Raw genomic sequence first — 71,910 nt, forward strand, 5'->3', positions numbered from 1 at the left:
TGTTTTGCATGTTTCATGATTATTGGAGAATTACTCACCGGAGTCAGAATTCTGCTGGAAAAAGCACCGTCAGGATACAATATTTCTGAAGATCAACAATTGACGAAAAATATACTGAAGCTCCTATTTTTCCAGATGACGGAGCCAGCCAAAAGGGGAGGCCGAGGAGGGCCGCCATGGGCCCTCCCCATAGGCCGGCGCGGCTACCAGGCCTGGCGCGCCGCCATGTGGGGAGGGGGCCCACGACCCCCCTCAGCCATCGCTCTTTCGCGTACTTCATCTCCCAGAAACCCTAAGGTGCGGGGGAACATCGAGGATAGTCGCAGCCGCCTCTGCGGGCTGGAAAAATACCAGAGAGAAAAGAGCTCTCCGGCAGGCTGAAATCTGCCGGGGAAATTCCCTCCCGGAGGGGGAAATCGTCGCCATCATCACCGTCATCGAGATGGACTTCATTGGGATCATCATCATCATCATATCCACCACCGACACCGTCATCTCCACCGCTGCACCTCGTCTCCGCTGTAACATCTAGGGTTGAATCTTGATTATTTCATAGGGAAAACTCTCCCGGTGTTGATTACTCCTTGTTATTGATGCTATTGAGTGAAACCATTGAATCAAGGTTTATGTTTAGATTGTTATTCATCATCGTATCACCTCTGATCATGTTCCATATGATGTCTTGTGAGTAGTTCGTTTAGTTCTTGAGGACATGGGTGAAGTCTAAATGTTAGTAGTGAACTATGTTGAGTAATATTTAATGGTTTGATATTTAAGTTGTGGTGTTATTCTTCTAGTGGTGTCATGTGAACGTCGACTACATGATACTTCACCTTTATGGGCCTAGGGGAATGCATCTTGTATTCGTTTGCTAATTGTGGGGTTGCCGGAGTGACAGCAACCTGAACCCCCGTTGGTATATCGATGCATGAGGGATAGCAGGATCTCAGAGTTTAAGGCTGTGGTTAGATTTATCTTAATTATTTTCTTGTATTTGCGGATGCTTGCAAGGGGTTTAATCACAATTATGTATTAGTCCTAGGAAGGGCGGTGCATTAGCATAGGTTCACCCACACAACAGTTATCAAAACAATGAAGATTAATCAACTATATGAAGCGAAAGCACTAGACTAAATTCCCGTGTGTTCTCAAGAACGTTTGGTCATCATAAGTAAACAAACCGGCTTGTCCTTTGTGCTAAAAAGGATTGGGCCACTTGCTGCAATTATTATTCCCGCATTTTACTCAATTGTATTTTATTTATCTGTTATATCAAAACCCCCTGAAAACTTGTCTGTGAGCATTTACAGTGAATCCTTCATCGAAACTGCTTGTCAACACCTTCTGCTCCTCGTTGGGTTCGACACTCTTATTTATCGAAAGTACTACGATACACCCCCTATACTTGTGGGTCATCACTCATCATATCATTCATCCAATTATATGATCCCATTGTCAATGACGTGCATGTGTGTCCATGACCAAGAAACCTCGATCAACGATTGACCACAATGATCTAGTTTGCATATGCATACTTACTAGGGACTCCAGTTGATTTACAATACCACACGTGTATCAATGTTTCCGATTATTACAACTATATCATGGCACAAAACTATTATGAACATTTAAGATATAAATAATAAATACTCCTTAATAGTATATGCACCTTAATAGTATATAATTTCCACAAGTACTATTAAGGTTCATATAATTTCCAACACTAGCAAAAATTATTGAAATAATAATTAGCTTCATATAGTACTATTAAGTTTCCATGTGTAAATGGTTAAAACCCTAAAAAACATCTCCCTTAATAAGAAAACATTAAAACCAAATGAAAAGCCTAATAAATTTTGAATCTTGATTATTTCATAGGGGAAACTCTCCCAGTGTTGATTACTCCTTGTTATTGATGCTATTGAGTGAAACCATTGAATCAAGGTTTATGTTCAGATTGTTATTCATCGTCATATCACCTCTGATCACGTTCCATATGATGTCTTGTGAGTAGTTCGTTTAGTTCTTGAGGACATGGGTGAAGTCTAAATGTTAGTAGTGAACTATGTTGAGTAATATTTAATGGTTTGATATTTAAGTTGTGGTGTTATTCTTCTAGTGGTGTCATGTGAACGTCGACTACATGATACTTCACCTTTATGGGCCTAGGGGAATGCATCTTGTATTCGTTTGCTAATTGTGGGGTTGCCAGAGTGACAGCAACCTGAACCCCCGTTGGTATATCGATGCATGAGGGATAGCAGGATCTCAGAGTTTAAGGTTGTGGTTAGATTTATCTTAATTACTTTCTTGTATTTGCGGATGCTTGCAAGGGGTTTAATTACAAGTATGTATTAGTCATAGGAAGGGCGGTGCATTAACATAGGTTCACCCACACAACACTTATCAAAACAATGAAGATTAATCAACTATATGAAGTGAAAGCACTAGACTAAATTCCCGTGTGTCCTCAAGAACGTTTGGTCATCATAAGTAAACAAACCGGCTTGTCCTTTGTGCTAAAAAGGATTGGGCCACTTGCTGCAATTATTATTTCCGCGTTTTACTCACTTGTATTTTATTTATCTGCTATATCAAACCCCCCTGAAAACTTGTCTGTGAGCATTTACAGTGAATCCTTCATCGAAACTGCTTGTCAACACCTTCTGCTCCTCGTTGGGTTCGACACTCTTATTTATCGAAAGTACTACGATACACCCCCTATACTTGTGGGTCATCAACTATCTTCATAGGGCGGTTAAGATCCGGCTCCTGTTACCTAGACTGGACTTCATCCATCTTGATCTACACCAACTGGGCCGCTCGATGGGCCATACGCCACCATCACCGTCTATGGGCCACCCGGGCTTGCCGGATTTAGGTCACGCTGTTGATACACCTATAGAGTATACCCACAACAGTAGCCCCCGAAGTTCTCCGAGATTCATCATTCCTCCGACTTCATTCAACTCGGATGCGAAGAGAATCTTGAAGAGCTTCCAAAACTTCCTTGTTTCCGACTTCATTCAACCGGAAACATTTGTTCTTATGTAACGGTATCTTAGCAGATTTTTCGCCCACGTCACGCTCAACTTCCCTTTTTCCCGCGCTAAATTTCCGGAGATGCGAATCTTCAGCCGGAAATTTCGGAGGTGCACAGTTAGGTTACCACTGCATCGATTTCACCGCTTGACCTAAGACACGTGGCGGCCATCCAACGGTGCGACCGTTCCATTTATACCGTTGGATCCGGCTCACGAATCTCCGCGTAGAGTCTATAAATACCCCCCCCGTGTTCGGTAAGTTTCATTCTTTCACCGCATTCACCACTTCATCTTCTACCTCGCGCCCGCGTCGCCCACCGGATCTCAACTCCGGCGAACTCCTCCGTAGAAAGCTTCGTCCGCCGCCGCTCCAAGGCCGTCCTCGACCTGAGATTAGCGCGGTTGATCGGGAAATTCCGTCCACCGCCGATTCATGGTCAAGCGGAGCCCTGCGCACCAAGTCCGGCGACCTCGACCTCGCGGGCGCCACGGGGAACCGCCACGCCATCGCCGGTAAGTCCACCGGACCCGTAGAAGACGACTTAGCTAATTTAGTTTTCGGCTACTCAAACCACTTTACCATATGCATGCAGCCGGAAATATGTCCACTAGTTCACCTAAGTATACCGATAGCTCTCTGAATAGCCCTGAACCAAACTCCGCAGAGCCAAAGTTCATTGAGCCTATAGCGTTCCTTCCGCCCAATATTTCCGACATCCGATTAGCTCAACCATTTTCTGCCTCTTCCAGCAATTACCTCAACCGGATCCCAACACTAGCGGAGCTCCAGGAAGAAATCGAAAGACAAGCTAGAATGGCCGCTAAAGTGCAGGAAGCGGAGCAAAAGAAAGCTTCGAAGGCCCAGAACCGCGAAGGCGAAAAGGGTCAGTGGTGGCTATGCGAAGTGAAGGACACGGAGCTCAGGGATTTTCAGACCGAGGGCATGAGTGCTCCGGACTGGAGCTTCATGAAGGATTCCGTCACCCCCAAGCCGGATCAGGACGAACGCGTCCTTAGGAAAGCTTGGGTGGAGCGTGGCCTGTCGCTCCCATTATCCGAGTTCTTTCTCTCCGTCCTCACCACATACGGCATCCAGTCACATAACATATTGAAAGTTCAGAGATGGTAAACCTAGAGGGGGTGAATAGATTTCTACATATTTTAATTATTTCTTTGCAATATTAGGCTATGCGGGATATAAAGATGAGCCTAATGCAAACTAGGTGAGACAACCTATATGAGGATACAAGTAACTCGAGCACGAAGGCTCTCACATGCAGTTATATCACAAGTAAGGAGTTCGGTTAGAGATAACCGATAGCACGCGGAGACGAGGGTGTATTCCCGTGTTTCCTTCCTTTGCAAGAAGGTACGTCACGTTTGGAGGGGTGGAGGTCCCACGAAGGATACCCAATGCCATGAAGGCTCACCATATTCTCCGGAGCCTATCCCATGAAGGAATAGCTCACTCACTTGTGGTAGACTTTGAGGTAGCCTCCAAACCTTCACAATCTTGTCAGGAGGAAATCCACAGCCCGGATGCTTCCGGACCTCTCTTGCCCACCTAGGGTTTCCAAGGAACCCTAGAGAGCAAATTTCTTGATGAATACAAGGAGGGATAAGATTTGGCTTGGTGGAACGGTAGATCGGGGCCTCCTCTATCTTTTCCCCGGAGGGATTTGAGTTTGGGTGGAGGAGGAGGTAGATCTGAGACTTTTGGTGTTTCTAACAATGGTATGAGAGAGAAAGAGAGCTCAAGAACAGTTTGTAGTATAGTGCCTAACTACTGTTCAGAGGTAGGAGAAGGGGTTTTTATAGTGCCACTTGAAATCTGGCCGTTGGAACTTGCCACCTCAGCTTTTTCTTCGAGGAGCCCGGTCAACCGGACTGAGACCGGACTGTCCGGCGCAGGGGCCGGTCAGACCGGGCATGTGACCGGACCTGCCGGTCCAAACCGGAGCTGAGACCAGAGCAGGGAATTCGATTGGCGTCGGTGCTCCCGGTCCACCGGCCGATCCGACCGGGCGTATGACCGGACCCGGCCGGTCCAGACCGGGCCTGGGACCGGGCTCCGATCGAGAGGGCTCATGTCATGCCCCGAAACTAGGCCTAGTCGTGACAACGCCACATATTTATAATCTTGCGATTATAAACATGTAAGGCTCAAACTAAGACATATTTATAAGCTAAAACAACACTTTATTTGCTATCTTTTCTATTACACAAGTAATATTACAAGCAAACTTCTTTATTTATTTTCCCATCCCGTGTACTACTCCTACGCTTCTCCATCAAGCTCACCAAAACCTATTTCTCCAAAATAATGGAAATAACAAGGGTGAGTATGAGGGCATACTCAGCAAGTAGTACAACAGGGAAACAAAAGATGATCAAGGGGTTAGCGGGAATCAAAGGAACGTCAACGAGATATTTACCGGAAATGAATTCACAGAATTGAGTACAAGCACAACGAAAGATAAGACACGGAAACGATTAGCATCACACATGACAACAAGCTTCCCAACCTAGGAGTCACAAGGGTGAATATTCACATTTTTACGCTCTGCAGAGGGGTACTCCGACATCGACAGTCTTGACTAGCTCCACCGACGCTAGCCAAGCAATGCCCTTTTACCCGCTAAGACCCGGATCTCTGACCTACTGATGTCGGTCACTCCTACGGATCCATCACCGACACGTTCCCGAACAGAGGCCGTTTCTAGCGGAGAACACAGACAGTACCATACATGAACTGTGACCGGTACAATACGTTTGCCGTCGTGATATCAGTACGACAAGATTAGGATATTCACAGGTGAGTGATATAAATCACTATCGTGAGATAAATGACCTCAAGGCTCCACACGAGCTCCCGCAAATTACTTGAATCCAACGAGCCGGAGATGACTACCCGTCTCTCTCCAACACGATGATCAAACATGACTAAGGATCATGGTGCAGCAATATTAAGTAGGATCAACGAATCAATTCAACAACAATAAGATCAAGCATGAATAAAGAATATGGTGCAAGTAGAAGTACTAACACCTCAATGAACCAATGACACGCTTGTTGGCAGTATCAGAGGATCAAGGAAAGAAGAACTACTTGCAAGATCAACGGATTAGAAAAAGACACTACTTGCCTCGGTAGAAACCCCATATCAATATTACAGAACGATGGTCCTCTTCATGAGATGGAAGCGGATGGCAGTACCAACATCAATTTACTGCTCAGCTCTCCTCTATGATTTAGCAGTGTTTCCTTCTAAGTATTTCAACGGTTCCGGTATATACTCTCGCGTGCTCAGCACTCTCGCTCACTCCGTGGTCTCACTCTCTTTTCTCTCACGGTGGATCGATCTCTCCTTCGCTCGCTCTAAGGAAACAGCAAAGCTCCCTATTTATAGAACATGAGGACCGACTAAAGATCAGCTAAATATCTAAGGTGCACTGACCCTGGCCGTTCGCCGCCTTGCCGCTTGACGCTTCGATGGAAGATTGAGTGGCGCACGTATTTGCTAGCTCACCTGGCCACTATGCATAGAGCCTAGATTTTGTACACTTTCTATGTGCGAAATTGCTTCACACACGACGTTTTACGTCCGATAACTGTACGACGTTTCCTTGCAGCCCTTCCCTGCCTGCCTTCCCCGACCGCGCCACCTCCCTGCTGCTTCCGTGCGTTCCCGAGCATGGTTAAACGCCGGTGACCCGACCAATCTGGCCGCCGCATCTTCTCCTGGTCTGGTCGCCGCAGCCAGCAACCATGCCTCGTCTCACCGTCCGGCCATCGCATTGGTCTTCCTCACTTAGCAGTCGCTGCGAGAGCCGCTGTCGAGCCAGCCACCAGCGCACGATGTCCCCATCCGCCGTCGCTGTGACGCCCATCTTCTCCCTCATCCAGCTGTGCACATATTCTTCATCTCTTCCTTGTCCGTCCTCTAGCCCTTAGCACCCATGGCGAGTCGTGATTTGAGGAAGACGATAATGGTTGCAGTCGCTAGAAAATAGGAGATGAATCGGGATGTTGGGAAAGGATCGTGTAGATTGATTTTTTTCCTGACTTGTGGGCCTCCAGCTTGGTGCTAAACGGCGAGACCCGCCTCAACACCGCACACGTTCTAACCGACGTCGTACCAAAATCGTATGTAAATAATCGTACGCATAGCAGGCCACGTTTCCCCTTCATAATTAAATACTACTGCACTAGTTACTTAACTATACATGCATGAACCTGCCGACATGATCAGCCAAATAAAAATCTGCACTTCTATACTTTCTCTTACGTGTGAGGCAACACTAACACACACTAGTACTAGCTGGTTAGTGAACATGTATAAACAAAAATCTAGTTTAGCTTGCTACTTAATTATCTGCATCGATTCATGCACAAACAAAGACATTTTCTAAATTCACTGGAATAGGCTACTGTAATTTCAAAACGTATGCAAATATAAATATCTAATTAAACACTAGCTTTATCAAAAATCAAAATGATTAGAATAAAATTAGCATTTTACTCTAATTCATTAATAACTCAAAAAATCGGGTTATCACAGCTCAGCTGGTTTACTGGATATGCCCCGGATGGCACCAGACCAGGGGCCGGTCGGCGCCGGGCTGGCCGGTGCCAGGGCTGGTCAGGTGCCGAAGAAAACCTTGTTGATTTTCATCGAAGTGGGGGTCTCCCATTGCCTTATTGTTCCATTGATACCATTATACCTCTTTGACTAATACCTGAGAATAATCTCATAGATATGTATTAGACCAAATACTCTAGCACGGTTTCATTGTTACCAAAATAATGGATAAGGGTAAAATACCCTTACAATCTCCCCCTTTTTGGTATACGATGACAAACCGAGCTAGAGTCACACATAGATATTATGATAAACTTTATACCTTGATTCCATATAAGATATTAAGACAGCTCCCTCATAATGTGTGCACTTAGAGAATTTGTGTTTGAATGCAAAATGCACCATTTGTAGAATATGAGAAGCTCCCCCAATATCTTTAGGAAACAAGCATGATATGGACATGTGTATATCAAGGTATATAAGCATAACGCATAATCATCCTAACATAGAGATTAAGCATACAAATACTTGTCCATACATGAATTATGAAAAGTAGCAAATGGTTCTTGAAATGAAAAAGAAAGCAAATAAGCACAAGCCAAATAAGAGGCAAATAAAATATCAAGCATGGCTTGTGCAACCAAGGAACCCCGTGATCCTAGACTCTACATGGCTTGTGCAACCAAGGAACCCCGTGATCCTAGACTCTACTCTCTTCTCCCCCTTTGGCATCGAAACACCAAAAATGCAAAGAAAAGAGTAGGGATGATAGCACACCCATCAATAGAACTCGGTCCCTCGGGGTGGAGAGCCACCATCACCACCATCATCATCACCCTCGTCATCATCCTCATCCTCATCCTCATCATACTCATCATACTGTTTGTTGCCTTCATCATCATCTTCTCCATATCCATCGGTATCAGGGTCCTGAGCATATTGAGGAGAAAGACCACCGTGAGCGTACATGGAGAGATCAAAGTTCTGGAGCATCTCATCATCAATGGGAGGCATCTCCCAAGTAGGTGCATACACAGGCTCCATCTCAGGTCCAGGAGGAGGAGCAGGGGTGTTTCTAGCAGCCATGAAGTCATTTTGACGCCTCATAGTTTCCTGATTCAAGGCAAGGCTTTGATGAGCAACATCATTTGTATTTTTGCACATCTGCCACAAGCTGGTTAAGAAACGTGAGGCACCACGCTTGGGGCGCCTAGAGTAGCTGGAGCTAGCAGAATCATGCCTTTCCTTGGACCGGCGCTCAGAAGGCATCATGGCTGGGATTTCCGGTCTATCTCCTTGTTGAGGCATCTTGAAGGGTTCCATCTTAACCGCTTCAGGCGAAGATAGATCTGCCTTTGCTTTCTTCGCACTTAGCTCTTCCGATGGACCGAGTTCAGTCCGGTCGCTCTTATTGTTCTGAAAAAAAATGGTGGATTGCTCAATTTCATGGAACTGTACATATCTTTTACCGAACAAAAGTAATGTACAGTTTATCAGGAAACAACTACATATTATGATGGACAGGTACAGGGATTTGAAAGTATGCCAGACACTTTATCTCTACACATGGTGTAACAGATTAAGCATTCCAAACTAAATATGAATGGAACAAAAACCACCCAAATAACTGCAATTAATTAAAACCCAAACCTCTTCAGAATCAAAGCCCTCAAAGTTTTCTAGTACGGTAAATATTGTGCAAGAGAAAATACACTTGCCTTTTCTGCCACCTCCACTTCAGGATTTGCTTTGCTTGGACTTGGCACTTCCAGTGGACCGACTGCAGCCTGGTCTCTCTTATTATTCTGAAAATGAGTAGATTTTATGGACTTGCACATACTTGTACAGAATATTGCAAAATTTGGAATTCGGAAATCAAAAGCATTCAGCTTACGGTAGCACCGTAGCAGAAATACCACCTAGCAGAATAGGGATCTCAATAAGTGGGGAATGTGTTACCTTCTCTAGCTCCTGTAACTCCACGCGATCCTCATCCTGAAGGCCCACACAAAGTCTGGAGTTTAGCACCCAAAGGAAAACACGGAACAACAACACATACGAACGAAATGAAGCCTCACAGAGTCACAGAGCCCAAACCTTAATGGAGTCAAACCCCTTGAGCTTCTCAACAGGACCCAGCGGGTGCGACGAGGTGGGGAAGCAGGCGACGTGGTACCACTTGGTGCTGTCCCAGCCACGGGGGTCGTGGGCTGCGACGCCGAGACGAAGTGCGCCCTTGGCGATGCTCGCGTTGCAGCCCTTGCAGGTGGAGCGGGCAGACTTGGCGTACTCAACAGAGACGGTTCCCTTTTCTGCCACCACCGCCGCTTTGGGCGAAGATGGATCCGCCTTTGCTTTCTTCGCACTTGGCTCTTCCGATGGACCGAGTTCAGTCCCGTCGCTCTCGTTTTTCTGAAAACGGTGGGTTTCTCAATTTCATGGAGCTGTGCATATCTTTTACCGAGCAGAAGTAATGTACAATTTATCGGGGGAACAAGCTATATCCGGTATCCATTTGGTCATGATAAAATTTATTATTTCTACTGAAAGCCGTCCAGATGTGAAACGTTTGACCTTACAATTTAGCAATAACCATCATTCTACATTACTCAAAATTGTCAGATAGTAGTAGGCAGAAATATTCAGCACACGGCTAGCAGGAACGGCACCAGAAGATGCATTTCAACAGGTGAGGAATGGGCTACCTACCTCCGCAAGCGCTCGCAGCTCGTCACGCTCGCTCTCCTGCACACCGCCCAAAAACCCGGAGTTTATTAGCCACAAAGGACAAACCAACAGACTGAAACAACAGAACAGAACGAAAATAACGAATGGAACAAAACCAGCCAAACCTTAATCCAAAGGAAGCCCGGGACCTTGTCGAGGGGGCCGAGCGGGTGCGAGGAGGCGGGGAAGCAGGCGACGTGGAACCACTTGGTGGTGTCGTAGCCGGCGCGGGGGTCGCGGGCGTGGGCGCCGAGGCGGAGCGCGCCCTTGGCGATGGCGGCGCTGCATCCCTTGCAGGCGGAGCGCGCGGACTTGGCGTACTCGACGGTGACGGCCGCCCTGGGGGCGGAGTCCGCCGGCGGCGAGGCCGACATTGCGGCGCGGACGGCGGCGGGGAGGAAGCGGAGGCTGGGGTTTCGGGAGAAGAGGGGGGCCAGGAGCATGCGAGGGAAGGTGGGGAATGGGGATGAGGACGGGGCGGTGGGGTGGTGGCTAGGGTTTTGTGCGGGCGGTCGGTCGGCGCTGGAATCACGGCGTGGGGGGGAGACGAGGGCGGGAAGAAAGAGGAAGGTGGGGCAGCGAGCCGTGGCGTTGGCCGGTGACGACGTGGTCTCCGCTGACACCTGCTGCCGTCGTGTTTTTTTTTTAGGGAACTGTTGCCGTCGTGTTGCTCACAGCACGGGTGTTTGAGCCTTTGAGAGTAAGGATGCGGCGATTCATCCCTTGTTTGGGGCGACCCTTACTTCTTGGACCCGGGCCACCCGGCCCAGTCGGGACCCAGTGGCGCAAAACACGTCTTCAACCCAGTCGCCAATGGACAAAGCCTAAAATGCCGGGCAGCTTGGCACGCTCGAAGGAAGGGCGCCATTCATGAGAAAACTTTTCACAGCCTCTCTTGATAGTATACAAATTTATGGAAAATTTCATCGGGAATATTTCGGTAGTCGGTGGAAAAGCCTACGATCCGAGTTCGAAAATCATCACGTTGGTTGATCTTCAAACTCACATTGCAGGAAGATCAATGTTGGTGCGGCGGTGGAAAAACCTCTTAACTATGGGAACTTCGGTAGTCGTTGTCAAGGAGCTACGGACTTGGCAACACTAGAAGCCCATGGACTACGGAGAAGCAACTGCGCCAGCCAGAGATACGGGACTTTGGCATCTCATGATCACCAGCCGTAAGGAATTAGTCTCGGCGGCCAATGGTTACAATTTGGGTGTTTCTAGCAATGTAGTCGAAGAGATTTAGTATTTTTTTAACGCAATTCGTCTCTACTACTTTCCAAATGTAGGAGCTCCAATGTGAATGCTCACAACCTAGCTATCGTGGTTGCTATGGTCGACCTCCCGCTGGTTATTGTATTCCATATTCTGTTGCCTTAGTTGAATCATAAAGCAAGTTGTGCTAATAATACAACAAATCCTTTTTTGCATGATCGAATTTGCAAACCTGGGAAGACAAGACAAATTTAAAGTGTCTATGTTCCGCCATGCATCGCCATCTTCCTCTCTGATGCAGCGGCGATCATCGTTCCGCCATTTCTTGTCCTGGCACTCTAGATAAATTGTGCATTTTACATAACAATCGTGGCCAGGTTATGTCGCTCGATATCAAGGGCGATCAGATGACCACGGACGAACTAGAGTGAATGTCTTCTAAAATTGACCCACCAAGTTTTTGCCATGCACGACATAGCTTAGTGTATGTCAAGGGGGGCCACCGCCCCCCACTTCATCTCCCCATCAAGTTCCCCTAATGTTTCCGTCAAACGCTAATCTAACAAGAAATCTTATCTCTAAATAGGAGACCCCCACTACCATATTTCTCTCTACATTCAAGCCATCCACCTCATCCTGCCATGTCATCATTTTTATTATAGCAACAAATTATCACTCATCAGAAAATCTTAGTACAGTGTTCCTTTTCTGCATTCAATTATTTCCCCGCATGGCTCCTTAGATCCTCTCCCTCCACCATTATTAACCACCAAAAACCGAGTAAGTAAGAATGAGCCCACTTGCCTTCCCTCTCGCTAGCTCTAACACAATAATCCCTCAATTATAACAGTTGATTCTCGGACTCCTGTGACAAGTGATTACGTCTTTTGATTGCTAGTGAATCATGGCTATAAATCCTCGGCATCGCCCGGAAGTTCCCGGCTATGCATCCAGTGCGCTAGGAGTCTCTCTATCTCTGTATACTTCACATATCAGAATAAATCTCCTGCTAGGCCGCTACCATCGTAGCGAAATTTTTGGCGCATGCCCTAGTGCTTGTCGCTAATGGAGACCAAAGGGATCTAAAGAGTGTGCTTGGTTTATATTTTGGATAGGCCAATATCTTATAGGTACAGCGACAGCAGGTGCCTTTGCTGCCTATACTGAATACTTGATGTCTACGCATGCTTCTGTTCTTGTAGACAGTGTTGGGCCTCAAGTGTAGAGGTTTGTAGAACAGCAGCAAGTTTCCCGTAAATGAATCACCCAAGATTTATCGAACTCAGGGAGGTAGAGGTCAAAGATATCCCCCTCAAGCAACCCTGCAATTAAGATACAAGAAATCTCTTGTGTCCAAGATACCCAATACACTTGTCAGGTGTGTAGGTGCACTAGTTCGGCGAAGAGATAGTGAAATACAAGTAATATGGATGGTTATAAGTGGTAATTGCAATCTGAAATAAAAATGGCAGCAAGCAAGTATGTGCAGAATTGGTTGTAAAGGGTGTTTCAATGTTTAGAAACAAGGCCTAGGGATCTTACTTTCACTAGTGAACACTCTAAACAATGATATCATAATTAAATACATAAATATCATCTCTTCACTATGCTACTCTGAACCACTCTCCGGTTGGATAACGAATACCAATTCGCCGCTTAGGGCTACAAAATCACACCTTAAAGTTCACATTCCCAACCTAGGGATACCTCACGCTGTCACTTTGAGCATCCAAAGTAGTACTAACAAACACCACAATTTCATAGAGACATCCAACTCAAATTATAACTCATGACAAGTATTTATGTTATCTTTAGCCTAAGAGCCACACACGGTGCGCACACTGTCACCTTCACACAATGGGATAAGGTGTCTCCGGAGATCACAATAATAAAACCACTTTAGTAGCATAATAGATGAAGAGTAACATCTACTTATTCAACTAGATTACAAAGCTCATGTTCACATAAAGATCACACCATGGGAAAGAGAGATAAACCACATAGCTACCGGTAGAGGCCTCAGCCTTGGGGGAGAACTACTCCCTCCATCATGAGAGTCGGCAACGGCGATGAAGATGGCGGTGGAGTCGATGGAGATGGCTCCGGGGGCAACTTCCCGTCCCGGCAGGGTGCCGGAACAGAGACTTCTGTCCCCCGAAACTTGTCTTCGATGGCGGCGGAGCTACGACACTTTTCGTGGAATATGACTCTGGTATTTAGGCTTTTTCGCGTCGAAGGAAATATATAGGCGGAAGGGAGAGGTCGGTGGACGCCCGGGGGGCCCACACCACCCCGGCCGGGGGCCCGCGCCTAGGCACGGTATGGCCGCCTCCCGGCTCTTCTCCGTCTCTGCTTTGAACTCCGTCTTCATGTCGGGAAAATAGGAGGTTTGGCTTTTGTTTCGCCCAATTACAAGAATATTTTTTGTACAACTTTTCTGAAATACAAAAACAGCAGAAAACATGAACTAGCACTGTGGCATCTTGTTAATAGGTTAGTTCCAGAAAACCCATAAAAATGTCACGAAGTGTAAACAAAGCATATAACAATTTGTGTAAAACAAGCATGTAACATCAAAAATTATAGATACATTTGCAACGTACCAATACCATGGGGACATTTCTCATTTAGCCACGAATACGCGAGAGTAGGGTCGCCAATATCCCTTCGAAAGCAGGCAAGTAATCCTTCTCCACAAGTACTCGAACTTACACCTCTTGTGGCTGATTGCTGGACTGAATTGTTGTACATGTTCCTGCAAATTCTGGCTCATATATGCATGTTTTATTTTAGGGCTTGCAAGAAGAATGTGAGGGTATAAAATGAAGGTTGGGAGAAACCGAATGAAAGATACTGCAAATTGAATGTTGATGCCTCTTTTCTTGCTGAGACATGCACGAGAGCCTCATGTGCTGTTATTTTGTGATGATCACGGTATTTTTGTTGCTTGCAGTAATTGTGACATTCCCTCTATATCGGATGCGGCAAGCAAGAGATCTAAGAGATGGGCTACTTTTGGCAAATCAAATTGGGTATACAAAATTAATCGTAAACAGTAATTGCATGGATGTGATATCTACTATGCTTGATGGAGGTAACTCTATTGGAACGTTTGTTACTATTTATGAGGAGTGTTCTTTCCTCGTTAGGGGCTTGGCCCATGTTACATTTTCTCATAGTGATAGGGAAAGTAATAGGGTGGCTCACCCCATTCAGTTTGAATGGAGGATCCGCCAATTTTTATCATCAAGTTGCTTCCGAACAATGTAACTTTTCTGTTGATCAATAAAGTTGTCATGATAGCTTCCCTCAAGAAAAAAAATAGCCTACCTTTGGCCCAAAAAAGAGTCCACCTAGAAGTATTATTCTGGATTGTCCAAACAACTGTTCAGACCCTAAGGGTATATACAATAGAGTGACGTCAACCTTCTATTACGTTCGCCACCTAAGATTTTTTCTTTGCTTAGTTGGAGAGAGCATAATGTCTTATGAAATAAGATAAAACTATTTTCCTATTGTATAACTTGTCTTGCTTTAGTCACATATTTTTTACTAAAAGTAATTAGAGCATCTCCAGTCGCGTTCCCCAAACGACGTTTGGGGACACGGTGGATAAGAAATGGAGAAAAACGCGTTCCAGTCGCGTCCCCCAAAGCTAAATGGCGTCCCATTTTATATCCGGCGTCTCCGGTAGAGACTCTATGTATATAGTCTCTACCGGGGACGTCGGACACAAAAAATAGCATCCGAACCATGCAGCTCATACTCCCCACATGTCATTCTCTTTTCCCACACTTTTTCTCACATACTTTTCCCACATGGGGTGGTCCCCTCTGTTAAAATGCATGCATCCGAACGCTGTTTGAGGGACGCGGCTGGGAAGAGCCTCTTTTTTGTACATATTTTTGGTCTCTTTTTATCCGGCGCTGTCTCCAAACGTGTTCCAAATCGTCGTGCCGAACGTTTTTTGAGAGACACAACTGGAGATGGTCTTAATTTTTATTTATTGTAAGAAATAACAATAAAAGATAATGCATTTTATCCCTAATATTTATCGTCTTCTCTTAATGATGTGAACTACTAAGAGAAGACATAATATTTATCATCTTCTCTTGATGTGAACTACTAAGAGAAGACATGTCTTTCCTACCATTGTAGGTGCCCTACCACAAAACCATTGACAAGCAAATTCAACCAATTGACTGGCCAACTTGAGCATGCTTCGTGTTCTCATGACGCTATCATCTAGAAGAAACTCATTTAAGAAATGAACAAATAAACCCAAAGGATCGTTCGTAATAACCACAAAGAAAACAGAACGGGCCAACTCAACTAGCAAGTTCATATAAATAAAAGCAAAATAATATATTTACAGAGCACCCATCATAATAGAACGGGCCAACCATTCAAAAATCAGGCAGCATAATTATCTCCCGAAATATACTTTCCTTGCCTAATTATCTTTCATGCGACGACATTGGATAATCAAATGAGGGGAGCTGGAGACAAATTGCCGGCTCGCTCGACTCGCTGCCGTCGGCTTGGACGTTGTCGCGTCAGAGAGGCCATGGGTTCCGTCATTCCCACACCGGTGACATGTACGTGGAACTGTGGAAGGCCCTTGCGCGACCATGAGGAGAACAGCTGACAAGGTATCAACTCGTCAATGCCTATGGATTGTAGGCTAGGGTTTAGTTGGAAGTAGAGGGCAAGTAGATCTCGAAGGTTTCAGCCGAAAAGTACTCGACGATTATGAAAACTAGGGTTTGTAAACAATGATTCGATGATCTCTGCGTCCCTCGACTCCCCCTTATATAGGAGGCGGAGCCAAGGGATTCGTGTTGTACAAGTTACAAAGTCCGGAAGGTTTCTAACTCATCCCGTAAGATTACAAATAAGACTTTCTATTACAACTCTAGCTTTCCTTAATAATATCTTGGGCTTCCGAATCTTCTTACTCTTCGGGTAATGGGCCTTCAGTAAACCCCGGGTACTATCTTCGGCAGGCCCATTTGGGATGCCTATGTCAGTAGCCCCCGAGATTTTGCTTGAATCGTAGGGTTAAGGAAAATTTCTACTGTTTATTTTTATTCGACAGCTTCGACTTTTTCTATATTTCTTCTCATAAACATCTATATTGTATAGGGATGATGGTAGTTGGGGCTAGTTCATCTGACGGATCAGGTACTAGTTAACTGCTCTAGTGGCAATCCGCAAAAACCTACTTCAAGATCACGTCCCTGGACATGACCTCGGGATACTGGTGTAAACTTCGACAGGTGCCGCTTAAGGTCTTACCATTCTGTCGAGTCCCAGTAAAATTTATCGGGTACCTAACGCGTCCGTTAGGATTTTTCTTCGTATCTGTTGATACGGATAAAAGTAGCAGAGCGCAGTCTTTGGCGATGTCACGCCCAGCAGAACGGATTTGGGGTCTTACCTTCGCAAATTTGCGGCATTCAGAAATTGATCGCAACTTCGGCGTTCTGAGAATATATTGTCGAGTGCTTTTTCGGCTGTTGGAATGGCACATTTTATCGAGTCAAAAATGACTTATATTGCCCTCCCGATGGGAGTGTATGTAGAGTTAATTATAACTCAAAATATACTTTTTTTTTTGCTCTTCTATCTTTCTTTTTCTCTTACTTTCTTTCTTTTTTATAATTTCATCGGGCACACGAGCAGCGTTCCCGATGGGAGTAGCCCCCGAGGCTACAGCCAAGGACTTGTACTTGGGTGTAGGCTCCACGCCTTATGCCGCTATATCTTCTTTTATCTCCCGAAGTTTTATAATTTCTCGGGTGCGCGAACAGCGCTCCCGATGGGAGTAGCCCCCGAGGCTATGACCAAATATTTATATTTGGTCATAGGCTCACGCCATTTCTATCTTGTCATTCTGGATCTTTTCCTATTTTCCAAAGTAGCCCCCGAGCATTTGATCAAAAACTTGTATTTGATCAAAGGCTCAGCATTATTTTTCCGTGTCGCCTTTTATGAAGCTATGCAGTCGAATTTTTCCTCCTGCCAAGGTGACGTTATTGCTGACGATAGCCACGATTGCTAGTCAGAAATTTGCGACAAGTCTTTTCTTGCTGCCATGCGGGCCCAATTGATCCACTATCTTGACACGTCGTGCAAGTGGGGGACACACGTCCTCCGCTTTTTCTGGCGCACGCACCGTAACTTTCCCAACGTTGAATTACTTTTTTACCCTTGTTGCCACGTGGCTATCATCTGTCACACATTTTCCTCATCCAACGGTTCGTCGTTTCACCGCACCCCTATATAAGATCGTCTTCTTCCTCCTTGAGCACTTCCGCTCGCGCCGTCCTCCTTCTCTCATCTGCAAATTTCCTCCTGCGACCCACAACCTCCTGAGCTCCTCACCTCCAAACTGCAAACCCTGCGCCATTGTTGATGCCACCGCGTCGATTGACAAGGCACAGCACGCCGGAATCCTCCATGGCCGCCGTGGATCTTGGGGCGGCGGAGTGGGAAAGATCGAAAATTTCCACTCAAGACATCAACATGCTGAAGAAGCTGGGGATCAGCAAGAAACCCAAGGCATTGTGCTTCCCCAGTGAGGAGAGCTACCCAACCCCTCCAATGGGCTACCGGGTAAGTTTTGTCGATCACCTCATCCGCGGTCTGTCCGCCCCCATTCATCCTTTTCTCCGTGGACTGCTTTTTATCTACGGTCTGCAACTCCACCACCTCACGCCAAACTCCATTCTTCACATCTCCATTTTCATCACTCTTTGCGAGGCCTTCCTTGGCGTCCGGCCCTAGCGGGCGCTATGGAAGCGCATTTTCTTCTGCCGCCGTAATGGCTCGCCCAATGTCGCCTATAATATAGGCGGCGTTGTAATTTCTGTTCGGCCCACTGTTGACTACTTCGATGTCAAGCTTCCTGACTCAGTTCAAGGATGGCGCAAGAAGTGGTTGTACATTCAGGAGGAGAACCATGGATGTGCGGAGGACAACATCCCTCCTTTTGATGGCGCCGAGAAAATCTTTCGCCGCCGCTCCTGGGACGCGGAGGCCACCGAAGAAGAAAGGGCGTCGACAGAAAACTTGATGGCTCGAATCCACGAGTTGCAAAATACTCGCGGCAAAGAGTTATCGGGTGTCCAAATCACTGCATACTTTCTTAGGACTAGAGTGCAGCCGCTTCAGGCTCGCAAATATCCTCTCTGGAAATATGCCGGCGACAAGGACGTAGATCGGCTGTCGGTGAATTTGGAGGTCAAGGATTTAGAAAGACTTGTCCGAAAAATTTCATCTCTCAGCAAAAAAGATGCTGTCCCTTCTTCTTGCCGTGTGACACCATTCAGCGCCGCCAATCCACTTCCCAAGGTAATCTTTGTCTATTGTCTTGTTGTTGCTTTGCTATCTTTTTTGTAATTTCTTTTCTGACATCTCTCCCTGTTTTATTTTGCACAGAATCATCCAGACCTTGTCTCGCTTCCTCCTCTTCCTGAAGGTGGAGAAGTCGAAGAAAGGGCCATTGTCACTGATGACAATCAAGAAGCTCCATCTTTTGTGAATGAACCCTTGGATTCTCGAAAATCTGCAGGATCTTCCGAAGGCACTGCGTCGGCAATATCTCCTCCTCCCGCTGTTTCTCCAAAAGGCAAAAGGAAAAGGAATGACGTCGAAGATTCCGGCACTTCCAAAGCCGAAGAAGTTGATCCTTCACGTCAGAAGGCAACTTATGATCCATATCTCGCATCCCTCGTCAGCTCGTAAGTCACCTTGACTTCCCCTTATTTCTGTAGTTGAAGTTTTTTTGTCTCATCTTGCTTTTTATGCTGTCGATCTTTAATCGCAGTGATGATGAGGAAGAAGTACCAACTCGTGACGTGGCTCCTCGGACGAGCGCGTCACACACTTTACTTGCTTCGGAGACGCCAATTGAAGGAGAAGAATCCTCACCTCCTCAACAAAACGTCGTCACCACCACTCCTCCTTCAAGCCCCCTTGCTCCTTCACCAAAAAGGACAAGGGTTGAAACGATCATCGAGCCTGCCCCTCAATTGGGTAGCTCTTCTCATTCGCTCTTAGATGATGTAAGTTTTTGACTTTCCTGCTAGTATCTATATTTCCTTTGTTTACTTCTTTTTGTGCCTTCATATTTTTCTCGTACCGATATTTTCTTTCTCTGTTCTTCTTTGACAGCCCATGATCAAAGAGCTTGTTCGCATTGGATCCCAATTTATTGGGTACCGTGAATATGCCAGCAGGACTGAAGGTAACAACTTTTTGCTGTCATTGTTTCTAATCTTCTTGCTCCTATTTTTGTCGCAATTTTGACTGTTTTTTTCTATTTTGGCAGAGAAACTTGCAGAGGCCAACAGGCTTGCCGACACTCTTGCTCAGAAATTGGAGCAAAGTGAAACGGCTCGCAAGAAAGCCGAACTTGATGCTAACCAAGCAAAAGTAGAGGCTGATGAGGCCAAAGCAAAAGCTGCTAGTGTCGACGAACTGCAGAAGAAACTTGATGATGCTGAAGCTGCTTTAAACGAGCACAAAGCCGCACAGGACACCCGTGAAAAGGGAATCCTCAAGCGCTTGAACACACAAAATCGTCGCTTCCTCGGTAACTTTGTTGATCCCTTCTATTTTTCTTAAGACTTGCTTTCTTTTGTTTTTACTTGCTGTCGACTAACATATAATTTCTATGGCAGGTCAAACAAGCCAAGATTTTGACCTTGAGAATCCCACCAATGATCCTCTGCTTGACGCACTGTCTTATCTGGAGTTTCATGGCCAAGAGATTCGCGAAGGCGTGGTGAATGCTGACGCAGGATTGTCGAAGTTGTTCCCCTACTTCTTCCCGAAGAAAGAGGAACCTAAGACTTTCCTTGCCCTTGCCAAGGACTTCAATCCACCAGAGGATCTTGGACTGAAGATGCGCCAGGAGAACATGAAGGTTGCTGTTGAGAACACTATTGCCTTGGTCGCTGACAGTCAACAAACAGTTGACTGGATGAAGGTAGGCGACACCGAGCAGATAGAACAATCAAAATGGAGGTCGTTGATCAAGGCAGCCAAGCCCAACACGAAGAAAATCCTGGCCTATCTCAGGATCAAGCCATCTTCAACTCCTAGCTCATCAAGGCCGGAGGTCTAGTTGAATGCCTTTGCTTTTTCTTTCCTTTGCTTTCTCTATTTCTTTTGCTGTTGTCGCCATTTTAGCCTTGGCAACAATTACCCCGTTAGTCCCTTTGGAGAACTTCTTTTGTAATGTCCGTGTAAACTTTCTAGAAATCAATGAAATTCCTCTTGGTACTATCATTGATCCTGGGACTTTCTTTTCCAGTTAATATTTGATAATTATTCGACCAACCCTTGCTCTGCCGATGCTTCACCTGCGTCTTCCTTCTCGAAGAAAATACTAGTCGATGATAATCCCCTCGAAGGTTCTTCAAGCAAACATTTGTCGGAAGATTTGCAAGAACTTCGACAACAACTTCAATCCATGAAGAAACAAACTCTGGCAATGATGGAACAATCTCGGAAAGCGTCCGAACAAGAAAAACTTGCTCTCCAACAAACCAAAGAGGCTATGGCTGCCAAGGATACTGCTGTATTGGAAGCAAAGGGAGCCACTACCCGAGAAAATAGCATGCTCGAGCTAATGTTGGAAGCTAGCACAGATATGTTAGGTATGTTTTTCCAACCTCACAATGCCTCCTCTTTATTTTGCTGTGCCCCCCTTCAAATTTCTTGCCTTGTCGCTTAATAGGCTTGGTTCTTGATGCTGCCGCCGAAGATCGAAGAGTAAACGAGAGAACAAATCTTCTTGTCAATCTTTCCCTTAACCATGGCTGTTTATTACGGGCCACCCCACAGCAGACCCAGCAAATTGTCAGGTTCCAATATCATGCTTGCCAAGTGCGCGAATTTCTCAATTTTTGCACGACAACATTAACCCTTGTTTACAAGACTTTGTTTCCTCGAAATGAGGTTCCCAAAACTCTTCCTGAATTGCTGGAGATATTCAGAGATGCTCCCCGCATTCATAATTTTGTGCGAGCTCAATTGACTGCTGGAGCAAGGTTCACCATGATTATGATAAATATTTGTGATCCAAAATTAGACCTGACGAAGATTGTTGCTGATTGCCTGGCCAAGAAATCGCGGCGGAAAAATGATATTGACACAATCAACGAGATGTTAACTCCTGTGGCCGAGTCGATGATAGATGAGCTTCTTCGGATGAACTCAGAATTCTTCGTCAAGGGGTCCTATGCTGAACATAAAACAACCAGAGGCTTGTCCATAGATAGTATTTTAGGCTTTAACTGATTTGTACCATATTGCAAAACCTTGTGTCTCTATCTTTTTTGATTTCTTTTTTATTTCCGAAGAAATTTGTTGTATATTGCAAAGTGCTCTATATTGTTGGAGCCCCCGAGCCTTCTGGCTAGAGTTTGTACTGTTTTTTCCTTCTGTTGTAATAAGACATCTTTGTTTTTTCATTGATGGATTGCAAGCCCTCGAGTATCTTAGTGTCGAAGTTCTATATTTTTGTTGCGAGGTTCTTGGACCAAAGCAATAAGATTTTTGACGTGTACACTATATTTATAATTGTTAGCTTCCGATTTTTATATTTGGCGAGGTATTAGTGTACCAAGGTGAAATATTTCGGTAAGTCTAGTTTGTCTATATTGTACGTATTTTGAGACTTGAAGGCGTTGAGCCCCCGAGCGTGTCGAAGAATAAGAAGTATATCTCCACTATCTTTATTATATTGCAGCACCGCGAGCCCGCCTCATTAAAAACCTTTCCGGCCCCACTCGGTGCCCCGAAAAGGAAAAGAGTGCGTCTGAAAACTCGCGGGCGTTTCAGTACATTGTATTTTTACAGAGAAGGACTATATTTCAGCTCTAGGCGTAGAACCGCCTGAGCTGCGCCACGTTCCAGGGGTTTTTCTCGGGAGCCCCTGTCTTCTTGTCCTTGATCCTGTATGCGCCTCCGTCGATGACTTCCGTGACAACGTAAGGCCCCAACCATGGTGATTCGAGCTTCTCAGTACTTTTTTGATTTAACCGCAAGACCAAATCCCCAACTTGAAAAGATCTTGGCCTTAACCGTCGACTGTGGTAGTTTTTGAGGTCTTGCTGGTATTTGGTGACTCGTGAAAGTACTTCATCTCGAGCTTCGTCGAGTGCGTCCATGTCATCCTCCCGAGCTTTTTGTGATGTTTCTTCGTCATACTCTGTTACTCTTGGAGAATCATGCTCTATTTCAATTGGTAGTACTGCTTCGGCTCCGTGGACGAGAAAAAACGGAGTTTCTTGTGTCGCCGTATTTGGTGTTGTTCGGATGCTCCACAAAACACTTGGCAATTCCTCTGGCCAAGTATGTCGAGCTTTTTCAAGCGGTCCTAGCAGGCGCTTTTTGAGGCCGTTGCAGATGATTCCATTGGCTTTCTCGACTTGTCCGTTAGTTTGCGGGTGCCCAACTGACGCAAAGTGCAATTTAATGCCTACTTCTGCACAGTATTTCTTGAATTCCTTGGATGTGAAGTTTGAACCATTATCTGTGACAATGCTATGAGGCACTCCAAACCGAAAAACCAGGCCTTTCACAAACTTTATTGCCGATACTGCATCTGGTGAATTTATTGGCTTCGCTTCTACCCACTTGGTGAATTTGTCGACAGCGACCAGCAAGTACTCATACCCTCCTGGCGAAGCTTTGTGCAACTTGCCCACCATATCAAGTCCCCATTGGGCAAAGGGCCACGACAATGGTATTGGTGTTAATTCACTTGTTGGAGAGTGAGGTTTTGCGGCAAATCTTTGACACGCGTCGCAAGTTCTTACTATTTCCTTGGCATCCTCGATTGTTGTCAACCAATAGAATCCTGCCCGAAAAACTTTGGCTGCAATAGCTCGACTACTTGCGTGGTGGCCACATATTCCTTCGTGTACATCCTTCAGAATTATTCTTCCTTCCTCGGGTGTGACACACCTTTGCATAACGCCTGAAATATTTCGCTTGTATAACTCCCCCTTGATCACTGTGAAAGCTTTGGATCGTCGAATAATTCGTCTGGCCTCAACTGGATCGTCGGGTATTTCTTTCCTGAGGATATATGATATATACGCTTGCATCCAAGGAACTTCTACCATCATCACAAGTTCTTGGTCCTCTTCATCCTCCGTAGTTTCTTTGAGGGGCGCCGAAGCTTTTCCTTCCTTTGCTTTTTTCTGCACCTTTTTCGGCTTCGTGGATCTCTCCGCTATTTCTTCCCAAAATACTCTTGGCGGGATTGGGAGGCACTGCGATCCGATGTTTGCGAGAACGTCGGCTTCATCATTGCTCAATCTACTGATGTGATTTACCTCACACCCATCAAACAGCTTCTCAAGCTCATTGTACACCTCCTTGTATGCCATCATGCTATCATTGACTGCGTCACATTGGTTCATAACTTGCTGAGCCACCAATTGTGAGTCGCCAAAGATTTTTAGTCGAGTTGCACCGCAAGCTTTCGCCATCTTCATCCCGTGTATGAGGGCTTCATATTCTGCTTCATTGTTGGATGCGTTAGGGAACGTCATCCGAAGGACGTATTTCAATTTGTCGCCTTCAGGTGATATAAGCACTACTCCTGCGCCATCTCCTTCTGCTCTCTTGGACCCATCGAAGTTCATGGTCCAAGTTCTCGACAAATCTGGGGGTCCCGTGTTTTGTAGCTCCATCCACTCTGCAATGAAATCTGGCAGAACTTGCGACTTGATTGCCTTTCTTTTTTCATACGTGATGTCCCGAGGGGAAAGTTCTATTCCCCAAAGGGAGACACGCCACTAGCTTCTGGATTGTTCGGTATATTTGAAAGAGGTGCTTCGTTGACTACTATTATCGGATGTGCCGAAAAATAGTGGCGCAACTTCCTTGCCGTTGCAATTACTCCATATGCTAGTTTCGATGCTGCGGGTACCGCTGTTTGGAAGGCGATAAAACTTCACTGATGAAATATACTGGCCTTTGCACTCCATGGAGTTTTCCTTCTTCTTCTCTTTCAACGACTAGCACCGTGCTAACCACTTGGGGCGTGGCTGCAATATATAGTAGGAGAGGTTCTTTTTTCCTTCGGCGCCACCAAGATTGGTGGTGTCGAGATTGTGCGCTTCAAATCCTCGAAAGCTCTGTCGGCCTCTTCGTTCCACTGGAATTTCTCTCCTTGCTTTATCAGAGCGTAAAATGGTAACGCTTTTTCTCCCAGCCTGGCGACGAATCTGCTCAAAGCTGCGACTCGCCCAGTTAGCTGCTGTATTTCTTTCAACTTTGTTGGCTTCCTCATTGTTACAATAGCCTGTATTTTGTCGGGATTTGCTTCAATCCCCCTTGCTGAAACTAGAAACCCCAGAAGTTCTCCTGCTGGAACGCCAAAATAACACTTCGTCGGGTTCAGCTTGAGGCAAAATTTGTCGAGGTTGTCAAAGGTTTCCTTGAGATCCTCGATCAGCGTTGCCCCCTTTTTTGACGTTATGACGACATCGTCGATGTATACTTGCACGTTTTTCCCAATCTGTGTCGCCAAACACTTCTGCATCATCCTCTGATATGTTGCTCCCGCGTTTTTCAGACCAAAGGGCATTGTTCTGTAGCAAAACACGCCATAAGGTGTGATGAACGCTGTCTTTACTTCATCTTCTTCTTTCAATCTGATCTGGTTGTAACCAGAATATGCGTCCAGGAAGGAAAGACGTTCACATACAGCCGTGGAGTCGATAATTTGATCGATCCTCGGGAGGGGAAAGTGATCCTTTGGACAGTGTTTATTGAGACACGTAAAGTCGACGCACATGCGAAGGACCTTAGTGTTTTTCTTCGGCACCAACACAGGATTTGCTACCTATGTGGCTTCTGTGTGCAACTCCTTGATAAAACCATCTTCTCGTAGTCGATCGATTTCTGACAGCATGGCCTTGCGGTTTGGTTCCGAAAAACGCCGCAAGGGTTGTTTGATTGATCTCGCTAGTGGATCCAAGTTTAGGTGGTGCTCGGCAAGTTCCCTGGGTACTCCTGGCATGTCAGCTGGACACCATGCGAAGATTTTCCAGTTCTCACGGAGGAACTCGACGAGCGCGCTTTCCTATGCGAGGTCCATGTTGTTTGCGATGGACGTCGTCTTTTTCGGGTCTGTCGGGTGAATCTGCACCTCCTTAGAATTTTTCTCGGTACTGAAAGTTGATTCTTTATTTGGCCTTCCAATGTCTGACAGTACGTCGTAGTCAGTCATACTCCTTGACGCCAAATACTCAGCTTGCATCCCGAAAGTTTCTGATATCCGATGAAAATCCTTATCGCACTTATCGGCTAGGCGAAGCTTCCTTTGACTGTGATTGGTCCCTTCGGTCCAGGCATCCTCCACAACAGGTATGTATAGTGTGGTACCGCCATAAATCTAGCATATGCTGGTCGTCCCAACAGAGCGTGGTACTGCGACGGAAAATCCACAACTTCAAACTCCAGCTTCTCGATTCTATAATTTTCTCGGGTTCCAAACTGAACGTCGAGATTGATCTTCCCCAATGGATAACATGGTTTTTCCGGTGTGATACCATGGAACCTCGTGTCTGTTGGCTTCAAGTTTGCTAGGGATATGTTCATTTTCCTCAATGTATCTGCATACATAAGGTTTAAGCTGCTGCCGCCATCTATGAACACTCGAGAGACATCAAATCCCGCAATGACTGCTGGTAAGATAAGTGCTGACTGCCCTGGTCGAGGAACTTGCTGCGGATGATCTGCTATGATGAAGCCAATATCTTGCCCTGACCAATTAAGATACTCGACCGTTGGAGGGGGCATTTTTTCTGCCATGAACACCTGTCGTGAGATTACTTTCTGAGCTTTATTGGATGGCCTTCCCTTCTGAATCATCGACACTGCTCCATTAGAGTTAGGATCAACGTAAGGTGGTGGTGGTGGTGCTGCCGCTATTCTGAGCTGATGTCGATTATCTTCTGTAATCGCGGGAGGAGGTGGCAAGTGAATCTCGCTCCTGGGTTCTCGAGGATTTCTCTGTGCTGCCCGAGCGTTAGCGTGTTCTGCCCACCTTAACATTGCCTGGAAATTGCGACAATCTTTCTGCAGATGTCTGTTGTCTTTTTCCGTTCTTTGTCGAGGAAAAAGTGCATCTGACACGGCCCATTCATCATCTCTTCAGGAGACACGAAAGGCCTCGGGAACCTAGGCCCGCTATTTTGCCTGTTGTTTCGAGAATCGTCTCTATTATCGCCTCGCTGCTCATTGCTTCTTTGATAATCATCTCTGTTGTTTCCTCCTGTGTTTGCCCGAAAACCTGCCGAAATCTGTCCTGGAGCATCATAGTTCGGGTACTGCCGAGGAAATCGTCGCCTTGGTTGATAATTTCGACCACGGTCCTCCTCTGGTGACCTGTGCCGTTTGTTGTGGACAGCATCTTCTCCATCTGCCCATCTGTTTGCTATTTCCATTAACGCGGATACTGTCTTTGGGTTGGTCCTTCCCAAGTCCTCGACAAAATCTCCACGCCTGATTCCTGCAACAAACGCATCTATCGCTTTTTCGTCAGATATATTTTCTGCCGAGTTTTTGATGATGTTCCACCTTTGGATATATTTTCTCATTGGCTCGTCTGGCTTTTGTCGACATGCTCTCAACTCTTCTAACGACGCAGGTTTTTTACACGTGGACCTGAAGTTCTTGACGAACACGTCCTCGAAGCTTTCCCAACTGTCGATAGATCCTGGAGGGAGTTTCTTTATCCAAGACCGTGCGGCCCCACTTAAATGCACCTGGATGCTTTGCATAGCTGTTGCTCTGGTTCCTCCTGTGAGTTTCACCGTCTCGAGATAATCAACTAGCCAATCTTCTGGATCTTGAAGGCCGTCGAATTTTTTGAAATTATCAGGCAACTTGAATCCCGAAGGTACTCGAGTTTTTCGCACTCTCCTCGTGAAGCATGGCAAACCGCACATATCCTCGTCGTTTAACTCTGGGGACTATCGATGTTCTCTTCTGCTTTGTCGCGCTCTGTCGACCCTTGCTTGTGCTGCCGTATCTCTTGCTCCACTTGGTCCTTCAGGAGCTGCTGCTGCTGCCGCAGGTCGTGGACTATTTTGCCTTGCTGTTCCTTCGGGAGGTGTTGATACAAACGCCGTCCCCATGGCACCAACTCCTGCTATCGCCATGTTGTAAAGTGTTTCCCTTGGATCTCCTGGAGGTGGTTTAGATGCGAGGATAAAAGCATGTGTCGCCATATACCCAGCCTCTGGTGTCTTAGGGATGATGTTTCCTCTTGTATCTATCGATATAAAGGACATGTCGAGGTTTTGGACCAGGTGCTCTCTTTCTGCTTCGGGTATGTGTTGTAACCTTGATCTTACTCGTTAGAGCTTCCTGTGGCTATCACCCGAAGTTCTAGATTGTCGACTCAACTCTGCCCTTCTCTTGCTGGATGCAGAAGCTGCCTCCTTTCTTCTGTTTAACTCAGCTGCCTGTTTTTCCAATTCTCTTGCAGCTCGTGCGAGCCTATATTGATATGCTTGTAATTCCTCGGGCGTGGCTGTGGTGGCCATTGGTTCTGAGCCGTCCATAGCTCTCGCGGCTCTATCCCATGCTGCTTGCGGGAGTCGAACTCTGTGTCGCGGCTGTGGCCCGACGTATTTATTGCCCAAACCTCGTCGCAGATCGGAGGGATCGACGTATGGATTTCCTAGATCGTCGAAAGCCTCGGATGTTTCCTCTTGGTCATTGCTTGACTCTCCAATGACATAAATCTGATGATATTTTATATTCAGATCTATGTTGGGTTTGGTGACACCATCGTTGAGATTGGTGAAGACCTTGCCCACTATAGTAGATTTGTCGATGAAGTCGTAACTGTCGACACTGCTTGAGCCATCGCTTATATATGAGTCCGCAGATGACTCAGACGACATGTCGCTGAAGATCTTGGCGAGTTTCTCTCTTGCCCTGATGCTGATGTAGTGTGACGACGAAGTTTCTTCTTCTCCTGATTCGGTTGACGATGTACAGTTTGAAAAATCGGAATCGACCGCCGATGATCCCGACGAAATCGGAATTTCGACACGATACGATCCTTTTTTCTCGATGCGAAAGTGAAACCTTCCGAACGTCATCTCCATAGGCTCCGCCAGATACGCATATGCATCCAAACGGGAGGGTGGGTGAGGAACAAAATCGACAGAACCAGCAGCGATCTGTTTACCTCGATCCATTGCGTTGCTTGCGGTTGATGATGTCGAAGATCTTGAACGTGCCATCGAGATCAGATCCTTACGCCTCTAGTTCCCACAGACGGCGCCAATTGACAAGGTATCAACTCGTCAATGCCTATGGATTGTAGGCTAGGGTTTAGTTGGAAGTAGAGGGCAAGTAGATCTCGAAGGTTTCAGCCGAAAAGTACTCGACGATTATGAAAACTAGGGTTTGTAAACAATGATTCGATGATCTCTGCGTCCCTCGACTCCCCCTTATATAGGAGGCGGAGCCAAGGGATTCGTGCTGTACAAGTTACAAAGTCCGGGAAGGTTTCTAACTCATCCCGTAAGATTACAAATAAGACTTTCTATTACAACTCTAGCTTTCCTTAATAATATCTTGGGCTTCCGAATCTTCTTACTCTTCGGGTAATGGGCCTTCAGTAAACCCCGGGTACTATCTTCGGCAGGCCCATTTGGGATGCCTATGTCAACAGCCGCGTCCGCCATAACTACTCCCACGTCCGTCGCACGGCGTGCCGTCGAAGATTCGCATGGCGTGCACAACAAACAGTTTCAGGTACGAAGCTCTCTACCAGCAACCGCGCTACTTCTGCAAGACCTGCCGCCGGTACTAGACCGAGGGGCGAGGGCGGATCCTTGCGCAACGTCCCCGTCGGTGGCAGCTCCCTCAAGAACAAGCATGGAGCCCGCAACGCATGCGCGGCAAGGTATTTTTGTAGTGTACGAAGATGTCCAGGATGGCGCTTCAATGCCTTGACGACGTGCGCAGAGAGGTCTTCCGGTGGGTGTCTCAAGCGTGCTGGACGTCCTGGGCACAGAGGTCTTCCTTTTTCTGATTCCTTCAGCCTTTTCTGTTTCTTCTAGGGCGTCATGGGCGTGCACAACGGTGCCCTCTGATTCCTTATCCCAAGGAATTGACAGCCGTAACTAATGGTGAGTTTTTTTGGGTCAAATTTCTCATCATTTCTTGATGCTATGGTTTCAGAGAAAAACACACGAGATTGAACTTCTGCAGTTATTTTGCAATGTAAAGTTTGTTTGTATGAGTTTGAGTTCCCATGCTGATGTTTTACAAAGAAAAGAAAAACTATGCCCACATCACTCAAGCAAGATGTATTTGATGCGATTCGTAGAAATTGGAACTTTTTGAGATATGCACTTCACATAACGATCCTATGAAATCTGGTTGCCTACAGTTTGTGTGGTTGTCTCATATCTTCAATATTACAATTGTGCTACAGCGTGCTGCTGGTGTCCAGTGGGGCACACGACATTGTTCTTGAAAGTGAAGGCCAATGCGCATATATTGAGGTGTAGTAGCTTACATATTTGTCCAGCTGATCAAGGTATGTCCGCAACCACCTATACACATCTTTATACCATTCATTTGGAGAAGCAATGCCTCTGACTACAAAATTGCAACATGATTGGTTGTCGAAGTGAATAGGCCACATTCCATGTTAGAGCAACAAGGAGGTGTCACATTCTTATCAACCCTGCCTAGAAGAGATTTGGGCAAACATAAGTTATTTGTAATACTCTTTTTGACTGAGATGAGCAAAACTAACGAGGTAGATAACAATGTGAAGAGTATCTTTTGATTAGTTGATTTCTTTTTCTTTGTGTGTTAGATATGGCACTCTATCTTCGGACTTCTGGTTTCCATCAAGTTTGAGAGCTCAGTCGATCCTTCAGGTCAAGTAGACCGACTCATCTATTTTAGCTTAGTAATTATATTTGTTTTGGAAATTATATCTTAATTAAGCATTGAATTTTTTTTGTGGCAGAACATTTTAAACATAGATGGAGAAATGAGTAATATAATTTTGAGCTCTTTTATTTGGCTTCATTCGTATTTGCTGAGAACATCCTTGCATGTATAGTGGTGTTGGGACTTCCAGATGTAAACCACCTAGGCTTCATCTACAGAAGTGTCGTGGGAATCTTCATGAGTTAGGAACTCAAGTTTGGAGGTGACCTTACATTGTTGCTGGACAGAGGCGACAATCAATACCTCAAAAAATCCTTGTGAAGTGGTTATTAAGAAATTTTATTAATGACATTCAAGACGTGCATTGCACGTGCCCGCTTACCAGTCCCTTCAAAAGCTGGCAAGTAATCCTTCTCTACAAGTACTCGAACTGACACCTCTTGTGCCTGATTGCTGGACTGAATGGTTGTCCATGTTCCTGCAAATTCTGGCTCATATATGCATGTTTTATTTTAGGGTTTGCAAGAAGAATGTGAGGGTCTAAAATGAAGGTTGGGAGAAACCGAATGAAGGATACTACAAATTGAATGTTGATGCCTCTTTTCTTGCTGAGACATGCACGAAAGCCGCAGGTGCTGTTATTTGTGATGATCGCGGTATTTTTATTGCTTGCAGTAATTGTGACATTCCCTCTATATCGAATGCGGCAAGCAAGAGCTCTAGGAGATGGGCTATTTTTGGCAAATAAAATTAGGTGTACGAAATTAATCGTAAACAGTAATTGTATGGATGTGATATCTACTATGCTTGATAGAGGTAACTCTATTGGAGCGTCATGTTACCTTTTCTCATAGTGATAGGGAAAGTAATAAGGTAGCTCACCCCATTCAGTTTGAATGGAGGATCCGCCAAATTTTATCACCAAGTTGCTTACGGACAATGTAATCTTTTTTGTTGATCAATAAAGTTGTCATGATAGCTTCCCCTCAAGAAAAAAAATAGCCTACCTTTGGCCCAAAAAAGTAACAGGGTGTTTCTGCACCCGGGTGCATATGCACCCTTTATTTGAAATGCATATTAAACATATTTAAAAACGTCAAAAAATATACTAATAAAAATGCCTCGCGTATATCTTGACATGTTACATGCTCACAAAGTTGTTTCAGCAAAAACCGATTTGTTTATGTGCAAAAAAGATAAATTTCTGATGCTAAAATAGTCTATTTCTCGAAGCATTGTTAGTCTTTTTACACAGGATACAAAAATTGCCGGTTTTATGTGAAATTTGACGCGCGCACATAGAACATGTCTCTCTACATACTAAATTGTTTTTCTAATTTTTTTATATTTTATAAATATGTTTTATACATGTAGGGTGCATATGCACCCGGGATCGGTTTTCCGCCAAAAAAGAGTCCACCTAGACGTAATGCATTATTCTGGATTGTCCAAACAACTCTTCGGACCCTAAGGGTATATACAATAGAGTGGCATCAACCTTCTGTTACGTTTGCCACCTAAGATTTTTGCTTTGCTTAGTTGGAGAGTGTTTGCCACCTAAGATTTTTGCTTTGCTTAGTTGGAGAGAGCAGAAACTCTTATAAAATAAGATAAAACTATTTTCCTATTGTATGACTTATCTTGCTGTAGTCACATAATTTTTTACTAAAAGTAATTAATTCTTATTTATTGTAAAAAATAATTATAATAATAATGCATTATACCTCTAATATTTATCGTCTTCTCTAAATAATGTGAACTACGAAGAGAAGACATGTCTTTCTTACCACTGTAGGTGCCCTACAGTAAAACCATTGACCAGCAAATTCAACCAATTGACTGGCCAACTTGAGCATGCTTCGTGTTCTCATGAAGCTACCATCTAGAAGAAACTCATTTAAGAAATGAACAAATAAACCCAAAGGATCGTTCGTAATAACCACACAGAAAACAGAACGGGCCAACTCAGTTCAGATAAATAAAAGCAAAATAATATATTTACAGAGCACCCATCATAACAGAGGAACACTCTTTTGATACAGATGTATCAATCTTGTCATATTTGTTGTAACCGAATGAGATTTTATCAATGCTCATGAAAGATATATGGGGCAAAACTCTTCCAGCACAAACAATGGATAAAGGCACTAGGCAATAAGTACCATCACAAAGTTCACTAGGCACTAGAGCAATGATAAATTGATAATGCCACAATATTTGCGGCTCCCAGGAGTAGCCATGCTGAAAGTTGAAAAACAAATAGAAATAAAAATCAACAGTTTTCAGCTGGCATGGATCCACTTCACAAAAAGATCAGCACACCAAACCTATATGTACTAGCAAGTATTGACTAGAGACAGGCACAATAACACAGAACCATCCTTCAAAATGGGAGGTGACAAGTTGAGATTTAACACAGATGGCAAGTCGCTGCAGGGCATGATCTATGGCTTCTTGTTCTTCAGAGGACCCTTGGGGATCTTGGAGAGGTACTTCTCGTCGACGATGGCATAGTACTTCTTCAGTTCGATCATGGCCTTCTCACCAAAAGCATCAACCTTGTCGTCGTACTTCTCATACAGAACTGGCACCGTGTAGAGCACCACGAAGACTGCACTCGGGAAAAAGAACGGATGTCATCAGTTCACAACTCGTATGGACAACTAGGGTGGTTATGAACTCAAGTGTTGCAGCACAAGTTAAAATTACCTATATATGCCAATGTCAAGAAGTTGCAAGAGCTCCCAAGAACAGAAAGAACCCAGAGGCCGGCAACCACCTGAGCATACAAAGAACAGATCACATGTTGGTGAGCAGGATAAAGAAAGCACCCAACATTAAGCATGCCCAAATTGAAGAGTAACCAGAACATACAATGAGGAATTTCTTCAGATCACGGCCCTGACCGATCTCCTTCAAAGTAAAGAAGCCCCTGTTGATCTCATATCTCAGCGAGCGGGCAATGTTCACAATCGTGTCCTCTGGAATCGTCACCTCAGGAATGTTTGGGGGCGACCTAAATACCACCAAGTGCCAATCATTAGAAAAAATTCATAAGGCTAGTGACGGGCAAGCTAGCGCAGCACAATCAACAGCAGCAGTTCTTACATACAACAAGTTGTATCAATCAATTTGACTTTCGAAGCGAGGAGAAGCCTACTTGTTGATGAAGGTGCAGGCGTTGGACCAGAGGAAGAGGGCGGCCAGGGAGAGGATGAGGCAGTGGCCGAGCAGGGTGAGCAGGTGGTACTCCATGACCTCGAACAGGAGCCAGATGGCCGTGGAACCGGCCAGCACCCCTCCGGAGATCTTCTTGTTCCTCCATAGAACAAGATCAGCAGCTGCAAGCAAGGCAAGAAAAGAATCGTAAGAAATTCGCGTCAGTCCAAACACCCGAATAAACGTTTTGACACGGTTATGCACTCCAGATCTCTTCCACGATCCGTAGATCGTATGGAGCATATCGGGGTTTTCGAGCCGCGACAAAGTGCGCCGCCGTCTACTCTAGCCGTCGCCATTAATTGGTCGGATTAAACGACAAATCCTCGAGCTCGCTGCGCACGGACGAGCTCTATTATAAATCGTTCAAGCAAAGCTTGTATAGAGCACGCTAAGATCACGGGCCATATCGTCCCTAAGCTAGTTAAGACTAAGAGCTAGCATTAATGAAGCAGTAGCAGCAGTTGGCAGTAAAACAAGCAAGAGGAAACGAGATCGGATCGAATCGGATCTAGAGCAGAGCAGCATACGACTTGTGAATCTGGACTATGAAGTTGGGGTGCTTACGCTTTCCGCCGCCGAGGACGGCGTGCACGGGCTTCTCGCGGCCGAAGAGGCGGTAGATCTTGGCCTTGGCGGCCGCCGCCGCCGACGACGACCCCTTCTTCTTGTCGTCGTCCGAGTCGGAGGACGAGGACGAGGAGTCCCCGTCGCCGTGCAGCTTGTCGGAGATCTTGTCCATGACCGACTCCATCACCGACTCGTGCTCCTCCTTGTGCTCCGCCATGCCCCTTCTTCTCCGCCGACGCCAAGAACAAACCCCCAAGCTTTTCTCGTTGGTTTTTTTTTCTCTCTACCTTGCTGCTCACACAAAGATCTCTCCCGGGTGCGCGTAGCCAGGGCAGGGTTGCTTTATACGACGCGCGATGCGATGCGATCCCGGCCGTCCGTTTGAACGCGGGCTGGCTCTGTGGCCCCCGAAAATTGAATGGAGTTGGATTCCACCCGCTCGGTTGATGGCGAATTGAAACCGCGGGCACGGGGTGGGCCCCGGCGAGCAGTGAGAGGTGCGGGTGGGTTTGTGGGTACGTGGAGGAGGGGTCGTCCTTCGGGGTTAAGTTTAAGACGCGGACAGGGAGGCGTCGTCGTCGCGGGCACGTCCCTGGGGCCCACCAGGGTGGAGTTGGCGAGGGGGAATGGGGACGCGTGGTGGGCGACCGACGGATGGGGAGCGGTCGGCCGAGCCGAACTGAAGGTGGACTTGTCGTCTCGGCAAGTTCTGGAACGCGGATGCGGCCGAAGAAGGGTGTTGGATGGGACGACTTCCGTGAGCGCATAACTTGGTGCCGAAGGTTCTACGTCACATTCAGTCTCACAGATTAACACACTAGTTGCAAAAAGCCAAAAAGTGTGTTTGGCTCCCTCCAGTGATCTCTCTTAAATTTTGGGGGAAAATCAAAAGATATGTTTATAAATTTTAAAATAATTTTGAAAACGGAATGGCTAGAAATCAGGCGTCTGATTTTTAGTATGTATCAGTCGACGCTTTTAGCTTTTGGATTTTGCCTCGCGATTTGTGCAGTGTGAGAACATAGTGAGTTTCCACTAGGTTGAAACTAAGAATTTAATGAGTTTCAACTAGGTTGAAACTGATAATTAGTACTATTTTTATAAGTTACAACTATATTAAAACTGAGATTTGTCACATGCCATAGGCGACTATGTCTCAGTCGCCTGAGACCTAGACTCGCCCCTTTGAAAAACAAATCGGGCGATATAATCAATGATGCAAGGATAACGTTGAGCGTTCCCGGGATCAAATCCTCCGATCCTCGGGTCCATAACCGTATGGTGAGAATTAGAGCGGGAATTACAGGACGATGTATAATCCACTCATTGACTCATCCTTCCCCAAATCCACTCAACCACATGCGATACTCGCAGTGGCGGAGCCAGGAATTGAACTGAGGGGGGTCAAAACCAAGCTCTAATTTTTTTTTCACATAAAAGAGCAAATGTATTCAATAAAAGAGGTCCAAGCAGATTTAATTTGCATATTTCAGCAAGTACAACAACAAAATGACTATAAAAAACAAGAACACCAAAATAGAGCTACATTTTGATAAGATAGTATCATACCATTAAGTTGCCTCCTCGTTGCGTCCATCGAAGGCAGCCGGGGACGAGCCGAGCTGGGGTCAGACGGGCAGGGCCGACCGGCCGAGCAGAGGCCAGGCGATTGGAGTCGGAGATGGGGACGAGCTGAGGCATTGAGCAGGGGGAGGCGACTGGAGACGAAGGCGGCGGCGGCGGGCCAGCGAGGAAAGATGGTGGTGGGCCGGCGGGGAAAGGCGGTGGGCCGCCGAAACGGCAACGACAGCAACGACCTCCTCGACCTGGTCAGGGACGCCAAGGCCCTGGCTGAAGCGGAGAAGGAAGCAGAGGAGGAGCGGGCGGCCCATGCGGCGGTCGACGCCGAGATGGAACAGCTCAGGGTGGCGGCCGTTGCAGCCGCAGAGGACTCCGACTCCGATATATCATGGTCTTCCGATGACCCTGATGCGCCTACCCCGGAGGAGAAGGCGACAGAGCAGATGGCTATAGTCGAGTCCTTCGAGACACTCATGGACGACGTCGCCAACGCGAGGTTGCGGCAGTGCCTGCTAGAGGACGCGACAGCGCACCGAGCCCTAGCGGCTGCATGGGAGGCGGCGGAGAAGCAGACGAGGGAGCGACGCAACGATGGGGCCGGTCCGTCAGGCAGCAAGTAGTTTAGGCTTCTAGAACTACTTTGTATAGTTTGAATGTACTAGGTTTTTATGATTTCTATATATGTTGCAAATGTTAAAAAAATGGATCACCCCAATGAGGCACACTCAGACGCAAACAGACGCGCGAACAAAATATGTTCGCGGAGCGACGCAAACGGACGCTCGCGACCACTTTTAGACGTCCGAAATGCGTCGCCACATTGAAGATGCCTTAGGGTCGATTATTTTCCCCACTTTTTAAGCCGGGTCGACTGACCCTCCTCGACCCGGTGGTGACTCCGCCCATGGATACTCGCAACTCTAGCCGTGTGCGTACTCCGCCCCACCTCCATCTTCTAACGGCTGGCGGGGCCCATCCTGCCCCCATCTCCGACAGTCGATTACCGTCACGAGATTATTCCATACTAAATTTGGAAGAAAACAGACACGACGTAACACCTGCAGTTTGTGAATTCTTTCGAATAAACAAAAAATTGAACCTCTCAAGCGTCTTGTGGTTTTTATTTCTATACAAGTTTCTAGTGAATGACTTAAATCATCAACTTCTTTGATCCATATTAGTTGTCGCTAGTTTGGTGCATCTTTTTATTAAATCAACAATAATTAATATGGATTAATATGATGGAGTACTTTTGCTGCTATTGTGCCTATTAAGTTTTTTCTTTCCAAAAAGGGTCTTAGTTTTGTCCGAAACCACAATACGATGGCTCAATAAATGATTCCGCATGTCTCTTTGTTAATAGAAAAATAATATTGGATAATCCGGACAAACCAAATACAACTACCTAGCTAAGTTAAAACTACAACATGACTAAATAAAATCAAACAAACACTATAGTAAATGTAGCCCAAAATCCGGTGCCCAGGAAAATATGCCTGATATGTTGTACCCACCATCACCGACCATAGATCTATTTTATTTCAAAGTATTCATCTGTTGTATGTAACCATATATTTTTATGGAAAGGGATACTAACTAGTTAAATGAGACAATAAAGTATTGATGTATTCCAACACATCTTGTAACAAAATACCTGTATATCTTCCCTAAAAAAAGCCTATATATCGCATGTACAATCATATTCAAACCTGAAAATCAAATTTTCCATAACTAGAAGGAACTTTATGTAATGAACCATCTACTATTGCCTATTCTTCAAATGGTGCAACCAGCTTTATGATAAATAAGATCATAAAAAAGAAGCAAAACAACAAACGTGCCAACACCGCAGTCGAGGTCTCCAGCAAATCATCAAGCTTGAGGTCTTGACAGATAACTGATGAACTAGCTAATTTCGTACAGAACTACTAGTGCAACCTGGAAAAAGAATCAACATCTACTTTTTCCCCTGCTACGTAACCATGTCACTTGATACATTTCATACGGGCCTCGAAGTTCAAAGCGGACGTGGTGCACACTGCACCCGTATGCACATGTACTGAATCCACTCTAGTAATCAGGCCTTTGTGTCGTCAGACCCCGTTCATTGCGACTTTTACCACCAAAATAAAATTGTTTGCCAAAAAAATAAACCTAACGCATGTTCCTACACATTATTGACTGGAATATCTCTATAATCTTGGAGCAAGTCACCAATCTAGAAAAGGGGAACCAGGTTTGGTCAAGACATCTAGAGCTCGCACTTGAATTCTGCTTCCCCTAGTATCAGCAAAAAAGAGTCTCCAAAGAGAAACCGATTCGAACTAAGCAACATAGAACAGTGAAACTACAGAAACTTAAACCTAGGAAAAGGGGAGAGCTAAACTAAGAAAATTAACTTTACCAAGTAGTAGTCAGGGAGTTCATTACAAAAGGAAAGCACAGGAGAGACCAGATTACTCACAAGTAAAGGCAACAAGCTTCAGGCGGGAGGGCTACATCGAGGGCCTCTGAAGCATGCAGATCTTCAGTGGACAGTGGGGAAGAACCCAGTGGTTGGACAAATGGAGCAACTAAATATAATGAGACGGAAGATGATAACGATCTATCAGTAAAGCCAAGAGTGGAAGCTGGGAATATGCTGCTGGGATGTGCGGATGCTCAACAGATGACTGGAAGGGAAAGTTTGGTGCCCTGAATATGCTCTCATTACGTACTTGTTGATTACTAGGTATAATTACACTAGGCATCAAAGTCGTTGTAGTATAGTGGTAAGTATTCCCGCCTGTCACGCGGGTGACCCGGGTTCGATCCCCGGCAACGGCGTTTTTTTTAATTTTTTCATATTCCACTTCAGTTTCAGACCCTTCGGAACTTCAACATCAAAAGCATGGCATGAATCAGAGGACCGACGGACTGTAAACCTTCCAGGCGCAGAAGGAATCAACGGCCGTATGTGAATCTATATGCCCTTGTCTTCAAAGCTGTAGACCACATGCCAAGAAATGTCCAGTCGGGAACTTGTTCAAATTGTCAAAGGCTAACGAAATTCCATATTCACATACGTATACTGATCAAATGGTCACCCAACCTTTTGGGGGAAATGATCAAATCCATAAATAGCACAGCCTTGAGCCTTCTGCCCTTCTCAGTATTCCCTTCTCGAGACCCCAATTAGTTTCATAATAATCAGGAATTCCCTTGTTAAGCGCCATTTTTGTATTTATTTCTGTACTTGATAACACCATGCAGAGCATTCGTGTTCGCCTTCAAAACTATCATCTCCGCGGAAGGAAACAATTGAGCTTTCCGCTGCAGTTTGCCCCTAGCACACATGAAATTTTTAGTGTTCTTTCGGGAGTTTGGTTTTTTGTTAGAGGGCTTTATCAATTTGTGGTGTTAGTTTCTGGTCATACATATCTTTAGATTGATGCTTGGAGTTCTGCCTAGAGTCTGCTGGATCGGGTGGTATTTGATCGTGCACTTCCATCTTTTATTTTGACTGTTTGGTTCTGAAGGAAGCAACGTATAACTCTGTTCTTTGTTGCCATCAGGTGACATGTTTTTGTCTATGATGAAGTCACAGGCCGAGAATATCATGGAAGCCGAAAGCGAGGATTAGCAATAGAGGTTCGACTCTAATGAACTTGCTTGGTGTTTAGGGCTTCGTAGCAAGAGTATGCAAATGGGAGCGACAACACAAGTGAAGTTCAGAGTTTTTCCTTTCAAGGTGAAAATCCAAGATCAGGCCATATTTGGTTGTACCTCGCAATAGCCTTGTTGAAGGCATTGTTTTTAAGAACGAAGACTATCTTCAAGGTGAAAACCTAAAACTAGTGGAATAGTGTTTCATTGTTGTTATGTCAACGACTTGTGTATTACAACATGCAGTGGTATGTTGGATCACCGCATGTTAGGGATCCGGAAGGAGTGGCGGACACATGAGAACTGGAGGAGGGAGGGCAACGACGGCGGAGCGGGGCCATCAAGCGCCCCAAAGGACGGCAAGTCAGCTAGGATTTACATCAAACTCATAGTTTTTTCATTTAACTTGTAATATATAAAAGAAATTCAAATGGAACCCTTTATCTTTCATATTTCATTGTTCGGAACCCTTTAACAATTAGAACCATACATTATACTTTTATTCCCTTTCTCATCCACAAAAGTTAGGCTAACTCAACTCTCTAAACTAATTAACAGAAAAATATTTGAACGTCGATCAAATGGTTATATTATATATTATTTAAAAGCATACACGATCCCGTGGTTTCTGGCCGGTTTATGACCCTCACACTTTTCTCTCAGCCCCCATCCTTTAACAATTTTTTCGAAATGGGGAGCGGATCCTCTGCCTCTGTATCAAGCGATGCACAAACTTTATTTATTATTGGACACCAAAAGCCTAGCAAAAATCTATAATAAGGATCATACGAACCAAGAACAACCAAAACATTACCATTGAGCATGATCATTCGACCGCCAAGACCGAAGACGGCTCGGTTTTCACCGGCAACTATATCTCCCCAACTCTCAGCAAGGACCAGATGACGGATCTCGTGATCCTACAACCCAGCATCAGGCATACCACCTCAGACGGAAAATACGACCACCGTCGCCAAGCCTGCGATCGCCACCCTGGGCTCCCTCTTGATGCAGAGCATACACTAGAGCGCCCCCACAAGCCAAAACTGACCCGAAGATACCGAAGGGTTGAGCTACAACCGCATGGCCACCACCACATGCCGATGCGGGCCCATAGCCACACTTCAACCCTCGTTGCCCCGCCATCACTGCTGAGGGATCTAGATCTGCCCGCCGCCGTGATCTCCAACCCCTGCCGCGCGAGGGGAGAACCACCACTGCCCCCCTTCTTTAACAGTTACAATGTACTTACTTCTTTTTTCGAGGAACTACAGTAGGGGAGGCTATTATTGTTCTTAAATTAAAAGATTAATGTTAGAAATTTATTTGCAAATATACATTTTAGTTTTGATACGTCGCAAAGGTATCTATTCATTTTCAAGTTTAACATAGAATTTTCATTGGGATTTACGAATGTTTATTGAATATTCAGACCAAATTTCCATCTTCCCCAACCAATCAATTTCGGGAAGGCAGCCAATGTATTTATTATTTAAGAGACCTAGAATTCATAATATAGAAAAAAAATAGGACTTCTCGGAAAAGAAGACGTAGACACTTGAATTATGAGGCAACCTAGGGAGAAAGTGGTGGGCCTCACACTACCTATGCACAGCTCCAACACACGAAAGAGCCATGTTGAGTGTGGGCCTCACTAGAGGCAACATTTTTTTCCTTTTTATTTGCCATTGAGTCGTTCAATTCTAAAAATATAATTAATTATTTAAACTTTTGGAATTTTTTTTGTCACCCGCGAGGCGTGATACGAAGGCATAATAGAGACAAGAAAAACCAGGCCGCTGCCGGAGGAGAACGGATTAGAATTGCTACTGGAATTGGTGCGACAATCGACTTCATGTTGTTCTCCATGATGGTGTGGTGGTATTTTGATACAATTTGTACATACGTAGCTATGGTTATAGATTATATGAGTTCCCCTAGATTATTATGATCAACTATTTGCATCTTTGATGGTGGCAGCACAGAAAGGACATTGCCACCGTCTTCATCAACAACATACATACTTTTTGGACAACCGTCTCAGGAACATAGCGGTGGCGCTAGCTTTGTTCTCGAACTACCTTAGGATGTGGGGTGGAGTGGGGGTGGGGTGAGGTGAGGTGAGGTGGGGAAGCATAGGGCTGGACAAAAAGCTCGAAACTCGGCGAGTTAAATGAGTGCTCGTTTGCTCAACTCGTTTGAAGCCGAGCTGAGTAGCAGTTTTTGCTCGTTAAGGCTAACGAGCTAAACAATCGAGCCGACTATGTTCGTGAGCTACTCGTTAAGATCGGTAACAAGCTAGGGTTCACCAGTTTTGACTGCGAGTCACTTTAGTTATCTCAAATATTTGGCAGGAAGGGGCCAAGCAAAATAGTGTTCTTTAACCATGCTTAAAACTCCAATAGTAGGATCTAAAAACCTATGCTTCCGCTCTTCCGCAACAGGAAATGCACACATGTTTTCTTTGCATTGCATCCTTAACGATCTTTAACGAGCTGCTCACGAGCGCTCGTAAGAACATAATGAGTCGAGCCGAACAATGATTTCAGCTCGTTATTCTTAACGAGCCTAACGATTCGAGCCTTAACAATCACGAGCTTAACGAGCCGAGTTTTAACGATCTGAGCAGCTCGTTAGTCCACCCCTAGGGAAGCACATAGGTACTCATATTAACCAGACCATCCGTTCCATAAAGTTGCGGATTGTAGATAAACCCAAACTTACAACAAGAATTATGAAATTGGAGGGAGTACCTTGCTTTCTCTCTTTTAAGATTGGTCACTACTTCCGCTCGAGCCTTCTCTCACTCTGGAGAACTGAGAATCGAGCGATGAGATTTGCCGACCGAATATTTTCAGTACCGTTTGCTGGTGCCGGTGGAGCTTTTTTTTTTGTCTAAACCCAAATCGAAATTTTGTACATGCCGACGATGCCTCTCATGTTGGACTTCTCTAACCATGCAGAACACGGACCAATCTACATCGGTCCACCAACGACAGGATATCTACCAAGAAATTGACCCCCGATCTGACTATCGCTGCTCATCAACAGAGCGCTCCAAATGTCAAACCAGTGAGCACTACACTTCCCACGATTGCCTTGCCACTCCACTCCCCAAGTGGCCAAGCTCTCCCTCCCAAAGTCCCAACAGGCCAGCAGCACCATCACACCCCCGCAGACGAGCCGAGCAGACCAGAGCATCTCCTGCCGCCATTACTCCCCGGCCCGTGCCACTTCTCCGGCAATAAATGCGGCCGCTGGCGCCGCCCACCCACCACCAGCAGATCTAGCCCCGCTGCGCGGCGACGGGAAGAAAATTCACCACGCACGCCACCATCCCCATTTACTCCCCCACGAGCCTGCCTCCACTCTACTCGCTCGCTCGATCGACCCTCACACCCAACACGCGCACACCGCCGCCGATGCCATTCCAGCACAACTTCCCCACTGGAAACCCGCCGCCGCAGCCGCCATGTCTTCCTCGCCCTTCATCTCCTCGCTCGCCACGCTCGGCCTCGGCTACTCCATCGCCATCGCGCTCGGCTTCCTCGTCCTCCTCGCCTCCGTCCTGCTCGCGTCCTACTTCTGCTTCCGCCACGGCGACGCCGGCCACTTCAACGGCGCCATCACGCCGACGTCCAGCTCCAGCCACCTCTCCATCACCGTCCCGCGCGTGCTCTTCGTCGCCGAGGGGTCCGAGTCACCCGAGGCCTACTCCTCGGCGGCCGCGGCCGCCTCGTCTCCCGTCGGCCTCGACGCCGCCGCCATCGCGTCGTACCCCAAGGCCCCCTTCTCCAGGGCCGCGGCCGGCGGCGACGCCATGTGCTCCATCTGCCTCTGCGAGTACGTGAACGGCGAGATGCTGCGTTTGATGCCCGAGTGCAGGCACCGGTTCCACGTCATGTGCCTCGACGCCTGGCTGCGCAGGAGCGCCTCCTGTCCCGTGTGCAGATCGTCGCCCATCCCCACGCCCGTCGCCACGCCGCTCGCCACGCCGCTCTCCGAGCTCGTCCCGCTCTCGCAGTACGCCGCTGACCGGAGGCGTAGGTGACGGATACGTTGGTGCATGCTCTTCAATGTTACTCCTTTTAGGCTTAGCTTCTTTTTGCGTTCATGGTTGGTGTAAATTTGTGGATTGTTTGATTGGTGAAGGACACATGAGAGCTTTTAGGTGCAAAATTCGACTGGTGGTGTGCTTAGGATATGTAAAGAGCTTCCTTGTTTCCTATTGCTATTACTTCGATATATAATTTTTTGTTGGAGTAAGGCATTGGGCATACTTGTAAATACAATGTTGCTAGGGTTTCCGTCGCAGAGTGCTTTAGAGCTAATGGTATCTTTATCTCTAAATAGGAGACCCCCACTACATGATTTCTCTCAACATGCAAGTATGCCACATCATCAGTCATCCACCTTTCCATCCAACTTCTTATTTTTTATTTATGCCACGATTAACTTTGTTTAGCTTGACGTCCTCTCCTGTGCTGCGCAGACTGCAGTTACTCTCCACGAAATGCAGAAAGGTTGTACCGTTCTATCTCCTCTGTCATCTTATTCTCTCACAAATGCAGATGAAACTGAACAATTTAATTTCTCCCCCTTCATCTTCTCCAACGAAGCATTGCATGTTAACAGATAGATTTGTTCTTTACACTATTTAAGCAGCAGAGGTACACCCTTTCCGTCATCCCAATATTAGATGAGATCCGTGACCCCACCATCCCTATACCAGCTGCTCCCCGGGATTCCCTTCTAGCAGTCCAAGGCCACCGCCGCCTTTGGTTGCTTTTCATGACTCTTGAGCTTGGTTCCTTACAAATCTCATGCCGGAATGTCGGCCGGCACTACAGGAATGGTGGGATACGCCGACGGCCAAACCCTACGTCGAGGGCTTTTTATCGGGGCCGTCGGCGTACGGCCTCGCCGGGGCAGCGCCGGAAGACGCCCGTCGGCGTACACTTGTCGTCGGCGTAGAGGATGCTACGCCGAGGGCAGCCGTCGGCGTCAACCTGGCCCTCGGCGTAGGCACCAGCGTAGCTGCTGCTCCATCGGCGACGCGACGGCGCGCTCACGGCGTCAGGCTAGACGCCGAGGGCTACCCTCGGCATAGGGCATGGCCCCCCTATGCCGACGGCCACCCTCGGCATATAGGATTTTTTTATTTTTTTCTTTTTTTTCTCTCTCATATTACTTTATATTATGTTTCTATTATTTATTTACTAGTATGAATTATGTAAAAAAAGGTTCTATTTTTTAAGAATTCGACGATGCATTGCATATATGTTGGTCCCACGGGTGACGCTCTTCGCAGACGGGTCAACCGGAGCCACTAGGCCGAACTTCTGCTATCTATGTACATATGTCCTTAAACATTTAGGAAAAATTCCATTGCTAACCCTAACTCCAACCCTAACCCTAACCGAGGCCATTCCCGCCCTAGGGTTTCCCGCTTCTGCGGGCCAACTTTCTATTTTGCGAACATTTTGGTAACCCTAAACCTCACCCGGATCCTATCCCTAACCCTAACCCTAGGGGTAGATCTGCGGGGTCCCCGCCCTAGGGTTTGGCTAACCTTGCATGTACCCGGCGTTGACGATTTCCGCATACATGGGCTAGCACTTGGTAAAATACAGGATCTGTATGTGGAAACTCCCGCCACGGCTCAAACGGAGCCTATTTTATGGTAAAGTATGCCCAACTTATGGTTTCCATGTACATATGTCCTAAACAAACCAAAGCAAGTAAAAAAGTCCATTGGTAAACCCTAGCACGGAGAAAGCTATAGGGGTAGATCTGCGGGTCCTCGCCTAGGGTTTTCCAAGATACGAGACCATCGGAGCGTCGGAATCCCTGGAAAACTTGCATATGCCCATAACATATGTGTAAAATTGTGATGTAAGGTTTGGCTAACCTTGCATGTACCCGGCGTTGACGATTTCCGCATGCATGGGCTAGCACTTGGTAAAATCCAGGATCTGTATGTGGAAACTCCCGCCACGGCTCAAACGGAGCCTATTTTATGGTAAAGTATGCCCAACCTATGGTTTCCATGTACATATGTCCTAAGCAAAGCAAAACAAGTAAAAAAGTCCATTGGTAAACCCTCGCACGGAGAAAGCTATAGGGGTAGATCTGCGGGGTCCCCGCCCTAGGGTTTTCCAAGATACAGACCACCGGAGCGTCGGAATCGCTGGAAAACTTGCATATGCCCATAACATATGTGTACAATTGTGATGTAAGGTTTGGCTAACCTTGCATGTACCCGGCGTTGACGATTTCCGCATGCATGGGCTAGCACTTGGTAAAATCCAGGATCTGTATGTGGAAACTCCCGCCACGGCTCAAACGGAGCCTATTTTATGGTAAAGTATGCCCAACCTATGGTTTCCATGTACATATGTCCTAAACAAAGCAAAACAAGTAAAAAAGTCCATTGGTAAACCCTCGCACGGAGAAAGCTATAGGGGTAGATCTGCGGGGTGCCCGCCCTAGGGTTTTCCAAGATACAGACCACCGGAGCGTCGGAATCGCTGGAAAACTTGTGTGTGTCCACATGGCATGCACAAAAGTGATTTGAGAAGGTTTTATATCCAAGGCTACCCCCCAAGGTGTGTCCGGCTTCTCGGACAGGGGGTTCCTACACTTAGGCAGATTCTGGATGTATAGGGGGGAACTCCCTCGGAGGTGAACTGGAGAGAAAAGTGATACATTTAAGAACTTAAGACCCACACACGATACAAAACACTTAAATAACTAGACCCACACACATACCAAAGCGCTTAAAGTACTAGACCCACACACGAACCGAAACACTTAAAAAACTACACCCACACACAGGAACCAAAACACTTAAAGAAACTAAACCCACACAGGAACCAAAACACTTAAAGAACTAGACCCACACACAAACCAAAACATTTAAAGAAACTACACCCACACATGAACAAAGCACTTAACACTGGGTCGACGCATGACCCGCTAGACACACGGACTCGACACACACACATATTAATCAGAGAAGTCGAAATCTTCATCCTCGCTGGGGGTGTCCTCTGAAGCGGTGGTTGTGAGGTTCCACGACCACCGTTCATCATTCTCCCCCCATGTCGACGCCTCTCCTTTGGCGTACTCTGCTTCAACCTCGGCCTTCCTCTGCCGCTTTCCCGCCCTCCTCTCTCTCCTGTACGCCTGCTTGTCCTTCCAGAATGCGCGCATTGCCTCGACGTCTCCGGGATGGTCTCTGCGCCACTGTGCCATGAACTGCTCGTCCGCCTCGGTGGTATCAATCCGCCGCTGGCCAGCCCTGTACCGCCGCGCTTCACCCTGTGAGCGAAGTAGCGGCTCAGTAGAGAGACTCTGAGCTTCCGTCAGAGACCTGACCTCCGGGAAGTTCATTTCGTGGCGCGGCCGGCCAAACCTCCAAGCCGCAACGTCGTATGCGCGGGCAGCAGCCTCCTTCGTGTAGAAGGTGCCGAGCCACACACGCGTTCCACCGGCGGTGATTTCAGCCGCGAAATGCCCCGCAGGCCGCAGGCGAACGCCGATGAAGCCCGTGTTGCTACGGCGACGAGGAGCCATCTCAGCGGCAGCTCAGCTCAGAGGATTTTGTGGTGCTGTTGGATGAGAGAAGTGATGAGGGGAGAAATGTTGCTGGTGCTGTTAGTGGAGAAGATATGGCTATATATAGGCCGACGAGGGGCTGAAACGGCGGGAAAACTTGGCGGGAGAGAATGGGCGGGAAAGGGTGGGCGGGAAAACTTGGTGGGAGAGAATGAGCGGGAAAGGGTGGGCGGGAAAACTTGGCGGGAAATCATGGCGGGAAAAAAGGGCGAGAGAGAAGCAGCGGGAAAGGGTGGGCGGGAAAAAAGGGCGGGATTCCTACACTTAGGCAGATTATGCATGTATAGGGGGGAACTCCCTCGGAGTTGAACCGGAGAGAAACTTGAGATCATATGGGATGATCCTTGTTTCCACATGTACCTATGACCTAACCAAGCTCAAATGGAGGCATATGCCCACCGGGGGACCCCCGATGGGATGCAGTCAAAGGGGTAGACCGCGCGGTCAACAGAACTAGGGTTTCATCGGAAATCGACCATCGGATCTAGGGAATGGCCCCAAAACTTGTGTGTGTCCACATGGAATGCACAAAACTGATTTGAGATGGTTTTATATCCAAGGCTACCCCCCCCAGGTGTGTCCAGCTTCTCGGACAGGGGGTTCCTACACTTAGGCAGATTCTGCATGTATAGGGGGAACTCCCTCGGAGGTGAACCGAAGAGAAACTTGAGATCATATGGGATGATCCTTGTTTCCACATGTACCTATGACCTAACCAAGCTCAAATGGAGGCATATGCCCACCGGGGGACCCCCGATGGGATGCAGTCAAAGGGGTAGACCGCGCGGTCAACAAAACTAGGGTTTCGTCGGAAATCGAGCATCGGATCTAGGGAATTGCCCCAAAACTTGTGTGTGTCCACATGGAATGCACAAAAGTGATTTGAGATGGTTTTATATCCAAGGCTACCCCCCAGGTGTGTCCGGCTTCTCGGACAGGGGGTTACTACACTTAGGCAGATTATGCATGTATAGGGGGGGAACTCCCTCGTAGGTGAACCGGAGAGAAACTTGAGATCATATGGGATGATCCTTGTTTCCACATGTACCTATGACCTAACCAAGCTCAAATGGAGGCATATGCCCACCGGGGGACCCCCGATGGGATGCAGTCAAAGGGGTAGACCGCACGGTCAACAGAACTAGGGTTTCGTCGGAAAACGAGCATCGGATCTAGGGAATGGCCCCAAAACTTGTGTGTGTCCACATGGAATGCACAAAAGTGATTTGAGATGGTTTTATATCCAAGGCTACCCCCAGGTGTGTCCGGCTTCTCGGACAGGGGGTTCCTACACTTAGGCAGATTATGCATGTATAGGGGGGAACTCCCTCGGAGGTGAACCGGAGAGAAACTTGAGATCATATGGGATGATCCTTGTTTCCACATGTACCTATGACCTAACCAAGCTCAAATGGAGGCATATGCCCACCGGGGGACCCCCGATGGGATGCAGTCAAAGGGGTAGACCGGGCGGTCAACAGAACTAGGGTTTCGTCGGAAATCGAGCATCGGATCTAGGGAATGGCCCCAAAACTTGTGTGTGTCCACATGGAATGCACAAAAGTGATTTGAGATGGTTTTATATCCAAGGCTACCCCCCAGGTGTGTCCGGCTTCTCGGACAGGGGTTACTACACTTAGGCAGATTATGCATGTATAGGGGGGAACTCCCTCGGAGTTGAACCGGAGAGAAACTTGAGATCATATGGGATGATCCTTGTTTCCACATGTACCTATGACCTAACCAAGCTCAAATGGAGGCATATGCCCACCGGGGGACCCCCGATTGGATGCAGTCAAAGGGGTAGACCGCGCGGTCAACAGAACTAGGGTTTCGTCGGAAATCGAGCATCGGATCTAGGGAATGGCCCCAAAACTTGTGTGTGTCCACATGGAATGCACAAAAGTGATTTGAGATGGTTTTATATCCAAGGCTACCCCCCCAGGTGTGTCCGGCTTCTCGGACAGGGGGTTACTACACTTAGGCAGATTATGCATGTATAGGGGGGAACTCCCTCGGAGGTGAACCGGAGAGAAACTTGAGATCATATGGGATGATCCTTGTTTCCACATGTACCTATGACCTAACCAAGCTCAAATGGAGGCATATGCCCACCGGGGGACCCCCGATTGGATGCAGTCAAAGGGGTAGACCGCGCGGTCAACAGAACTAGGGTTGCGTCGGAAATCGAGCATCGGATCTAGGGAATGGCCCCAAAACTTGTGTGTGTCCACATGGAATGCACAAAAGTGATTTGAGATGGTTTTATATCCAGGGCTACCCCCCAGGTGTGTCCGGCTTCTCGGACAGGGGGTTACTACACTTAGGCAGATTATGCATGTATAGGGGGGAACTCCCTCGGAGTTGAACCGGAGAGAAACTTGAGATCATATGGGATGATCCTTGTTTCCACATGTACCTATGACCTAACCAAGCTCAAATGGAGGCATATGCCCACCGGGGGACCCCCGATGGCATGCAGTCAAAGGGGTAGACCACGCGGTCAACAAAACTAGGGTTTCGTCGGAAATCGAGCATCGGATCTAGGGAATGGCCCCAAAACTTGTGTGTGTCCACATGGAATGCACAAAAGTGATTTGAGATGGTTTTATATCCAAGGCTACCCCCCAGGTGTGTCCGGCTTCTCGGACAGGGGGTTACTACACTTAGGCAGATTATGCATGTATAGGGGGGAACTCCCTCGTAGGTGAACCGGAGAGAAACTTGAGATCATATGGGATGATCCTTGTTTCCACATGTACCTATGACCTAACCAAGCTCAAATGGAGGCATATGCCCACCGGGGGACCCCCGATGGGATGCAGTCAAAGGGGTAGACCGCGCGGTTAACAGAACTAGGGTTTCGTCGGAAATCGAGCATCGGATCTAGGGAATGGCCCCAAAACTTATGTGTGTCCACATGGAATGCACAAAAGTGATTTGAGATGGTTTTATATCCAAGGCTACCCCCCAGGTGTGTCCGGCTTCTCGGACAGGGGGTTCCTACACTTAGGCAGATTATGCATGTATAGGGGGGAACTCCCTCGGAGGTGAACCGGAGAGAAACTTGCGATCATATGGGATGATCCTTGTTTCCACATGTACCTATGACCTAACCAAGCTCAAATGGAGGCATATGCCCACCGGGGGACCCCCGATGGGATGCAGTCAAAGGGGTAGACCGCGCGGTCAACAGAACTAGGGTTTCGTCGGAAATCGAGCATCGGATCTAGGGAATGGCCCCAAAACTTGTGTGTGTCCACATGGAATGCACAAAAGTGATTTGAGATGGTTTTATATCCAAGGCTACCCCCCCAGGTGTGTTCGGCTTCTCGGACAGGGGGTTACTACACTTAGGCAGATTATGCATGTATAGGGGGTGATACGTCTCCGACGTATCGATAATTTCTTATGTTCCATGCCACATTATTGATGATATCTACATGTTTTATACACATTATATGTCGTATTTATGCATTTTCCGGCACTAACCTATTAACAAGATGCCGAAGAGCCGATTCTTTGTTTTATTGTTTTTGGTTTCGAGAAATCCTAGTAAGGAAATATTCTCGGAATTGGACGAAATCAACGCCTGTGGTCCTATTTTTGCACGAAGCTTCCCGAGAAGACCGAAGAGGAAACGAAGTGGGGCCACGAGGCGACGACACGCTAGGGCGGCGCGGCCCAGTGCCGGCCGCGCGGCCTGTTGTGTCGCCACCTCGTGACGCCCGACCTACCCTTCCGCCTACTTAAAGCCTCCGTCGCGAAACCCCGATGCAGAGAGCCACGATACGGAAAACCTATCGAGACGCCGCCGCCGCCAATCCCATCTCGGGGGATTCTGGAGATCGCCTCCGGCACCCTGCCGGAGAGGGGAATCATCTCCCGGAGGACTCTTCACCGCCATGGTCGCCTCCGGAGTGATGAGTGAGTAGTTCACCCCTGGACTATGGATCCATAGCAGTAGCTAGATGGTCGTCTTCTCTTTATGTGCTTCATTGTTGGATCTTGTGAGCTGCCTAACATGATCAAGATCATCTATCTGTAATGCTATATGTTGTGTTTGTCGGGATCCGATGGATAGAGAATACTATGTTATGGTGATTATCAATCTATTACCTATGTGTTGTTTATGATCTTGCATGCTCTCCGTTATTAGTAGAGGCTCTGGCCAAGTTTTTGCTCTTAACTCCAAGAGGGAGTATTTATGCTCGATAGTGGGTTCATGCCTCCATTAAATCTGGGACAGTGATAGAAAGTTCTAAGGTTGTGGATGTGCTGTTGCCACTAGGGATAAAACATTGATGCTATGTCCAAGGATGTAGTTATTGATTACATTACGCACCATACTTAATGCTATTGTCTGTTGTTTGCAACTTAATACTGGAAGGGGTTCGGATGATAACCTGAAGGTGGACTTTTTAGGCATAGATGCATGCTGGATAGCGGTCTATGTACTTTGTCGTAATGCCCAATTAAATCTCACTATATTTATCATATCATGTATGTGCATTGTCATGCCCTCTCTATTTGTCAATTGCCCGACTGTAATTTGTTCACCCAACATGCTATTTATCTTATGGGAGAGACACCTCTAGTGAACTGTGGACCCCGGTCCTATTCTTTTACATCGAATACAATCTACTGCAATACTTGTTCTTTACTGTTTTCTGCAAACAATCATCTTCCACACAATACGGTTAATCCTTTGTTACATCAAGCCGGTGAGATTGACAACCTCACTGTTTCGTTGGGGCAAAGTACTTTGGTTGTGTTGTGCAGGTTCCACGTTGGCGTCGGAATCCCTGGTGTTGCGCCGCACTACATTCCGCCACCATCAACCTTCAACGTGCTTCTTGGCTCCTCCTGGTTCGATAAACCTTGGTTTCTTTCTGAGGGAAAACTTGCTACTGTATGCATCACACCTTCCTCTTGGGGTTCCCAACGGACGTGTGTTAATTGCACGCATCAAGCTCTTTTTCTGGCGCCGTTGCCGGGGACCTGAAGAAAAGTTACACCACAAAGATTTCTATCTCCCACGTCAACTGCACGCCAGCAGCTCTTTTTCTGGCGCCGTTGCCGGGGAGATCAAGACACGCTGCAAGGGGAGTCTCCACAATCCAATCTCTTTACTTTGTTTTTGTCTTGCTTCATTTTATTTACTACTTTGTTTGCTGCATTATAACAAAACACAAAAAAATTAGTTGCTAGCTTTACTTTATTTACTTGCCTTGTTCTCTATATCAAAAACACAAAAAAATCAGTTACTTGCATTTACTTTATCTAGTTTGCTTTATTTACTACTGCTAAAATAAATACTCCTGAAAACACTAAGTTGTGTGACTTCACAACCACAAATAATAATGATTTCCTATGCACACCTATTGCTCCACCTGCTACTACAGCAGAATTCTTTGAAATTAAACCTGCTTTACTGAATCTTGTTATGAGAGAGCAATTTTAAATTGTTAGTTACGATGATGCTGCTCATCTTAATAATTTTGTCGAACTTTGTGAAATGCAAAAGTATAAGGATGTAGATGGTGATATTATAAAATTGAAATTGTTTCCTTTCTCATTAAGAGGAAGAGCTAAAGATTGGTTGCTATCTTTGCCTAAGAATAGTATTGATTCCTGGACTAAATGTAAGGATGCTTTTATTGGTAGATATTATCCTCCCGCTAAAATTATATCTTTGAGAAGTAGCATAATGAATTTTAAACAATTAGATAATGAACATGTTGCTTAAGCATGGGAGAGAATGAAATCTTTGGTGAAGAATTGCCCAACCCATGGACTGACTACTTGGATGATCATCCAAACCTTCTATGCAGGACTAAATTTTTCTTCGCGAAACCTATTGGATTCAGCTGCTGGAGGTACCTTTATGTCCATCACTTTGGGGGCGGCTACAAAGCTTCTTGATGATATGATGAGAAATTACTGGAATGGCACCTCGAAAGGGCTCCACAAGGTAAGAAGGTAAATTCTGTCGAAGAAACCTCCTCCTTGAGTGATAAGATTGATGTGATTATGTCTATGCTTGTGAATGGTAGATCTAATGTTGATCTTAATAATGTTCCTTTAGCTTCATTGGTTGCTCAAGAAGAAAATGTTGATGTGAATTTCATTAAAAATAATAATTTCAACAACAATGCTTATAGGAACAATTCTGGTAATAACTATAGGCCATATCCTTCTGCTAATGGTAATGGTTATGGTAATTCTTATGGGAATTCTTACAACAATAATAGGAGTGTACCCCCTGGTCTTGAAGCCATGCTTAAAGAATTTATTAGTACACAAACTGCTTTTAACAAATCTGTTGAGGAAAAGCTAGATAAAATTGATATTCTTGCTTCTAAGGTTGATAGACTTGCCTCTGATGTTGATCTTTTAAAATTGAAAGTTATGCCTAATAAGTACATTGATAATAAGATTACTACTACAGCAAATGCCATCCAAGTTAGAATTAATGAGAATATAAGATTAATGGCTGAATTGCGTGCTAGGTGGGATAGAGAAGAAAATGAAAAACTAGCTAAAGAGAATAATATAGCTAAAGTTTGGACTATTACCACCACTAGTAATGATAATGATTCACATGTTGCTACACCTCCTACTATGAATGGTAAAAGAATTGGTGTTGGCAATGTTTCCACTTCTAGAGCAAAGCCTGCAAAACTGCCGGAAACTGCTAAAACTGCTGAAACTGCCTGTGATAAAACTGCTGAAATTTTTTCCAACATTGGGGATGATGATCCCATTTCTGTAGATCATAATGGTTTAGACTTTGATGATTGCCACATCTCTGAAGTTATAAAGTTCTTACAAAAGCTTGCTAAAAGTCCCAATGCCAATGCTATAAATTTGGCCTTTACAAAACATATTACAAATGCTCTCATAAAAGCTAGAGAAGAGAAACAAAAACTTGAAACCTCTATTCCTAGAAAGTTAGAAGATGGTTGGGAGCCCATCATTAAGATGAAGGTCAATGATTTTGATTGTAATGCTTTATGTGATCTTGGTGCAAGTATTTCTGTTATGCCTAAGAAAATCTATGATATGCTTGACTTGCCACCATTGAAAAATTGTTATTTGGATGTTAATCTTGCTGATAATGCTAAAAAGAAACCTTTGGGGAGAGTTGATAATGTTCGTATTATGGTTAACAATAACCTTGTCCCCGTTGATTTTGTTGTCTTGGATGTTGAATGCAATGCATCTTGCCCATTATATTGGGAAGACCTTTTCTTCGAACTGTTGGAGCTATCATTGATATGAAGGAAGGTAATATTAAATATCAATTTCCTCTCAAGAAAGGTATGGAACACTTCCCTAGAAAGAGAATGAAGTTACCTTATGATTCTATTATTAGAACAAGTTATGCTGTTGATACTTCATCTCTTGATAACACTTGATACACACTTTCGGCGCCTAGCTGAAAGGCGTTAAAGAAAAGCGCTTATGGGAGACAACCCATGTTTTTACTACAGTACTTTGTTTTATATTTGAGTCTTGGAAGTTGTTTACTACTGTAGCAACCTCTCCTTATCATGTTTTTGTGCCAAGTAAAGTCTCTATGGTAAAGTTGATGCTAGATTTGGATTGCTGCACAGAAACAGCATTGCTGTCCGTCACGAATTCGCGCAGAAGTCTCTGTACAAAAATCAAACAAATCTGCAAATTTACGTGCGTGATCGTCAGATATGTACGCAACTTTCATTAGTTTTGAGTTTTTCCGTTTGAGCAAGTTAAGTGCCCCTTCCAGGTTCGTCTTTACGGACTGTTCTGTTTTTGACAGATTCTGCCTTTTATTTCGCATTGCCTCTTTTGCTATGTTGGATGAATTTCTTTGATCCATTAATGTCCAGTAGCTTTGTGCAATGTCCAGAAGTGTTAAGAATGATTGTGTCACCTCTGAACATGTGAATTTTTGATTGTGCACTAACCCTCTAATGAGTTTGCTTGAAGTTTGGTGTGAAGGAAGTTTTCAAGGGTCAAGAGAGGAGCATGATATACTATGATCAAGAGGAGTGAAAGCTCTAAGCTTGGGGATGCCCCAGTGGTTCACCCCTGCATATTTTAAGAAGACTCAAGCGTCTAAGCTTGGGGATGCCCAAGGCATCCCCTTCTTCATCGACAACATCATCAGGTTCCTCCCCTGAAACTATATTTTTATTCAGTCACATCTTATGTGCTTTGCTTGGAGCGTCGGTTTGTTCTTGATTTTGTTTTTGTTTGAATAAAATGGATCCTAGCATTCATTGTGTGGGAGAGAGACACGCTCCGCTGTTGCATATGGACAAATATGTCCTTAGGCTTTACTCATAGTATTCATGGCGAAGGTTGAATCTTCTTCGTTAAATTGTTATATGGTTGGAATCGGGAAATGCTACATGTAGTAATTCTAAAATGTCTTGAATAATTTGATACTTGGCAATTGTTGTGCTCATGTTTAAGCTCTTGCATCATATACTTTGCACCCATTAATGAAGAAATACATAGAGCTTGCTAAAATTTGGTTTGCATATTTGGTCTCTCTAAAGTCTAGATAATTTCTAGTATTGAGTTTTGAACAACAAGGAAGACGGTGTAGAGTCTTATAATGTTTACAATATGTCTTTTATGTGAGTTTTGCTGCACCGGTTCATCCTTGTGTTTGTTTCAAATAAACCTTGCTAGCCTAAACCTTGTATCGAGAGGGAATACTTCTCATGCATCCAAAATCCTTGAGCCAACCACTATGCCATTTGTGTCCACCATACCTACCTACTACATGGTATTTCTCCGCCATTCCAAAGTAAATTGCTTGAGTGCTACCTTTAAATTTCCATCATTCGCCTTTGCAATATATAGCTCATGGGACAAAATAGCCTTAAAAACTATTGTGGTATTGAATATGTACTTATGCACTTTATCTCTTATTAAGTTGCTTGTTGTGCGATAACCATGTTCCTGGGGACGCCATCAACTTTTTGTTGAATATCATGTGAGTTGCTATGCATGTTCGTCTTGTCTGAAGTAAGGGCGGTTTTCACAACCAAATGGTTTGAGTATGCATCTTTGTTAGAGAAGAACATTGGGCCGCTAACTAAAGCCATGAATCATGGTGGAAGTTTCAGTTTGGACATAAAACCTCAATCTCTTATGAGAATATTAACTGTTGTTGAATGCTTAAGCATTAAAAGAGGAGTCCATTATCTGTTGTCTATGTTGTCCCGGTATGGGTGTCTAAGTTGAAGAATGATCAAAAGCGAGAAATCCAATGCGAACTTTCTCCTTAGACCCTTGTAAAGGCAGCATAGAGGTACCCCTTTGTGACACTTGGTTGAAACATATGTTATGCAATGATGATCAGTGTTAACCCAAGCTAATTAGGACAAGGTGCGAGCACTATTAGTACACTATGCATGAGGCTTGCAACTTGTAAGATATAATTTACATGATACATATGCTTTGTTACTACCGTTGACAAAATTGTTTCATGTTTTCAAAATAAAAGCTCTAGCACAAATATAGCAATCGATGCTTTCCTCTTTGAAGGACCTTTCTTTTACTTTTATGTTGAGTCAGTTCACCTATCTCTCTCCACCTCAAGAAGCAAACACTTGTGTGAACTGTGCATTGATTCCTACATACTTGCATATTGCACTTGTTATATTACTTTACATTGACACTATCCATGAGATATACATGTTATAAGTTGAAAGCAACCGCTGAAACTTAATCTTCCTTTGTGTTGCTTCAATACCTTTACTTTGATTTATTGCTTTATGAGTTAACTCTTATGCAAGACTTATTGATACTTGTCTTGAAGTACTATTCATGAAAAGTCTTTGCTTTATGATTCAGTTGTTTACTCATGTCATTACCATTGTTTTGATCGCTGCATTCATTACATATGCTTACAATAGTATGATCAAGGTTATGATGGCATGTCACTCCAGAAATTATCTTTGTTATTGTTTACCTGCTCGGGACGAGCAGGATTTAAGCTTGGGGATGCTGATACGTCTCCGACGTATCGATAATTTCTTATGTTCCATGCCACATTATTGATGATATCTACATGTTTTATACACATTATATGTCGTATTTATGCATTTTCCGGCACTAACCTATTAACAAGATGCCGAAGAGCCGATTCTTTGTTCTGCTGTTTTTGGTTTCAGAAATCCTAGTAAGGAAATATTCTCGGAATTGGACGAAATCAACGCCCAGGGTCCTATTTTTGCACGAAGCTTCCAGAAGACCGAAGAGGAAACGAAGTGGGCCCACGAGGCGACGACACGCTAGGGCGGCGCGGCCCAGGTGCTGGCCGCGCGGCCCTGTTGTGTCGCCACCTCGTGACGCCCCTGACCTACCCTTCCGCCTACTTAAAGCCTCCGTCGCGAAACCCCCAGTACCGAGAGCCACGATACGGAAAACCTTACTGAGACGCCGCCGCCGCCAATCCCATCTCGGGGGATTCTGGAGATCGCCTCCGGCACCTTGCCGGAGAGGGGAATCATCTCCCGGAGGACTCTTCACCGCCATGGTCGCCTCCGGAGTGATGAGTGAGTAGTTCACCCCTGGACTATGGGTCCATAGCAGTAGCTAGATGGTCGTCTTCTTATGTGCTTCATTGTTGGATCTTGTGAGCTGCCTAACATGATCAAGATCATCTATCTGTAATGCTATATGTTGTGTTTGTCGGGATCCGATGGATAGAGAATACTATGTTATGGTGATTATCAATCTATTACCTATGTGTTGTTTATGATCTTGCATGCTCTCCGTTATTAGTAGAGGCTCTGGCCAAGTTTTTGCTCTTAACTCCAAGAGGGAGTATTTATGCTCGATAGTGGGTTCATGCCTGATGTCTACGGGTGCTTCTATTCTTGTAGACAGTGTTGGGCCTCCAAGAGCAGAGGTTTGTAGAACAGCAGCAAGTTTCCCTTAAGTGGATCACCCAAGGTTTATCGAACTCAGGGAGGAAGAGGTCAAAGATATCCCTCTCATGCAACCCTGCAACCACAAAGCAAGAAGTCTCTTGTGTCCCCAACACACCTAATAGGTGCACTAGTTCGGCGAAGAGATAGTGAAATACAAGTGGTATGAATGAATATGAGCAGTAGTAACGGCGCCAGAAAAGTGCTTGCTGGCGTGCAGTTGATGGTAGTAATATTGCAGGAAGTAAAGATACAGTAAAACAGTAAACAAGCAGCGATAGCAGTATTTAGGAACAAGGCCTAGGGATCATACTTTCACTAGTGGACACTCTCAACATTGATCACATAACAGAATAAATAGATAGATGCTAGACTCTACACCCTCTTGTTGGATGATGAACACCACTAACTGTGTAGGATTATACGAACCCTCAATGCCGGAGTTAACAAGCTCCACAATATTCAATGTTCATATTTAAATAACCTTAGAGTGCATAACAGATCAACATAACCAAACCAAGTACTAACATAGCATGCACACTGTCACCTTCACACTACGAAAGGAGGAATAGATCACATCAATACTATCGTAGCAATAGTTAACTTCATAATCTACAAGAGATCACAATCATAGCCTACGCCAAGTACTACACGATGCACACACTGTCACCATTACACCGTGCAGGAGGAATAAACTACTTTAATAACATCACTAGAGTAGCACACAGATAAATTGTGATACAAAACACATTGCAATCATAAAGGGATATAAATAAGCACTTCACTATGCCATTCATAACAGTGAATAAGTATTCTGTGAAATATAGCCTAAGAGACCCACACGGTGCACACACTGTCACCTTTACACACATGGGACAAGGAGTCTCCGGAGATCACATAAGTAAAACCCACTTGACTAGCATAATGACATCTAGATTACAAGCATCATCATATGAATCTCAATCATGTAGGGTAGCTCATGAGATTATTGTATTGAAGCATATAGGAGAGAGATTAACCACATAGCTACCGGTACAGCCCCGAGCCTCGATGGAGAACTACTCCCTCCTCATGGGAGACAGCAGCGTTGATGAAGATGGCGGTGGTGTTGATGGAGAAGCCTTCCGGGGGCACTTCCCCGTCCCGGCGGCGTGCCGGAACAGAGACTCCTATCCCCCAGATCTTGGCTTCGCGGTGGCGGCGGCTCTGGAAGGTTTTCCCTGGTTTCGTCGAACGTGGTAGGGTTTTCACGACGGAGACTTTAAGTAGGCGGAAGGGCAAGGTCGGTGGAGTCCTGGTGGGGCCACACACTAGGCCGGCGCGGCCAGGGCTTGGGCCGCGCTGCCCTATTGTGTCCCCACCTCGTGGCCCCACTTCGTTTCCCCTTCGGACTTCTGGAAGCTTCGTGGAAAAATAGGACCCTGGGCGTTGATTTCGTCCAATTCCGAGAATATTTCCTTACTAGGATTTCTGAAACCAAAAACAGCAGAAAACAGGAACTGGCACTTCAGCATCTCGTCAATAGGTTAGTTCCGGAAAATGCATAAAAACGATATAAAGTGTGAACAAAACATGTAGGTATTGTCATAAAACTAGCATGAAACATAAGAAATTATAGATACGTTTGAGACGTATCAAGCATCCCCAAGCTTAGTTCCTGCTCGTCCCAAGCAGGTAAACGATAACAAAGATAATTTCTGGAGTGACATGCCATCATAACCTTGATCATACTATTGTAAGCATATGTAATGAATGCAGCGATCAAAACAATGGTAATGACATGAGTAAACAACTGAATCATAAAGCAAAGACTTTTCATGAATAGTACTTCAAGACAAGCATCAATAAGTCTTGCATAAGAGTTAAGTCATAAAGCAATAAATCAAAGTAAAGGTATTGAAGCAACACAAAGGAAGATTAAGTTTCAGCGGTTGCTTTCAACTTATAACATGTATATCTCATGGATAGTGTCAATGTAAAGTAATATAACAAGTGCAATATGCAAGTATGTAGGAATCAATGCACAGTTCACACAAGTGTTTGCTTCTTGAGGTGGAGAGAGATAGGTGAACTGACTCAACATAAAAGGTAAAAGAATGGCCCTTCGCAGAGGGAAGCATTGATTGCTATATTTGTGCTAGAGCTTTGGTTTTGAAAACATAAAGAGAGCATAAAAGTAAAATTTTGAGAGGTGTTTGTTGTTGTCAACGAATGGTAGTGGGCATGATACGTCTCCGACGTATCGATAATTTCTTGTGTTCCATGCCACATTATTGATGATATCTACATGTTTTATGCACACTTTATGTCATATTCGTGCATTTTCTGGAACTAACCTATTAACAAGATGCCGAAGTGTCATTTCTTTGTTTCTGCTGTTTTTGGTTTCAGAAATCCTAGTAACGAAATATTCTCGGAATTGGACGAAATCAACGCCCAGGGTCCTATTTTGCCACGAAGCTTCCAGAAGACCGAAGGAGAGTCGAAGTGGGGCCACGAGGTGGCGAAACACCAGGGCGGCGCGGCCCAGGCCCTGGCCGCGCCGACCTATGGTGTGGGCCCCTCGTGCCGCCTCTTTACCTGCCCTTCCGCCTACAAATAGCCTCCGTCGCGAAACCCCCAGTACCGAGAGCCACGATACGGAAAACCTTACTGAGACGCCGCCGCCGCCAATCCCATCTCGGGGATTACGGAGATCTCCTCCGGCACCTGCCGGAGAGGGGATTCATCTCCCCGGAGGACTCTTCACCGCCATGGTCGCCTCCGGAGTGATGAGTGAGTAGTTCACCCCTGGACTATGGGTCCATAGCAGTAGCTAGATGGTTGTCTTCTCCTCATTGTGCTTCATTGTTGGATCTTGTGAGCTGCCTAACATGATCAAGATCATCTATCTGTAATACTATATGTTGTGTTTGTCGGGATCCGATGGATAGAGAATACTATGTTATGTTAATTATCAAGTTATTACCTATGTGTTGTTTATGATCTTGCATGCTCTCCGTTATTAGTAGAGGCTCTGGCCAAGTTTTTGCTCTTAACTCCAAGAGGGAGTATTTATGCTCGATAGTGGGTTCATGCCTCCATTAAATCTGGGACAGTGACAGAAAGTTCTAAGGTTGTGGATGTGCTGTTGCTACTAGGGATAAAACATTGATGCTATGTCTAAGGATGTAGTTATTGATTACATTACGCACCATACTTAATGCAATTGTCTGTTGTTTTGCAACTTAATACTGGAAGGGGTTCGGATGATAACCTGAAGGTGGACTTTTTAGGCATAGATGCATGCTGGATAGCGGTCTATGTACTTTGTCGTAATGCCCAATTAAATCTCACTATATTTATCATGACATGTATGTGCATTGTTATGCCCTCTCTATTTGTCAATTGCCCGACTGTAATTTGTTCACCCAACATGCTTTTATCTTATGGGAGAGACACCTCTAGTGAACTGTGGACCCCGGTCCTATTCTTTACATCGCATACAATCTACTGCAATACTTGTTTTACTGTTTTCTGCAAACAATCATCTTCCACACAATACGGTTAATCCTTTGTTACAGCAAGCCGGTGAGATGGACAACCTCACTATTTCGTTGGGGCAAAGTATTTTGGTTGTGTTGTGCAGGTTCCACGTTGGCGCCGGAATCTCTGGTGTTGCGCCGCACTACATCCCGCCGCCATCAACCTTCAACGTGCTTCTTGACTCCTACTGGTTCGATTAAACCTTGGTTTCTTACTGAGGGAAACTTGCCGCTGTGCGCATCACACCTTCCTCTTGGGGTTCCCAACGGACGTGTCAACTACACGCATCAAGCAAATTTAAGCGCCGTTGCCGGGGAGATCAAGACACGCTGCAAAGGGAGTCTCCACTTCCCAATCTCTTTACTTTGTTTTTGTCTTGCTTTATTTTATTTACTACTTTGTTTGCTGCATTATATCAAAACACAAAAGAAATTAGTTACTTGCATTTACTTTACTTATTTCAACATGTTTCCTTTTAATTTTACCGTAAAAGACATGCCGGTAGGACGTGGGTCTATAGTTGGGAGAAACAATATAGAAGAATTTTTCAATCATGTTAGTACCGTTGAAGATTTTGAAGATAGACACTTGGTAGAACTTGCTCCTAATTATGAAATTGCTGCTGCTGCTTTAGTTCGCATGTTGGAAACTAAATTTGTTAATCTCAATCCTATAATCCAACACATGTTTCTTACACTCGGTGATATGGAAGAAGGGGAAAAGAAAGATTTTGTTTTAGAAACCCTTCTTAGAGAATTTGGTGGTATAGCAAGAGAAGCTAGAAAGGTCTTTAGTAAATATAAGATGCTTGGTTCTTATACCAATTTTGCTAGTATCCTTGAAAAGATGGACATGGAGAGAGTGAGGTACACTAATAATATTAATGATGGTGGGGAGATCAAAGCGCCGATACCATGTAAGCTCCTAGCGATGAATGAAGCGCTAGAAAATAACTATGCTTGGCTTGTTCCTGAAAATTTGTTTGATGAGAGTAGCAAGCCCAAGACTAATGAAAAGGGAGCCGCTGAAACTTATGTATCCAATATACTATGCATGGTTGAGAAAACTCCAAACCCCGCTGAAGATTCACCGTCTCTCGATAATACTTGATATACACTTTCTGCGCCTAGCTGAAAGGCGTTAAAGAAAAGCGCTTATGGGAGACAACCCATGTTTTTACTACAGTATTTTTGTTTTATATTTGAGTCTTGGAAGTTGTTTACTAATGTAGCAACCTCTCCTTATCTTAGTTTTGTGTTTTGTTGTGCCAAGTAAAGTCTTTGATAGTAAAGTGGATACTAGATTTGGATTACTGCGCAGAAACAGATTTCTTTGCTGTCACGAATCTGGGCCTAATTCTCTGTAGGTAACTCAGAAAATTAAGCCAATTTACGTGAGTGATCCTCAGATATGTACGCAACTTTCATTCAATTTGGGAATTTTCATTTGAGCAAGTCTTGTGCCTCAATAAAATCCATCTTTACGGACTGTTCTGTTTTGACAGATTCTGCCTTTTATTTCGCATTGCCTCTTTTGCTATGTTGGATGAATTTCTTTGATCCATTAATGTCCAGTAGCTTTATGCAATGTCCAGAAGTGTTAAGAATGATTGTGTCACCTCTGAACATGTTAATTTTTATTGTCCACTAACCCTCTAATGAGTTGTTTCGAGTTTGGTGTGGAGGAAGTTTTCAAGGATCAAGAGAGGAGTATGATGCAATATGATCAAGGAGAGTGAAAGCTCTAAGCTTGGGGATGCCCCGGTGGTTCACCCCTGCATATTCTAAGAAGACTCAAGCGTCTAAGCTTGGGGATGCCCAAGGCATCCCCTTCTTCATCGACAACATTATCAGGTTCCTCCCCTGAAACTATATTTTTATTCCGTCACATCTTATGTGCTTTGCTTGGAGCGTCGGTTTGTTTTTGTTTTTGTTTTTGTTTGAATAAAATGGATCCTAGCATTCACTGTATGGGAGAGAGACACGCTCCGCTGTTGCATATGGACAAGTATGTCCTTAGGCTTTACTCATAGTATTCATGGCGAAGGTTGAATCTTCTTCGTTAAATTGTTATATGGTTGGAATCGGGAAATGCTACATGTAGTAATTCTAAAATGTCTTGGATAATTTGATACTTGACAATTGTTGTGCTCATGTTTAACCTCTTGCATCATATACTTTGCACCCATTAATGAAGAAACACCTAGAGCTTGCTAATTTGGTTTGCATATTTGGTCTCTCTAAAGTCTAGATAATTTCTAGTATTGAGTTTTGAACAACAAGGAAGACGGTGTAGATTCTTATAATGTTTACAATATGTCTTTTATGTGAGTTTTGCTGCACCGTTCATCCTTGTGTTTGTTTCAAATAACCTTGCTAGCCTAAACCTTGTATCGAGAGGGAATACTTCTCATGCATCCAAAATCCTTGAGCCAACCACTATGCCATTTGTGTCCACCATACCTACCTACTACATGGTATTTTTCCGCCATTCCAAAGTAAATTGCTTGAGTGCTACCTTTAAAATTCCATCATTCGCCTTTGCAATATATAGCTCATGGGACAAATAGCTTAAAAACTATTGTGGTATTGAATATGTACTTATGTACTTTATCTCTTATTAAGTTGCTTGTTGTGCGATAACCATGTTTCTGGGGACGCCATCAACTATTCTTTGTTGAATATCATGTGAGTTGCTATGCATGTCCGTCTTGTCTGAAGTAAGAGAGATCTACCACCTTAATGGTTGGAGCATACATATTGTTAGAGAAGAACATTGGGCCGCTAACTAAAGCCATGATTCATGGTGGAAGTTTCAGTTTTGGACATATATCCTCAATCTCATATGAGAACACTAATTGTTGCCACATGCTTATGCATTAAAGAGGAGTCCATTATCTGTTGTCCATGTTGTCCCGGTATGGATGTCTAAGTTGAGAATAATCAAAAGCGAGAAATCCAAAATGCGAGCTTTCTCCTTAGACCTTTGTACAGGCGGCATGGAGGTACCCCATTGTGACACTTGGTTAAAACATGTGTATTGCGATGATCCGGTAGTCCAAGCTAATTAGGACAAGGAGCGGGCACTATTAGTATACTATGCATGAGGCTTGCAACTTGTAAGATATAATTTACATAACTCATATGCTTTATTACTACCGTTGACAAAATTGTTTCATGTTTTCAAAATAAAAGCTCTAGCACGAATATAGCAATCGATGCTTTCCTCTTTGAAGGACCATTCTTTTTACTTTTATGTTGAGTCAGTTCACCTATCTCTCTCCACCTCAAGAAGCAAACACTTGTGTGAACTGTGCATTGATTCCTACATACTTGCATATTGTACTTGTTATATTACTTTACATTGACAACTATCCATGAGATATACATGTTATAAGTTGAAAGCAACCGCTGAAACTTAATCTTCCTTTGTGTTGCTTCAATACCTTTACTTTGATTTATTGCTTTATGAGTTAACTCTTATGCAAGACTTATTGATGCTTGTCTTGAAGTACTGAAAAGTCTTTGCTTTATGATTCACTTGTTTACTCATGTCATTACCATTGTTTTGATCGCTGCATTCATTACATATGTTTACAAATAGTATGATCAAGGGTATGATGGCATGTCACTTCAGAAATTATCTTTGTTATCGTTTTACCTGCTCGGGACGAGCAGAACTAAGCTTGGGGATGCTGATACGTCTCCGACGTATCGATAATTTCTTGTGTTCCATGCCACATTATTGATGATATCTACATGTTTTATGCACACTTTATGTCATATTCGTGCATTTTCTGGAACTAACCTATTAACAAGATGCCGAAGTGCCAGCTGCTGTTTTCTGCTGTTTTTGGTTTCAGAAATCCTAGTAACGAAATATTCTCGGAATTGGACGAAATCAACGCCCAGGGTCCTATTTTGCCACGAAGCTTCCAGAAGACCAAAGGAGAGTCGAAGTGGGGCCACGAGGTGGCGAAACACCAGGGCGGCGCGGCCCAGGCCCTGGCCGCGCCGACCTATGGTGTGGGCCCCTCGTGCCGCCTCTTTACCTGCCCTTCCGCCTACAAATAGCCTCCGTCGCGAAACCCCCGCATCGAGAGCCACGATACGGAAAACCTTGCGAGACGCCGCCGCCGCCAATCCCATCTCGGGGATTACGAGATCTCCTCCGCACCCTGCCGGAGAGGGGATTCATCTCCCGGAGGACTCTTCACCGCCATGGTCGCCTCCGGAGTGATGAGTGAGTAGTTCACCCCTGGACTATGGGTCCATAGCAGTAGCTAGATGGTTGTCTTCTCCTCATTGTGCTTCATTGTTGGATCTTGTGAGCTGCCTAACATGATCAAGATCATCTATCTGTAATACTATATGTTGTGTTTGTCGGGATCCGATGGATAGAGAATACTATGTTATGTTAATTATCAAGTTATTACCTATGTGTTGTTTATGATCTTGCATGCTCTCCATTATTAGTAGAGGCTCTGGCCAAGTTTTTGCTCTTAACTCCAAGAGGGAGTATTTATGCTCGATAGTGGGTTCATGCCTCCATTAAATCTGGGACAGTGACAGAAAGTTCTAAGGTTGTGGATGTGCTGTTGCTACTAGGGATAAAACATTGATGCTATGTCTAAGGATGTAGTTATTGATTACATTACGCACCATACTTAATGCAATTGTCTATTGTTTTGCAACTTAATACTGGAAGGGGTGACAAGGTATCAACTTGTCAATGCCTATGGATTGTAGGCTAGGGTTTAGTTGGAAGTAGAGGGTAAGTAGATCTCGAAGGTTTCAGCCGGAAAGTACTCGACGATTATGAAAACTAGGGTTTGTAGACAATGATTCGATTCTTTCTTTGTCCCTCGACTCCCCCTTTATATAGGAGGTGGAGCCGAGGGATTCGTGCCATACAAGTTACAGAGTCCGGGACGGTTTCTAACTCATCCCGCCAGATTACAAATAACACTTCCTATTACAACTCTTGACTTTCCTTGATATATCTTGGGCTCCCGAATCTTCTTATTCTTCGGGTAGTGGGCCTTCAGTAAACCCCGGGTACTATCTTTGGCAGGCCCATTTGGGATGCCTATGTCAGTAGCCCCCGAGATTTTGCTTGAATCGTAGAATCAGGGAAAATCTCCACTGTTTTTATTCGAAAGCTTCAACTTTTTTATATTTCTTCACATAAAATTCTATATTGTACAGGGATAATGGTAGTTGGGGCTAGTTCATCTGACGGATCAGGTACTAGTTAACTGCTCTAGTGGCAATCCGCAAAAACCTACTTCAAGATCACGTCCCTGGACATGATCTCGGGATACTGGTGTAAACTTCGACAGGTGCCGCTTAAGGTCTTACCATTCTGTCGAGTCCCAGTCAATTTTATCGGGTACCTAACGCGTCCGTTAGGATTTTTCTTCGTATCTGTTGATACGGATAAAGGTAGCAGAGCGCAGTCTTTGGCGATGCCACGCCCAACAGAACGGATCTGGGGTCTTACCTTCGCAAAATTGCGGCATTCAGAAATTGATCGCAACTTCGGCGTTCTGAGAATATATTGTCGAGTGCTTTTCCGGCTGTTGGAATGGCACATTTTATCGAGTCAATTTTGACTTATATTGTTCTCCCGATGGGAGTATATGTAGAGTTAATTATAACTCGAAATATACTCTCTTGCTTTTCTATTTTTCCTTTGTTAATTTCATCGGGCACGCGAACAGCGTTCCCGATGGGAGTAGTTTCGAGGCTACAACCAAGAACTTGTGCTTGGTTGTAGGCTCAACATTTTAGTCCACCTTGTCGCTATATTGTCATTATTTCCCAATATGATCTCTTTCTTCTTCTTTTTTTATCTCTCGGGTGCGCGAACGCGCTCCCGATGGGAGTAGCCCCGAGGCTACAGCCAAGAACTTGTGCTTGGTTGTAGGCTCATAATTTCTATATTGTCATACTCGAAATTTTACTTTTTGTCGAAGTAGCCCCGAGCATTTGGGCAAAAACTTGTATTTGATCAAAGGCTCCCGAAGTATTTAATAATTCTCCTCACGCCAATCTTCTTTTATTTTCCTTGTCGACATGCTTCCCTTAACCAAATTTACTTCATTCCTGTTGAATAGTCGTGATTTTTCTGCCTGTGGGTCCATTGCTTCCACCACGTTGGACACGTCGTGCAAGTGGGGGACACACGTCCTCCGCTTTTTCCGGCGCACGTACGGTAACGCCTATCTCAAGAAAAATACCTTTTTACCCTTGTATCTAGGAGATCTTTTTTCACCACACGATTTCTTCATCCAACGGCGCACTTGCTTCACCCGATTCTTATATAAACCTTTCTTCAACCTCCGTTCATCCCTCGCTTGCGCCGCTCATCTGTTCCTCTTCGCAAAAGCTTCCCCGCGCCCAACTCTCTCTCGATCATCCGCACTCACGAGCATTGCTCGCCCATTGCCGTTGATGCCACCGCGCACGCGACTCACTCGCCACAGTACTCCGGAATCCAAGATGGCCGCCGAGGATCTTGAGTGGGAGAGATCTAAAATCTCCAACCAGGACATCAACATGCTGAAGAGGCTTGTCCTCATGAAGAAGGAAGACGCCATCCGCTTTCCCAACAAGAAAGCTACCCCAAGCCTCCAATGGAGTACCGGGTTAGTTTTGTTGATCACCTTATCCGTGGTCTTTCGACCCCAATTCACGATTTTCTCCGCGGCCTTCTTTTCGTTTATGGGATTCAACTGCACCAGTTGACCCCCAATTCCATCCTTCACATTTCTATTTTCATCACACTTTGCGAATGCTTCCTCGGAATCCCTCCCAATTGGGCTCTGTGGAAACGCATTTTATTCCTCCTACGCAATGGCTCCCACAACTTCACTTATAACATAGTTGGCGTTGTTATCCGTGTTCGTACCGATGTCGATTATTTCGACGTCAAATTTCCTGATTCTGTCCAAGGATGGCGCAAAAAGTGGCTCTACATTCACGAAGAAAGCGCCAACTCCGTTGAACACAACATAGTTCCTTTTGACGGAAATGCCGAATTCAGCGCCGCCGCTCCCGGGATGCCGAAGCTTCGAGGAAGAGAAAAAGGCGACGAGAGGCACTCATGTCTCGTATTCATCAGCTTGAGAACACTCGAGGCAAAGAGCTGTCTCGGTGTTCAAATCATCGCCTACTTCCTTAGGATTAGAGTGCAGCCTCTTCAGGCTCGCAAAAATCCCCTTTGGACGTACTCTGGCAAAAACGACGCCAACAGAATCTCCGGTGATCTTTCCACCAAGGACTTGGAGAAATTGGTTCGAAGAGTTTCTCGACTAGCCAAGAAGGATCCTATTCCCACCTCTTGTCGAGTAGAACCATACAGTGCTTCCAATCCTCTTCCCGAGGTATTTTGTCTTCTCGAGTTTCTGTCTTGCTCTAAACTTTTCCTTGCATCTCATTGTATTGGTATCTCGCTAATTTTCTTTTGTCGCTATTTTCTTGCGAGAATCATCCTACTATGGCTTCCCTTCCTCCTCTTCCCGAGGATGGAGAAGTCGAAGAACAGGCCATCATTGCCGAAGATACTCAAGGTTCTTCTATTCCTGAAAGTGAAGTCGCAGGTTCTCACAAATCTGCGGCTTCTCACGAAAAAGAGTTGAGTCTGAAGCCAGTGAGTCGACGCAATCCCTTCCTCCTGCTGTTTCTCCAAGGAACAAAAGGAAAAGGACTGATGCCGAGGATTCTGGCACCTCTAAGGCTGAAGAAGTTGTTCCTTCTCATCCGAAGGCAGCTTACGATCCTTATGTTGAATCCTCGTCAGCTCGTAAGTCGTCTTTATTTCTCCCTTTTTTTCTCGAAATATTTATCTTGTCTTGCTTTTTATGCTGCCGATTTTTTGATCAACGGTGATGACGAGGAAGAAGTACCAACTACCGACGTGGCTCCTCGGACAAGCACGTCACGCATCGTACTTGCTTCAGACACGCTAGTTGAAGGAGAAGAAAACTCGCCTCCTCAACAAAACGTCGTCGCACGACTCCCCCCTCCAGCCCCCTTGCTCCGTCCCCACAAAGGACAAGGGTTGAAAAGATTGTTGAACCTGCCCCTCAGTTGGGTAGTTCGTCGACTCTGCTCTTAGATGATGTAAGCTTGTCGACATCTATATTTTCCTTATTTTGTTTTTGCACACCTTTTCTCTTTTTCATGCCAATGTTTCTCTTCTTGTGTTCACCTTGAACAGCCTATGATCAAAGATCTTCTCCGCATCGGTTCCCAATTTATTGGATACCGTGAATATGCTAATAGAGTCGAAGGTAACGACTTTTATACTTGTTGTTTTTCCTTGATTTTTTACTCCTGTTGCTTTTCGCGGTTTTGATCTTTCTTCTCTCTCTTTTCCATATCTCGACAGAGAAACTTGCAGAGGCCAACGAACGCGCCGACGCACTTGCTCGAAAACTTGAGCAAAGTGAGGCGGCTCGCAAGAAAGCCGAACTCGCTGCTAGCAAAGCCAAGGCCGAAGCTGATGAGGCCAAGGCGAAAGCTGCTGGTGTCGAGGAACTGCAGAAAAAACTCGAGGATGCTACAGCTGCCTTGGATGAGCACAAAGCTGCGCAAGCTTCTCGTGAAGAAGGAATCCTCAAGCGCCTGAAAACTCGTAGTCGCCGCACTTTCAGTAATTTTGCTGACCCCTTCTCTTTTTATGAGAATCGTTGTTTCCTGCCTTTTCACTAATGCTTTGTTTCCTTGACAGCCCAAACAAACCAGGATTTTTGATCTCGACGAATCCTCGTCAATGACCCTGTCCTTGACGCACTTTCATATCTGGAGCTTCATGGATCCGAGATTCGTGAAGGTGTGTCGAATGCTAGCGCAGTGTTGTCGGCATTGTTCCCCTACTTCTTCCCGAAGAAAGAGGAACCTGCGACTTTCCTCAACCTTGCCAAGATGTTCAATACACCGGAAGACCTTGACCGACGATGCGCCAAGAAAATATGAAGGTTGCTGTCGAAAGCACTGTCGCTTTGGTTGCTGACAGTCAACAGGCTGTTGATTGGACAAAAGTTGGCGACACCGAGCAGATAGAGCAATCAAGATGGAGGTCGTTGATTAAGGCAGCCAAGCCCAACACGAAGAAGATCTTGGCCTATCTCGGGATCAAGCCAGCGTCGACTCCTAGCTCATCAAGGCCGGAGGTCTAGTTGCATGCCTCTTTATTTTTCTTTCTATGTTTCTTTTGCTCTTGTCGCCAAAGTAGCCATTTGGCGATACATACTTCCTTAGCTCCATTGTAATGCCTTTGTAATTATTCCGAGAGATCAATGAAAACTCTTTGTTTGTTGTTTGATGTTGTCTTGTCTAAATTTCAGTTGATATTTGATAACTATACTTCGTCTGCCGCTCCTTCCAATATTTCGCCCTCTTCTTCTCGCGCGAGGAGAGATTTTGCTGATCTCGCACTGTCGACGATACCTTGTCGCAAGAACTGGATGAACTTCGACAGCAACTTCAGTATGCGAAGAAACAAACACTTGTGATGATGGAGCAATCTCGTAAATCATCTGAAGCCGAAAAAGTTGCTCTTCAGCAAGCTCGCGAGGCCATGGCTGCTAAGGAAATTGCTGCTTCCGAAGCTGAAAAGGCAACTACTCGAGAGAATTTCATGCTCGAATTAATGAATGAAGCCAGTGCAGACATGTCGGGTATGCTTGCTTCATCCTCCGATATCTTTCATCCTCATGCTATGTCTCTTAAAGGTTTCCCCTTCGTTGTTTTGATAGGTTCCTTTACTGATGCTGCCGAGGAAGAGAGGGTAAACGCTAGGACGAACCTCCTTGTTAACCTTTCCCTGGACCATGGTTCTTTGTTTTGGGCTACCCCAGAGAGGACCCGACAAATTGTCAGATTCCAAGATCGCACCTCTCAAACTCGCGATTTCCTTGACTTATGTACCAAGACCTTGTCCATGGTTTACAACTCCATGTTTCCTCGGAACGTCCAACCAAAAACTCTCCCTGAATTGATGGAAAGATTCAAGGATGCTCGCAGTATCCATGATTTTGTCAAAGCTCAACCGGTAGCCGGCGCCGCATTTGCTCTTATCATGCTCCAGATCTGCCACTCAAATCTTGACCTTACCCAAGTTGTCGCAAAAGTTCATCAAAAGGTACAACGTCGAAGAGTTGGTGTTGACAGGATTAACACGAAGGTTACGCCTATAGCCGAAGAAATGATTGAGGACCTTCTTCGGATGGACGCCGACTTTTTTGCCGATGGCCATTATGCCGATTTTCTTGGTG

The 71,910-nt window shown here is 45.3% G+C and overlaps 3 protein-coding genes and 1 non-coding gene across 5 annotated transcripts; 2 read left to right on the forward strand and 2 right to left on the reverse strand.

The window, feature by feature from the left end:
• Nucleotides 1-8,092: 8,092 nt before the first annotated feature.
• LOC127343763 (polynucleotide 3'-phosphatase ZDP) lies at nucleotides 8,093-10,942 on the reverse strand. Of its 2 annotated transcripts, XM_051369945.2 has the most exons (7): nucleotides 10,479-10,942; nucleotides 10,336-10,371; nucleotides 9,724-10,038; nucleotides 9,586-9,621; nucleotides 9,345-9,431; nucleotides 8,867-9,042; nucleotides 8,597-8,739 (listed from the first exon to the last, which is right to left on the reverse strand). In XM_051369945.2, exons 1-7 carry the CDS (start codon nucleotides 10,794-10,796, stop codon nucleotides 8,730-8,732), a joined length of 978 nt encoding a protein of 325 aa, XP_051225905.1. In that variant the 5' UTR covers nucleotides 10,797-10,942; the 3' UTR covers nucleotides 8,597-8,729. The 2 variants fall into 2 exon arrangements, with proteins under 2 accessions (XP_051225904.1, XP_051225905.1); XM_051369944.2 differs by having other exon boundaries at nucleotides 8,093-9,042; nucleotides 10,479-10,940.
• Nucleotides 10,943-32,711: 21,769 nt separating this feature from the next.
• LOC127343762 (reticulon-like protein B1) lies at nucleotides 32,712-34,634 on the reverse strand. Its single transcript, XM_051369943.2, has 5 exons — nucleotides 34,321-34,634; nucleotides 33,695-33,875; nucleotides 33,409-33,550; nucleotides 33,244-33,313; nucleotides 32,712-33,145 (listed from the first exon to the last, which is right to left on the reverse strand). The coding sequence occupies exons 1-5, from the start codon at nucleotides 34,538-34,540 to the stop codon at nucleotides 32,979-32,981; spliced, it is 780 nt and encodes a 259-aa protein (XP_051225903.1). The 5' UTR covers nucleotides 34,541-34,634; the 3' UTR covers nucleotides 32,712-32,978.
• A 4,024-nt stretch (nucleotides 34,635-38,658) lies between these two features.
• Nucleotides 38,659-38,730, forward strand: TRNAD-GUC (transfer RNA aspartic acid (anticodon GUC)). Its single transcript has one exon. It is a non-coding gene; the product is annotated as a tRNA-Asp (tRNA).
• Nucleotides 38,731-42,732: 4,002 nt separating this feature from the next.
• On the forward strand, nucleotides 42,733-43,860 carry LOC127343761 (RING-H2 finger protein ATL67). Its single transcript, XM_051369942.2, has one exon. The coding sequence runs from the start codon at nucleotides 43,022-43,024 to the stop codon at nucleotides 43,598-43,600; it is 579 nt and encodes a 192-aa protein (XP_051225902.1). The 5' UTR covers nucleotides 42,733-43,021; the 3' UTR covers nucleotides 43,601-43,860.
• The last annotated feature ends 28,050 nt before the right edge of the window (nucleotides 43,861-71,910 follow it).

The sequence above is a fragment of the Lolium perenne genome, chromosome 3 (genome assembly GCF_019359855.2).
Source record: "Lolium perenne isolate Kyuss_39 chromosome 3, Kyuss_2.0, whole genome shotgun sequence".
NCBI lineage: Eukaryota > Viridiplantae > Streptophyta > Magnoliopsida > Poales > Poaceae > Lolium > Lolium perenne.

Coding starts and splice junctions, on each gene's coding strand:
- LOC127343763 (XM_051369944.2), bottom strand. CDS start 10,796: ATGCTCCTGGCCCCCCTCTTCTCCCGAAACCCCAGCCTCCGCTTCCTC. Junction 10,039..10,335: donor AGCTGCGAGCGCTTGCGGAG/GTAGGTAGCCCA, acceptor CACCGTTTTCAG/AAAAACGAGAGCGACGGGAC. Junction 9,043..9,344: donor AAGTGGAGGTGGCAGAAAAG/GCAAGTGTATTT, acceptor ATTTTTTTTCAG/AACAATAAGAGCGACCGGAC.
- LOC127343762 (XM_051369943.2), bottom strand. CDS start 34,540: ATGGCGGAGCACAAGGAGGAGCACGAGTCGGTGATGGAGTCGGTCATG. Junction 33,876..34,320: donor CGTCCTCGGCGGCGGAAAGC/GTAAGCACCCCA, acceptor CCTTGCTTGCAG/CTGCTGATCTTGTTCTATGG. Junction 33,314..33,408: donor ATCTGAAGAAATTCCTCATT/GTATGTTCTGGT, acceptor TTGTATGCTCAG/GTGGTTGCCGGCCTCTGGGT.
- LOC127343761 (XM_051369942.2), top strand. CDS start 43,022: ATGTCTTCCTCGCCCTTCATCTCCTCGCTCGCCACGCTCGGCCTCGGC.